At 42.5% G+C, this 72,089-nt stretch overlaps 1 protein-coding gene and 1 long non-coding RNA gene across 2 annotated transcripts; one reads left to right on the top strand and one right to left on the bottom strand.

Annotated features, from left to right (window-relative positions):
* Nucleotides 1-45,395: 45,395 nt before the first annotated feature.
* LOC142652854 (uncharacterized) lies at nucleotides 45,396-54,159 on the top strand. Its single transcript, XR_012847954.1, has 3 exons — nucleotides 45,396-45,420; nucleotides 49,863-49,915; nucleotides 54,136-54,159. It is a non-coding gene; the product is annotated as an uncharacterized LOC142652854 (long non-coding RNA).
* Nucleotides 48,610-60,575, bottom strand: LSM5 (LSM5 homolog, U6 small nuclear RNA and mRNA degradation associated). The gene is made up of 5 exons (XM_075828534.1): nucleotides 60,157-60,575; nucleotides 59,909-60,004; nucleotides 54,386-54,413; nucleotides 49,215-49,287; nucleotides 48,610-48,858 (listed from the first exon to the last, which is right to left on the bottom strand). The coding sequence occupies exons 1-5, from the start codon at nucleotides 60,200-60,202 to the stop codon at nucleotides 48,826-48,828; spliced, it is 276 nt and encodes a 91-aa protein (XP_075684649.1). The 5' UTR covers nucleotides 60,203-60,575; the 3' UTR covers nucleotides 48,610-48,825.
* Nucleotides 60,576-72,089: the final 11,514 nt, after the last annotated feature.

Below are 72,089 nucleotides of genomic sequence, written 5' to 3'. Positions count from 1 at the left end.
GCAATATTACCATTTGTATAGTAATACATGCAGAAAGAATGGTAATGAAATAATAACGTAGGCTAAATAATCATTATGAAAGTAACACGTAATTTGCAGTTTGCACTGACACTTACATTAGCAGCCCATATGATATGCAGTTTCAACAGCATTTATGCCCTTAGCCGATAAATTAGTGGTCAGTAATGGCTTCATTAGAAACAGTAACGAGTAACTTGCTATTTGAAGTGTATATTGAACTTGGGACAATATTTTACATTTCATATATGAATGCAAGAAAACGTTTTTTTCCCTTCTGTAGGAGAGTTATTTTGCAGACATTTTCATAAAAAGGTTTTACAGAAAAATGCTATCTACGAAGAGTTTTTTCTTTAAGGCAAAGATCAAATACGTAGTTTAGATGCAGTTTTTATGGCAGTTTTTCGCTCCATTTTTTTTTAGCTAAAGCCAGAAGTGGATCCAAAAGGAAGGAAAGGTATAAAGAAAATACAGATGTATCTCCTTTCTTTTGTGTCCACTTCTGTGTTTAACTAAAAAAACGGAGCCAAAAACTTCAACAAAAACTGCATCAACACTGTGTGTGTGATGCTGGCCTAAGTGTGGCAGACAGACACTCCACGTGAAAACAGCGAGACACCTAAAGATTGTCTCCGCTGCTTTGCATAAAGTGGCTGAATAACCGCAAAATGTAAATAAAAAAATGTGTATATGACAAAAAAAAGGCCACTTCGTAATTCCTATTTAAACCCCTAGGTTCTGAGGTCTGCAGTGTATGTACCCAGGAGGCTTCCCAGGATTTCAGTGTCCTCACTCATCTGGTACTTCAACTGTGCCATGCTATGATTTGCCTAATGAAACTTGTAACAGCAGATTTTTGCATCTAATACTCCAGCATATTTCAGCCTCCAGAATTTCCACCTATCTACTAGATGAAAAATGCTAGATCGGTAGGGGTCCAACCACTGGAAAGTGGTTGGACCCCCAATCGCCAGAACAGCGAACCCCAGTCCCCCTTTCCCTCCAGCTAAAAGACAGCGGCTAGGAGGAGTTTGAAGGGACGGAGGCCGGACGTGCCGCTCCATTCAAAGTCTAAGGGGCTGATGGAGACAGCTGTCTTGCGGCTGGGGGGAACGGGTATCTGGGATCATGTAATAATCCTTCGATGTAACATATGTGTAAAGAACACAGGTCCACATTTTTCAAAAGTGGTGGTGTTATTTTAGCCAATTTCTAAGTTAATGCTCGGCTAATTTATTGACATATGTTGAGACTGCATGTATCTTCTTTGATAAATCTGTCACAACATTCATTACTGCAATTAAATCTCACACTGGCTAAAATTACGTCATTTTTTTCTATGCCAGGGTCTGTGTGGAGTATGTGACTTTTTTCTGATCTGTGAGTTTTTTTGCAACTTTTTTAAATACGTCGCATTTGTTTAAAAAATTCTGTGGGGCACTATGTGAATGGCACTATTTCCTGTGGGGTCCTGAGTGTGTGCCACTATTTTGTGGGGCACTGTGTGTTGTGCTATTTTACAGAGAATTATCTGTATGGCACTATTTCTGTGGGCTCTATTTGCATAGTATTCTTTTTAGGGGGTCTCTATCTGAATGGCACTATTATTTTGGTGGTACTATCTGCATGGAACTTTAACTTATTTTAGGAGGACTATCTGTATTTCACTGTTATCTTTGGCGACACTCTAGTTAATAGTTGGTTATCATTAGTAATTTGGGGGCACTATTATTTCTGCAGTACAGTATTGGGGTTAGCAGTATAATTAAAGAGGCTCTGTCACCAGATTCTCAAACCCCTATCTCCTATTGCATGTGATCGGCGCTGCAATGTAGATAACAGCAACGTTTTTTTTTAAAAAAAAACGTTCATTTTTGGCCAAGTTATGAGCTATTTTATATTTATGCAAATGAGCTTTGAAATGGACAACTGGGCGTTTTTTTTTCGTTATGTCCAACTGGGCGTGTATTGTGTTTTTAACTGGGCGTGTTTATGTGTATGACGCTGACCAATCCGTGACCAGTCAGCGTCATACACTCCTCAACATCTGCACGCTCCTCTCCTGAAATATTCTGTGCTGCTGTGAACTCTGTTCTTACCATTACGTAGCTCTCAGTCTGTTACCTCTCCTCCACTCCTGTCCTCAATAACACCTTCACATGATTGGCGAGTCACCACCCCGCACAAGATCCTACTGCACAGCTGACAGCCGTCAGCTGTATAGCTAACAGCACGGTTGTGTTGGAAGCGCGCCCTGCTGTGTCTCACTTAGCAGCTGGGTGTGTTCCCCTCATCTAGCTGCTACGTTCTATCCTGACCGCCGGTGAATTCTCTGTGCGGTCTTCGCAGTGCTGCTACCCCGTTTACCTACGGGAGCAGAACGCGGCTCCTGAAATACTCTGTGCTGCCTTAAACTCTGTGGACAGGTCAGGCTATCAAATGTAATTTTTTTTCAGTGCGGTCGCTTCAGAATAGTGGTGTAACTCATTAATATATGGCTTAATAGGGGCATATTCAATCTTAGTACAAGGGAAATGTGACCAGTAAATACAGCCCTGCAAACCAGTTAACACAGTGGGTTTCAAGTGCTATTTGGCTAGAGGGGCATAAGGGAAAAGCAATAAATTCTAGTTCCTACAGCAATATAGTAATAGGGATCAGAGACCATGAGCCGGGAGAAGTACATTACAAAAGTGATTTTTAGGCAAGAATACATACATTCAAAAAAAACAAAAACAAAGGCACTAAAGGTGTCCATAGCCTTTAATGAGCCCTGATGTATATTTTAACAGGTCAGGTAACATAGGGATATGTTCCCTTGTGTGTGAACTAAAACACAGTTCTCTTATTCCTGAGTAGGCTTGACTGCCTCTAATAAAAGGATAGATGAACTTACACCTGCCTAACAACTGCGTCCTGGCAAGTGGAAAAAGCAACCAGGTTGTGGGCCATGTGGGACCCAGGTTTGGAATGATTCACCTGCCCACAAGAGGAAGGAAGCTATCTACAGTAGATATTCTACACAATTCCCATGTTTTCTGTACCATAAAACCCATAGCAATTGTTTTATAATTTATTTATAGTTAGAATCAAAATTCTATCAAAATCCATCTTTAGCTGTGTAATGATGGCCAATGTATAAGTAAAACCCCGTAACCAGCTCTTGAGTTATAAGTGCTAACCAGGATAAACAATTTAAGATCTGAGGAATGCATCACAATTAAAATGTTAGTTATTTTCATACTCCCAGAAGAACAATTATATTTTATGGTTTATTGTGAGTAAACAGTACCACAGAGCTTTTAATATCCTTTATAGGTATCTAATTTATGTAAATACCTACCTAAAAAAGAATAAATATATAGCAATATTGTATGCTATTACATAGTGAAACATAAAACTAAAAGTAAACAGAATAATATAAACTTTTTTGTATTTATGTCCTTTTAGCTGCTGAACTTTGTTAATTTCCTAGTCAAGGTTTAACACCGTATTGACTGCCCAAACACCTTTCATGGCGTTATTAAGAGCACATATGCCACAGTGCCACCTTTTCACGGCCCTGTGCCACAAGCCCATCACGGATGTTCCGTGCCGGCCAGAGCGGGTGCCGGGTTATCTAAAGGCACCCGGGTTCCTTCTATAATGGCCAGGTTCTGAGTTATCTCCATTTACTGGCGTTTAACCCCTCAGATGCTGTAGTCAATAACCGCGGCCTCTAAGTGGGGAGCCAATGGCTTCCATGGCAGCCGGCAGGCCTGACAAAGGCCCCCATGTCTTCCATCAGTGTATGCCTATTAGTCTAGTGTAAATGCTGTCGCTGGGCACAGTCTAGTGCAAGGGCCTGTTCAGATCTGCGCTGGAGGCTCCGTTAGGGGTCACAGATCCGGCTAAAAATACCAAAAACAAAAGCTGTTGCGCTGTTCTTTCCAGTAAAATCCAGACACCATGACGGAAACCCACGGGAACACATTAAAGTACATGGGTTCAGTCAGGTGACGATGGTGTCCGTCCTACAACGGATACTGCGCTTCCTGTATTTTCATTATTCTGCTCCTCTGATAGAGCAGGACAATGGAAACATCGACGCCGGTGTAAACAGGCCTAAATTCTGCGTAACTTGTGTAACCACTGCAGTCGGTTAGTCCGAAGTCTAGTTGAAATGCTGCGGTCGGTCAGTCTACAGTCTAGTGGAAATAATAACCTAAAATTGGAGTCTATAACACACCAATACTATAAAACGTACAGTATAAATTTTATTGACTACAGAAACATAAAATGCATATTAAAATCAACGATGATTGCCACAGTGTGATAGATGGAAGCCAGACAGCGGCCAATATGAGCAAATATAGATAAGGTGTTAAAAAAATATAATTGATATATCAAGGGTAAATACACAGACAAAGGCAAAATGTAGTAATCCCATTAAATCCACAAGGTTATTATGTCAGATGGTAATGCTGATATGATGCAAATAGTCTGACCAACTGGCTATTGTCCAGCAAAAATATAAATATAATAATCATATATGCATAGTAGCAGCTTATATAAACAAAGATACATATGTAGCGGTCATATATGCGTAGTAACAGCTTACCCAAGCAAAAGTACATATGTAATAATCATATATGCATAATAGCAGCTTACCCATGAGATAGTGACTGTCTAGCGTCACACCCTGACGCACATTTCGGCTGAAAGTCTTCGTTTGGGGGTGGTGCCAGAGAATCAGAGGGAGGTATTTATGTGCCAATGAACCAATGAAACATAGTAACACTAACCCAGGGGCGTAGCTAGGGGGGGGCAGGCGGGGCCTTTTCCCCCGGGCGCAACTTAGAGGGGGGCACCAGCGCGATCTATAGGACACAGGTACAATTAGAAGCATTGAATTGCCGGGTACGTACCGTGCCCCGCCATTTAGTGCCTTTCTACGAGTGAAGCGGCGCGCCGCTTGTGTCGTTGAAAGGCGCTGATTGACAGGGAAAGTCATTCTGCCCTGCCAATCAGCGCCTTTCATAGACACTTCGTTCAACCCCAGGAGACCTGCGCAGAAGAAAGCAGGTCTTTATTGCCGCCGGATGGCACGGGAACGGGATTAAGGGGAGTTTGTATAGTTTGTGGCATTATCTACAGGGGTGGCTTTATCTACAGGGGGGCTTTATCCACTGGGGGGGCTTTATCTATGGGGGGCTCTATCTAAATGGGGGCTATATACTGGGGTGGGCTATATGTGGAGCACTATATACAGGGGTGGGCTATATGTGGAGCACTATATACAGGGGTGGGCTATATCTACAGGGGGGCTATATACAGGGGTGGGCTATCTGTGGAGCACTATATACAGGGGTGGGCTATATGTGGAGCACTATATGCAGGGGTGAGCTATATCTTTTTTTTAAATCAAGTAATTTTTTATTTTCAGCAAAAATAAAACATTTGCGATACACAATCACATCCCAAATACAAACTCCCCCCTCCCTCCATCTTCCAGAGTATGTATGATCATGAATACACAATATTATCACATATAGCAGCACCAAATACATTACATAACATATATAAATCCATTGTATATATATAAAATCATCACCAAAATCCCCCATAGGCCAATCAGGTTACCCTAAGCAGCACGCATTGTCTACAAGGCTATTACATTCCAGAATGCAGCTCAGCCGCAGCATCAGGCGATGAATTCAGGCCCTGTCTCTCCACCCATGAAGACCATATTTTATCGAATGTGTGCTTAGCATTCCTAGCCGTGTAAATATATTTTTCCATACGTGTTAGCCACGTGACTATGGTACAAAATTCCGATAACGTAGGCGGTCGATCGTCCAACCAATGTTGTGCAATAAGCTTCCTAGCCACATATAACATACGGGCAACGGCTAAGTTGACATGTTCAGAAACAGATATGTCCTCCACGTATCGCAAAACACATAGAAACGGAGTGAAATCCACTGACACCTGGTATACAGAAGAAATAGTGTCCACTACCTCAGAACAAAACTGTCGCAGCTGCACACATTGCCACATCATATGTATCAACGTGCCAGGTTCCCCACCACATCTGGGACTGTCGGGGGAGTCCCTAAAGCCCATTTCAGTCAGAAATACTGGTGTTCTATAAACCCAATGTATCAGAAATAGATGAGAAATACGATGTGCCTCATTCATAGATAATTTAGGAATCCGCGATAATATATTCCCCACTGACTTCCTTCTATGGGCCCAAGATCTCTTTCCCATTTACTAATCAACATGGAAGGAAATCCACCTAGAAACCTTGTCAGAAGGCTTTTGTACAATAGAGATATAAGACCAGAGGTGTGACTAGCCTTGCTAATAACTCCTATCAGGACATTGTCCATTACTGTGACAGCATTATTCCTACTCTCCATTCCATACGCATGACGAACCTGACCTGAAGATATTTATAAAATTGAGTATGAGGGAGACCAAATTCTGACTGCAGACATGAGAATAACTTCAGTTCCTAATTTTCCAACAACTGGTCTATTCTACATATCCCTTTGTTCTTCCACAAAGCAAAATCTGTTAAAGTATTCATATGAGATAACCAAGGCGTATCCCAAATAGCTGTATATTGTGTACATCCCGTAATACCTTGCATATTTCTAATACACCACCATATTTTGTGCATCAAATAAAACGTTGGATATTTTTTTAGTATGCTGTTGAAATTTATGGGCCTCTAGCGCCTCATATAAGGAATCCGAACATAAGAATTGTTGTAGCTACAACCTATTGGAATCTACTGAGTCATCAATATCCCAACCTCTTAGATGCTGCAGCTGAGAAGCCAAATAGTATAATCAAGGATTAGGAACAGCCAGACCTCCGTCCGTCTTATCTCTCTGCAAAGTTTCCAACTTTGTGTGCATGCCCCGTATTCCAAATGAGAGATCGAAATAACCTGTTGACCTTATAAAAAAACGTTGTGGTAACCATATAGGTGCATTGTGTAAAAGATATAACAATTGGGGAATCCATATAATTTTGATTAAGTTACATCTGCCAATGACTGGGAGATACAATCTACGCCACACATCCAGCTTAAGTTTAAACCAGGCCAGTAAAGGGGTCAAATTAAATTTTTCAAAGTCCTCCATTTTCATGGATATTTCCACACCTAGATATTTAAAGGATGTAACACACTTCATAGGGAGATCTTCACATGTCAACTGTGCGCGTGTATCATCCACCAGCATCAGAACAGACTTGGACCAGTTAATGGTCAATCCGGAGAATTGACCAAACTCCCCAATAGCAGACATGGCTGCATCCAAGGAGATAACTCCAAAAACAGTAACATGTCATCAGCGTATAATGCTAGTTTATCCTCCTGCTCTCCATGACGGAACCCGACAATATCTACTGAACAGCGAATCAAAACTGCTAACGGCTCTATAGCTATGGCGAAAAGTAGTGGAGAAAGCGTGCAACCCTGCCGCATACCTCTACCCAGTGGAAATGTGTCAGTCATAAAGTTATTCACTCTAAGTCTAGCCACAGGTCTATCATACAGCATCTTAATCCATGAGATAAACGAGTCCCCAAAGCCCATTTTCTTAAGTACTGCCCATAAATATGCCCATTCCACACTATCGAAGGCTTTTGCTGCGTCCAAAGAACAAAGCACCAGTCTACCTGAGTTATCAGCTGGAAGTTGTAAATTCAAATATAGCCGTCTGAGATTAATAGCTGTAGATTTATTAGGCATAAAGCCAGTTTGAACAGGATGTATTACCGTCGTGATGATCCTAGAGAGGCGAACAGCTATGGCCTTAGCGATAATTTTAACGTCTACTGGCAATAGAGATATCGGTCTATAAGAGTCCACAAGCAAAGGATTCTTACCAGGTTTCAAAAGAACCACTATCACTGCCTCTCTCATAGTGTCAGGTAAACCCTGGTCTCTAACAGCAGAAGTAAAAACATCTAGAAGATGTGGCAAAAGTATGTCACCCAACTTTTTACAAATTTCCACCGGAAGGCCATCCGATCCTGGAGCTTTACCATTAGCTAGAGATGCTACCGCCTCCTGCAATTCCTCCAACTGTAATGGGGTCTCCAAAAATTCTTTATCAATAGAAGATATAAGTGGCAATGAAATACCTGATAAGTATGATTCTAGCTGTGCCTCAGACACATGAAAATGTGAACTATATAGAGAAGCATAGTAAGATTTAAATACATCTGCTATCTCTGCATTAACAGAAACCAAGACCCCCCTCCGTATATCGTATTGTTGCAATATATGTTTGGCCATACTGTGCTCTCGCAAACATAACAAGCATATGTCCCGCCTTCTCCCCTTCAGCATAAGAACGCTGTTTCTGAAACATCCTCTTATTTGCAGCTACTTCCATTAGATGCATTTTTAGTAGTTCCTGAGCCTCGCGCCAATCAGCCAAAGACGTAGTGGTGTTATTCATAACATGAGTCACCTCAGTCTGTTGCATCCTGTCCCTAAGAGTATCACCCAACTTTCTAGTTTTCAATTTGACCCTGCTTATTAACTGAATCAAACACCCTCTCAGCATAGCTTTCATAGCATTCCTGTATTCGCCGTGCCCATATTTTCCAAAAAATAGTCAGTCAATACCATAAGCACATCAGATACATTTATAATAGTTAACAAAAAGGCATTCAACCTCCACAGTGTCCTATTCGTTTTAGTACCTTGAGATAGAGATATAACCAACAATAGGGGCGAATGATCAGAAAGTGCCCTAGGTAAATATTCAACAGTTACAATCGCTCTTGCTACAGTGTCAGGGCCCAATTCAAGATCTATACGGGACAGGCTGTTATGTGAGCTAGAAAAACAGGAATAATGTTTATCATGACTGTTTCATTCTCCATAAATCCAGCAGCATCACCTCCTGAAGAAAAGAACCAAAAGCAGTTATAGGACCATCCACACTTGCTCCATCATTATTATATTTATCCCAATAAGGATGTATATAATTATTAAAATCTCCCGGCAAGACAAACGGTATACCTGGTCTAGTGCCAGTAAAATTCAGAACCTTTCTAAGTACATCAGAATTAAAGGGAGGCGGAATATAAACCCTGATAATTATATATTGTATAGAGTATATAGTGCAATGAAGACAAACATATCTCCCCTCATCATCAATATCAACCTGAAGACACTGAAAGTGTATCAAATGATGTATCCCCAAACTGATACCCCTCGAGTAACTGGTGTGAACAGAGCGATATTCATGACTCATCCACGCATGATGTATATTTGCAATTCTATCTCTTGATAGATGCGTTTCTTGAAAACATAATATAGTAGGAAAATGAGACTTACCATACTCAAAGATAGCTGTACGCTTAATAGGGTCTCCAAGCCCCGAACATTCCAGGATATAGCCGCGACATTAAGAGCCATAAGCTTTACAAAAAAAAGTGAAGCAGGAGTAAGACAGTATTTTCATACAGGCACAGTATAAACCTATATTATATTCAAAATAAGTATGCATACTCTGGAAGAACCCTAAAGAATTACCCAGGACCGCCTCCCCCCAAACGAAAACAACCCACATATGCCAAAAGACCTGCTTTAGCCAAAGCAAGTTAGGGCACCAGTCCTCCTTGAACCTGGACAACATGTTTCAGACAAATCAAACTTCAGCATCCTGTAAACACTCCTGGAATCAAAGGAAAGTCAGTCGAATTAGCATCTAAGGAGCATATGTGTTTCGGAGCAACCAGCTCCCTGGGAAAACAATTTTTGCATATATATCGAAGCCTGTTCCACCATCTATCCACCTGCATCTCGAATACGGCGCACACTGCGGTCAAGCCATCTCACAGTGTCCTTAGAGTTCTCAAAGAAATGTGTTTCCCCCAAGGCGACCACTCGAAGCTTCGCAGGATACAACATCGCATATGGGATCTGGAGAGTACGCAATCTCCTCCTTACCTCCTGAAATAGAAGACGTTTCTTTTGGATATCTGCTGAGAAGTCTGGAAAAAATGCTATACGATGGCCATCATCAGTAACATCTTTCATATCTCTGGCCGCTCTCCAAATGGCATCCCTGTAACGATAATGCAGGAGCTTGACAAGCATGTTCCGCGGCTGTGACCCAGGTGGAAGTGGTCTCATGGGGACCCTGTGAGCACGTTCCATAGCATACATGGGCAACAAAATTGTATCACCAAAAGTAGATTTCAGCAACGTCTCAACGTATTCAGTCGGGGTATTACCCTCCATGCGTTCATGCAAACCCACCGATCGGACATTATTTAGTCGGAGTCCGTTCTCCAAAGCATCCGCCTTAGCTTGCAAATTCAAAATGGCACGGTCATGCTTCAAAATATCTCTTTTCATGGGTAAAATGGCGTCTTCAATCTCGCCAACGCGGCCCTCCACTGCCGACATCCTGTCTGAGACTTTCTGTAAATCATGGCGGATAAGCCACACATCCTCACGTACACCTCCCAACTGTAGCGACATGGAAGATAGCGTGGTATTGCATTTAGTGATGGCCAAAAAAACATCAATCATGGAGGGTTCACCCTTCCCCAGCACAGGTAATGCATTAGGAGGTAATGATGAGCATGAACCCACCGCAGGCTGAGAACCTAAGTCCAGTAACTGTCCTTCACATGCTTCATCAGCGCTCACCTCAGTGTTCATCTCCAGCGCTGGAACCTGTGTATGCTTAGGAGTCTCCACTAGCAGTGCTGGCTTACTTGGTGTGGCAGCTTTCCCACTCCACCGCCACATCCTTATTCCAATGAGTCATGGCCACGATACCAGCGAAACAGTGCTGCAACCCAGCAAGAATGATCACCCAGTTGAGTACCGGTAGGCTGTACAAAAATTATCCTGTAAAGAGCTCCGAAACAGGATAATTTAAGGATCTCTAGTAGGAGCTAACACACTGTGTGTCCTTTCACATCTCCAGTCAGGCCACGCCCCTCGAGGTGGGCTATATCTTCAGGGGGGCTATATACAGGGATGGGCTATCTGTGGAGCACTATAGGGGAAGCTATATGTGGGACACTATATACAGGGGTGGGCTATATGGGGGGCACTATCTACAGGGGGCTCTATGGCAGGCACTATTTACAGGGGGCACGGTGTGTGTGTGTGTGTGTGTGTGTGTGTGTGTGTGTGTGTGTGTGTGTGTGACACAGTATATGGTGCTATTATAATTAGAGATGCAGTGTATGGTGCTATTATATTTAGGGGCGTAGTGTTTGGTATAATGAGAACTTTATCTTTGTTTATAGGTGTAGAGATGTTTGAAAAGTGAGAAGCTGAAGATATCTGAGCGGAAAACTGCAGAAATGGGCTGTGACCGGGAGAAGTCATCATAGCGGTCTGGACCGGATGGAGAAAAAGAACTAGAATCTGAGATGTCACCGGTGAGTCACTTAATGCAAATGTTTATTCTGCCTCTAATCAGCACTGTAGTCACTGTATGATCTGCAGCGAGATGATGGGTGCTATGATTATGATATGATTTTTTATTTATGAAACAGCATCTCCCAGCATATCCTTACCATTGTTCGGGCCATGCTGGGAGCTGGAAACAATTTAGTGCAAACCTATACAGCAGGGGTTGCACTAAATTGAGCTGTATTTGTGCTGGTGTTGTATATATGTACTGAGCTTGTTTCTGGCGTTGTATATATGTACTGAGCTTGGTACTGGAGCTGTATTTATGTACTGAGCTTGGTTCTGGTACTATATTTATGTACTGAGCTTGGTTCTGATGTTGTATTCATGTACTGAACTTCTTTCTGGTGCTGTATATATGTAATGAGCTTGGTTCTGGTGCTGTATATATGTAATGAGCTTGGTTCTGGTGTTGTGTATAGAACTATATTGCTTGCAAAATGTAAAAAAAATTTAAAAAGAAATGACACGCCATTGATTGGTAGAGAGAACAAACATGGCGAGGGGGAAGGAGATGTCGGGAAAGAGGTTGGGGGGGTTGCCAAACCGAATCTTTGCCCTGGGTGCTGGAGAATTTAACTACGCCTCTGACTAACCTATGGTGATAATAGCAGCTGTCTAGGACGAACCATGCATCCGTACAATCCGAGATACAAAGATCCAGGAAGTCAGTGATGACGTCAAACACCGTCACGTGTCTGATGCATCACATGACACAGGAAGGAGTTAGTTAACACACATGCGTCAACATCTCTGCTAACCGAGAGACGAGCACAGTGCAGTCCGTGCAGAAAAGAGTTAGTCATTGCACATGCGTCAATATCTCTCCTACCCAAGAGACCAGCACAATACAGTCCGTGCAGGTCTTTCAGGAGGGAGGAAAAAAGTATGTAAAGCGGTCACATAACCGAGTCTAGACAAAATATCTATCAGATGACAGGGACATAGTGCATCACATTGCCAAACAGCGTTATTTCGTAGACATATTGAGTAACATAGGTTATATGCATAATATAACAGACATAAATATTTATATTACATATAACATACAGAAGAACATAATATATATATATATATGTAATGACCGGGGGGTAGGGAAACGGACAAGTGAGCCCTAATCTACCCGCCACTCTGTCCCTGCCTACTTGCAACGACCCGCCCTAGGGTACAACTGGGTACGACGGGGTACAACTGGGCGGCGGTCCCTGCACTCAGTAAGTGCACGACAAACATACAAGGGAATACAAGCAAGGGAAAGGGGCAGTTGCCCACGGCAACACCGTGAGCAACCAGAGTGGTGAACGAGCCGAGTCAAGCCAGGAGTGTGCGAGGTACCAAACGAAGAGCAGAAGAGTAGTCAGTAAGCCAGGGTCTGTATGGAGCAGGAACCAAATAGAAGGAGCTGTAGCTGGGCCAGGAAACCACACGAAAAAGAATAACAAGCAAGGAGGAACAGGAAATGCAGGTATAAATAGACAGAGGGCGGGAGCTAGCTGAGTCTGGCCTGGCTGCGATAGGCTCTCACACTCCTAAGCCTGCCAGCCTGAGTGGTGGAAGCTGGAGTCAGTCTCAGGGATGTAGATTCAGGTGCTGACTGATTAATTAAGGGAGTTAACCCCGAAGCTGTGCCTGGCAGATCCTTTACAGTACCCCCCCTTTTATGAGGGGCCACCGGACCCTTTCTAAGTGGACCTGGCTTACTGGGGAAACGCAGGTGGAACCTCCTGACCAATACCCCAGCGTGAACATCCCGGGCGGGTACCCAAGTCCTCTTCTCGGGCCCGTAACCTCTCCAATGGACCAGGTACTGGAGGGAGCCTTGGACCATCTTGCTGTCCACAATCCTGGCCACCTCGAATTCCACCCCCTCAGGGGTGAGGACGGGAACAGGAGGTCTCCTCGAGGGAGCCAAGGACGGGGAGCAGCGTTTAAGGAGGGAGGCATGAAACACGTTGTGTATACGAAAAGACGGGGGTAACTCCAGCCAGAAGGAGACAGGATTGAGGACCTCAATGACCTTATACGGCCCAATAAACCGGGGAGCAAACTTCTTGGACGGAACCTTGAGACGCAAGTTCCTAGACGACAACCACACCAGATCCCCGACCATCTTGCTGTCCACAATCCTGGCCACCTCGAATTCCACCCCCTCAGGGGTGAGGACGGGAACAGGAGGTCTCCTCGAGGGAGCCAAGGACGGGGAGCAGCGTTTAAGGAGGGAGGCATAAAACACGTTGTGTATACGAAAAGACGGGGGTAACTCCAGCCAGAAGGAGACAGGATTGAGGACCTCAATGACCTTATACGGCCCAATAAACCGGGGAGCAAACTTCTTGGACGGAACCTTGAGACGCAAGTTCCTAGACGACAACCACACCAGATCCCCGACCATAAACAGGGGGTTAGCAGAACGTTTTCTATCAGCCTGAGTTTTTTGTACGCTCTGGGACGCCTCTAGGTTCTTCTGAACCTGGGCCCAGACTGTGCACAGTACCCGATGAATGACCTCTACCTCGGGATTGTTGGAACTACCAGGTGAAACGGAGGAGAACCGTGGATTAAACCCAAAATTACAGAAAAAGGGAGAGACCCCTGACGAGTTACTGACCCGGTTATTAAGGGAAAATTCGGCAAGGGGAATGAATGAGACCCAATCATATTGACAGTCAGAGACAAAACACCTTAAGTATTGTTCTAGAGATTGATTAGTACTCTCCGTTTGACCATTGGTTTCAGGATGGAAGGCAGAGGAGAAGGACAGATCAATCCCCAACTTCATAAAGAAGGCTCTCCAAAACAATGAAACAAATTGTACCCCTCTGTCCGAAACAATATTGACAGGGACCCCATGGAGACGCAGGATGTGTTTGACAAACAAGGTAGCCAACGTCTTGGCGTTGGGTAGTTTCTTGAGGGGCACAAAGTGGCACATCTTACTGAAGCGGTCTACCACCACCCACACCACCGACTTGCCTTGGGATGGAGGCAAATCGGTGATAAAATCCATGGAGATATGTGTCCAAGGTCTCTGGGGAATGGGCAACGAACGCAGTAAGCCCGCTGGTCGGGACCTGGGAGTCTTGGACCTAGCACAAACCTCACAAGCGGCAACGTATGCCTTAACGTCTTTAGGCAACCCAGGCCACCAATAATTTCTGGTAATGAGGTGTTTGGTACCCAGGATGCCTGGATGACCAGATAGTGCGGAGTCATGATTTTCCCTAAGTACCCTTAGCCGGAATTGCAGGGGAACAAACAGCTTGTTCTCAGGAAGGTTCCCGGGAGCTGAACCTTGATCAGCAGCAATTTCTAAACTAAGACAAAATCAGAATCGATCGAGGAAATGATTATACCTGGAGGCAAAATACAAGCAGGATCTTCCTCCGAAGGAGGGCTGGCCATGAAGCTACGCGACAGTGCATCAGCCTTAATATTTTTAGACCCAGCCCTATAGGTAACCAAAAAATTGAATCTGGTAAAAAATAACGCCCATCGAGCTTGTCTCGGGTTTAGCCTCTGGGCAGATTCTAGGAAAACCAGATTCTTGTGGTCGGTAAGGACCGTTACCTGGTGTCTAGCCCCCTCCAGGAAGTGGCGCCACTCTTCAAATGCCCATTTAATGGCTAAGAGTTCGCGGTTGCCAATATCATAGTTACTCTCAGTTGGCGAAAACTTCCTGGAGAAGTAGGCACAGGGGCGCAGATGGGTGAGGGACCTGGTACCCTGGGACAAGACAGCCCCCACTCCCACCTCAGATGCGTCAACTTCCACGATAAATGGCTCCATTTGGTTGGGCTGAACCAGCACCGGGGCCGAGATAAAGCACTTCTTAAGGACCTCAAAAGCCTGGACAGCCTCAGGAGGCCAGTGGAGGAGATCAGCACCTTTGCGAGTGAGGTCCGTAAGAGGCTTAGCGATGACCGAGAAGTTAGCAATAAATCTCCAGTAATAATTAGCGAACCCCAAAAAACACTGTAACGCCTTCAGGGAGGCAGGTCGGACCCATTCCGCCACAGCCTGAACCTTGGCGGGGTCCATGCGGAATTCATGAGGAGTGAGGATTTGACCCAAAAATGGTATCTCCTGTACCCCAAACACACATTTTTCGGTTTTGGCAAACAGTTTGTTTTCCCGAAGGACCTGGAGCACCTTCCTGACATGCTCAATGTGGGAGGACCAGTCTTTGGAAAACACCAGTATGTCATCAAGCTACACTACAAGAAATATCCCCAGGTAATTTCTCAAAATCTCATTTATGAAATTCTGGAAGACCGCAGGGGCATTACACAACCCAAAGGGCATGACGAGGTATTCGAAATGGCCTTCGGGCGTGTTAAACGCAGTCTTCCACTCATCCCCCTCTTTGATGCGAATAAGGTTATACGCCCCCCGTAGATCCAATTTAGAGAACCATTGGGCCCCCTGAACCTGATTAAAGAGATCAGGAATCAAAGGAAGGGGATACTGGTTCCTTACCGTGACCTTATTCAGGCTACGGTAGTCAATGCATGGCCTAAGACCACCATCCTTCTTCCCCACGAAGAAGAAGCCAGCACCTACCGGAGAAGAAGAGGGACGAATGTAACCCTTGGCCAGGGGTTCCTGGATATACTCTCTCATGGCTTCACGTTCGGGACAAGAAAGATTAAATATCCTACCCTTAGGAAGCTTAGCTCCTGGTACCAATTCGATAGCGCAATCGTATTCTCTATGAGGAGGTAACACTTCGGAGGCCTCCCTAGAGAAAACATCAGCGAAGTCCTGAACAAACTCGGGTAGCGTATTCGCCTCCTCAGGGGGAGAAATAGAATTAACAGAAAAACATGACGTACAACATTCATTACCCCATTTGGTTAGCTCCCCAGTATTCCAGTCAAACGTGGGATTATGCAACTGCAACCAGGGAAGGCCTAGAACCAAATCGTACGATAATCCCTGCATCAACAGTACAGAGCATTGCTCCAAATGCATGGAGCCAACAAGGAGTTCAAAAACAGGGGTATGCTGTGTAAAATAACCATTAGCAAGAGGAGTGGAGTCGATACCCACTACCGGGACAAGTTTAGGCAAATCAATCAGAGGCATAGCAAGAGACATAGCAAATTCCACAGACATAATATTAGTAGAGGACCCTGAATCCACGAAGGCACTGCCGGTAGCAGACCTACCACCAAAAGAGACCTGAAAGGGAAGCAAGATCTTAGTACGTTTCCTATTTACTGGAAATACCTGTGCGCCCAAGTGACCTCTCCGATGATCACTTAGGCGCGTAAGTTCTCTGGCTGCATTCTTACGCTTAGGACAGTTGTTCACTTGATGCTTGTCATCCCCACAGTAGAAGCAGAGACCATTCTTCCCGCGGAATTCTCTACGTTGTTGGGGGGAAACGGAGGCCCCGAGTTGCATGGGTATCTCTGAGTCTTTCCTGGAGGAACGAAGCAACGGAACTTCGGGAGGCATCATGGGGGAGTCGGAGGAGAAAACACATAAACGTTCATGTTGTCGTTCCCTGAGACGTCGGTCAAGTCGTACCGCTAAAGCCATAGCCTGGTCTAGGGAGTCAGAAGAGGGATAGCTAACTAGCAGGTCTTTCAGGGCATTCGACAGACCCAACCTAAACTGGCACCTTAAGGCAGGGTCATTCCACCGAGAAGCTACGCACCACTTCCTAAAGTCAGAGCAATACTCCTCAACAGGTCTCTTACCCTGACGTAAGGTCACCAGCTGACTCTCGGCAAAGGCAGTCCTGTCAGTCTCGTCATAAATAAGTCCGAGAGCAGAAAAGAAACAATCAACGGAGGAAAGTTCAGGGGCGTCAGGAGCCAAGGAGAAGGCCCACTCTTGGGGCCCTTCCTGGAGCCGGGACATAATTATACCCACCCGCTGGCTCTCAGAACCTGAGGAATGAGGCTTTAAACGAAAGTAAAGCCTACAACTCTCCCGAAAGGAGAGAAAAGCCCTCCGGTCCCCTGAGAACCGGTCGGGCAACTTGAGGTGGGGTTCAAGAGGTGCGGTGAGGGGGACTACCAAGGTAGCATCAGGCTGGTTGACCCTCTGAGCCAGGGCCTGGACCTGTAGGGAGAGACCCTGCATTTGCTGAGCCAGGGTCTCACGGGGGTCCATAGTGGTGTCAGGGACCAGGGTAGACTAGGTATGGGCTTGTTATTATGTAATGACCGGGGGGTAGGGAAATGTACAAGTGAGCCCTAATCTACCCGCCACTCTGTCCCTGCCTACTTGCAACGACCCGCCCTAGGCGACGGGGTACAACTGGGCGGCGGTCCCTGCACTCAGTAAGTGCACGACAAACATACAAGGGAATACAAGCAAGGGAAAGGGGCAGTTGCCCACGGCAACACCGTGAGCAACCAGAGTGGTGAACGAGCCGAGTCAAGCCAGGAGTGTGCGAGGTACCAAACGAAGAGCAGAAGAGTAGTCAGTAAGCCAGGGTCTGTATGGAGCAGGAACCAAATAGAAGGAGCTGTAGCTGGACCAGGAAACCACACGAAAAAGAATAACAAGCAAGGAGGAACAGGAAATGCAGGTATAAATAGACAGAGGGCGGGAGCTAGCTGAGTCTGGCCTGGCTGCGATAGGCTCTCCCACTCCTAAGCCTGCCAGCCTGAGTGGTGGAAGCTGGAGTCAGTCTCAGGGATGTAGATTCAGGTGCTGACTGATTAATTAAGGGAGTTAACCCCGAAGCTGTGCCTGGCAGATCCTTCACAATATATATATATATATATATATATATATATATATACACATATATAATAATAATCTGTCCCTGTACTTTCCCTAACCTTTACAAAGTAATACATTGTCACAGACAAATTACATAGCACACCCATTTTACTGAACATACGATTTATAAATACTAAAAGTAAGTGTATATAGTGAAAAATGCCAAAAGAATATGTTTATAAAAAGTGAAAAAATTAGAAATATAAAAAGTGTATGTGTGAATAAGTGTGAAAAATAAATAAATCTTTAAAATTATATTGTGAAAGTGTATTTTATATATCTCTGCTCCCGGTCTGCAACCAAGACTACTCAGAACACACATTGATTTTTGAAGGTGCACGTATCTGCTTTTTTTCTGATATAATATATTAGGTGTAGATTTATTCATTTTGGAGCAGGTAGACTTGTTCGAGGCACAATTCGTACATGATTAGACATAGTCCGCATCCCCTCTGGGCAGCGTGGGCCACCATTAATGGACGAACAAAAGTCTTCCCGGGACGAATGTCTCTAATTTGCAGAGGGTTAGCGGCAATAATCCTAGAAGGATTTATGATATATATAACGTATAAATGATAATAGGGTGAACAGCGCCCTCCAGCAAGTGTCTCCTCTAAGGCCAACTTGACAGCCAGCAACTCCCGATCCCAGATGGAATAGTTGCGCTCTGTAGGAGAGAATAATTCTAAAAAGGAGCCATAGGCCACCATCTTGCCTTTAGAGTTTCTTTGATATAGTAGTACTCCAGCACTAATGGAAGACGCGTCCACCTCTAGAAAGAAATGCCGAGATGCATCAGGGTGATGGGGAACAGAGGCTGAGGTGAAAGTGCTCTTTAGGTTGGTAAATGCTAACTCTGCCTCCGGAGGCCAAACCTTCTTGGTGTGGGCAGAGATTGGAGCAATCAAACACGAGAAGTTCGGGATAAATTGCAGATAGAAGTTTGCGAATCCTAGAAATCGTTGTATGGACCGAAGGCCCTGTGGACGTGGCCACTCTAAGACGGACTTCACCTTCTCTGGATCCATCTTGAGTCCACAGTCATATACGATGTAGCCCAGGAAGGGCAGAGAGTTCCTCGCGAACACACACTTTTAGAGTTTAGCATATAGGGGATTCCCCCTTAACCGTGACAGAACTTGGTGATCATGCTTCTGATGCGTCGTCAAATCAGGTGAGTAGATCAGGAAGTCGTCCAGATAGACCACCACACAGACATACAGAAGATCCTGGGAGATGTCATTTACAAACTTCTGGAACACAGCTGGAACATTACACAGTCCAAAGGGCATCAAGAGATATTCGTAGTGACCATCTTGGGTGTTGAATGCACTTGTCAACTTTGCAGATATGGATCAGGTTATAAGCCCCGCGTAGATCCAGCTTTGTGAACACCTTGGCCCCAGAAATTCTGTCAAAGAGTTCTGAGATGAGCGGCAAGGGGTACTTGGTTTTGACCGTGATTTGGTTAAAACCTCGGTAGTAAATACATGGACGAAGAGATCCATCTTTCTTCTTCATGAAGAAGAATCCAGCTCCGGCCGGGAAGGAAGACTTCCAGATGAACCCTCTCTCAAGGTTCTCCTTAACGTAGGTGGACATGGCTAGGGTCTCCAGCAGGTAGAGAGGATAGACTCGCCAACCAGGTGGTGAGACATTAGGAAGTAATTCAACAGGGCAATTGTAGATGCGATGGGGAGGAAGAGTCTCTGCCTCCTTCTTGCTGAAGACGTCCACAAAACTGGCATAATCTACCCTAGATTGGAGAGTGACTGAGGCAGTGGAGGCAAAACAGGATGAACCTGTGGCAGGCAGCGGTGAAGGTACTTGGAACCCCATTGGAGGACTTCTCCGGAACTCCAGTTGAGAACCAGAGCATGTAGACGAAGCCAAGGCAGGCCAAGCAGAATAGGGTTGATAGCTTTAGGCAAGATGAGAAAGGCAATCTGTTCCGAGTGGAGAACTCCGATTTGTAGTGTCAGTTGTTCAGTGACAGAAACAATAGGATCAGGCAATGGTAGTTCAGTCACTGAGGCAACAGCCAAAGGTCTCTCCAAAGGAACTGTTAATAGATGCAGGCGATACACTAGATCCTGCTGGATAAAATTTGCAGCTGCTCCGGAATCCAGATAGGCAAAGGAGGAGTATGATGTCTCTCCAGAGACGATGGTTACAGAAATAGATAATTTGGGAGAGGGTTTGGCGTCGTTCCACCTAGAGTTGTCTCTCCAACCAACCCTAGGTGCTGGAGTTTACTGGCTTTTGTGGACATTGGCGCACAAAATGGCCTTTGAGGCCACAATTCAGACACAAACTTGAAGAGCGTTTGCGCTGTTTCTCCTGCTTGGACAATTTGATTCTGTCCACCTGCATAGGTTATTTTGGGGGAATGACAGAGGAAGGCAATAGGGGACTCTGGAATGAGGGTGCCAGTCTGTAGAAACGTCTCTCCTGCCAACCTCCTGAGCACGTTCCTGGATCCTCATGTCGACCCGGGTTGCCAACAGGATAATAGCATCCAGAGTGGAAGGAAGATCGCGAGCTGCCAGTTTCGTCTTTGAAGTGCGTGGACAATCCATGCCAAAAGATTGCCACCAAGGCCTCATTGTTCCACGCCAGCTCCACCGCCAGTGTACAGAAGGAGATGGCATATTCTCCTACCATCGACTCCCCTTGCTTGAGAGTTAGCAGAGTTGTAGCTGTAGAGGATGTTCGACCCGGCTCTTCGAACACTGAACAAAAAGTCTCTGAATATAAGGCTAGATCCGAGAATTCTGGGCCCTCCCGTTCCAAGATGGGGTTCGCCCAACCAGCGAGAAGAGAAATGATGAATGCTACCTTGGCCTCATCAGAGGGGAAGAAATGAGCATGCAGTCTAAAACGGATGGTACATTGGTTAATGAAGCCCCTACAGGCCCTAGGATCTCCATCATAGCGAGGCGGTAGAGGTAGCGAAACTGTGGATTCGGAACAGGCAGGAAGGGGTAACAGGCAGTGGAAGAGCAGCAGCATTTACCGCCAGTAGGAGCTAATCCTGGCGTGCATGCAGTTCATGCATATCCGTTTGCGGATGATACCTGACATGGTAGATGACACTGTCAGGGATCATTACTATGTATATTGTCTGAAAAATATTATCCTCACATATATGTATATACATTTCAGTTCTTTGTGTAATATACTGATATATATAACAAGTTCTTTGTTCATGTCGGACACACCTATGGAAGACACCGCCCCCTGGAATGCAAAGAGGAGTGTGCAGAAGAATGTATAGGAAAAGTTACAGCTGGGGAGCGAATAGAATTTAAGCAAGTCACACATCTATAGGGAGGGGCATGTGTCTTCTCTGTGTGTGTTTCTTTGTTCTGAATAAAGTTCAGTTCCTCCTGGCTGACATTGAAGCTGTACCTCAGACATTTGTGTGGTGTACTTCTCTCCAGGCATGCCTTCAGCTTTCAATTTACAGAGGTGGTTATTCGGTGTGAAATACGGACCTGACAACACCAGGCGTGGCAGATGACAGCAGACGTTGGCCAGCGGGTTCCATGGCCTGAGCGTACTGTCACGATCTAGGGGTATGTGGACCTACTAGGTCGCTCCGCCATAGCAGAGTGGCAGCTGGCCAAATAACAGTCTATATAAAGTCTATGCAAAGTCCCTAGCACAGGAGTACCTGTAAGAGTCCAGACAGTAGCAGAGGCTTTGGCATGGATGGAGCTTGATGTGGCAGATGACGCCAGATGTGGGGGATGATACCTGACATGGTGGATGATACCAGGCCTGGCAGATGACAGCAGACATGGCAGATGGCAGCAGGCATGGCAGATGATACATACGACTCCGACTAAAGGCTTAAGTAGAGGAAAAAATACAGCAACAGGATACAGGGAGCAGGATACGGGAACACTGGGAGCAGGATACATCTAAGGGACCGTTTGAAATACGAACATGTCTATACAACAACGCAAGGCAAGGAATGGAAGGGCGGAGCAGTTTTTTATAGTCCAGGATGATCTAGGGATTGGATAGGGAACTTTTAGTGTGCACTATGGCACTTTATATGTGAGCACTGTGGCCCTATATACAGTGGGCACTGTGTGGGAACTGTCACTATCTCTGTGGGCACTATCTACAGTGGGCACTGTGAAACTATCGATGGGGAATTGCAGCACTATCTACATGGGCACTGTGGTGTTTTCAGGGGTTTAGGACAAAAAAACCCTGAGAAATGAAATCCATCCGTTTTTTTAATGGCCATGAAAAATTATGGCAAACAGATGAGAAACGGCCATTAAAAACTAAGAGACGGAATGGGAATGGATGAAAATGGATGACAATTTGGAGACACACTGTCGTGGAAGTCAATGGCTCAAAATATATTAGACTGAAATTTAGACGAGTCCAACAGACTCTCAGGCCAGGCACTTTATCCAGCATCCTAATCCGGATATTTCACACCCATCTATATCGAGAGAGGAGAAGAAAACACACAGACGCTGCTGATATGCTCAAAATACTCCTCTGGAGGTTTATTTCCAAACTCAAACTATAATACTATCATTCAGAAGGGGTGTAGGCTTGAGGTTAACCAATCAGAGACAATGTGACAAAAATTCTTATTCAGCCAATTACAGACATACGATACATTCCAGATACATCATTATAATTCTTCACACATCAGGTTTGCAGGTGGCCTTATCTCCCTTGGCTAGAATGTTCCTGTAAAATGGGGGAGGCATTCCCACAAGCATATTTGCCACCCTCCCTTCTCACTCCCTGTGCCTTTTCTGCAAGCTTCGTATGGGAGCCAAGGTCAAAGATAAAACATACGAAATCAACATTACTGGCGTTAAAGGAACAATGTCTTTCTTATTCACTACAAAAGAACCAAGATGGGAACTCCAGACAAGATGGCTGCTGCACGAAACTAAATCATTTAAATAGTATTATAATCACTTTCACATAATACATATCTTAGTAATTCGGCATCCTGCTTGATAATTCATAATGTAATTTCATACAGAGAATATAAGCAAATAAACCATCCTTCACAACACTGATGCAAAACGGCCATGAAAAACTGACAGTTGATCAGTTTTTAATGGCCATTGGTCGTGTGAATGTAGCCTTACCCTTATGCCAATTGCACACGACCGAATGACATTCGGGCCATTTTTACGGTATCCGAGTGCCTACGGACCAGACTCTCCGATACGTGAAAATAAAGGACATGTCCTATCTTTCCACGGATCACGGACGGGACCCAGCTGGCCCACAATGGTCGTGTGCATTTGCACTTAGACAGCATTAGTAAATGTGGGCCGATGTGTGTTTCAAGGTACGGTATATATATTTTTTTAATTTTTCCATATTTTACAGCTTAAAACTACAATCAAGATTCTGTCAAATCTAAATATTGGAAACTATGACATTGTCCACCTGTACAACCTCATATTGAAGCCAAAGCAGATGATGGTAAAAGATCTCTGTACAAGAGCCAGATATTGTGTCAAGAAAGGAATCAGAATGCCCCAGAAAAAGCAGGGGAACCATGCCCAAAAAAAACCCTAAACTTTTAATAAAGGCTTCCTTACTTTGTGCTTATAGAATTCAATCTCGTTTTGGCATTAAACATACCATCCAATTACAGAGCCATATTACTGCTGTCTAAATTCACACATAACGTAAATACTCAGAATTTCCAACTGGATTTTCTGTGCAGAAATTCCGCAGTGTATTTGCAAGAAAAATTGACATGCTGCAGATTGAGAATCCGCAACACAGGTGAATTTTCGCACTTGTTCTCTGCAGCGCGTTCTCCGCAGCGCATGGATAATATTTGTTTAAATTTCATGCACTTTGCTGCTACTGTAATACGTACGCTGCACAGAAAATGCGGTCGGAAACTTGAACTTAATGCCTAAATGTGGCCTAAGTAAAACTGAGAAAAATTACATCTAGACAAGGCTCTTGTGCTGAAGGGCTCAGTCAGGTCAGTCCATTGTCACCTAGAATTTAAGAGCTCAATGGTCGACTATACGTTGTAAAATATTGAACAACAAACCATATTATTTGCACTATGCTCCCTCTTGTGGCTAGCTACTGTAATTATGCTTTTATAGTGTATGTGGAACCCTTTTCCTATTTCATGTGAAATCCAGAAAATAATTGTCTTAGGATAATTTCACATTACGTTCCCAAACCTCGATGTACAATTACATCGCGTTGATGGTGCGGGTAAACAGCAGTGGGTACAGGCTGTATTATACAGCCAACATCACCATGCAAAGGCCAGGATTGGAGATAACACCGATCCCGGACTTTAACTCCTTAGATACCGCAGTCAATAGCGACTGCGGCATCTAAGCCATTATACAGAGGGAGAGGGCACGGCCTAATAGATTGCCTGTCAGATTAACACTGACGGGCAATAATGCTTTGGTTTACTTAGTATACCAAAGCATTATAGCAGTGATCAGAAAATCGCATTGTGAAGTCCCCTAGTGTGGATCCCCCTAGTGTGGAAAAAAAATAATAAGATACCGTTTAATACAGTTAATTAAGAAAAAAAAAACATTGTTCAAAATAAAAATAACATTTTCCATAAAAGCAGTTTAACTTTTCAAAAGTGTTAAAAAAATTCAAAATACACATATATGGTATTGCCGCGATCATATTAACCCATATGATAAAGTTGATATGTTATTTTAAGCACGCGTTTAATGGGGGAAAAAAACAACATTGGAATTGCTTTTTTCCTAATTTCCGACAAAAAAAGCAATAAAAAGTTCATCAATAATTTATATGTACACCAAAATGGTTCTATTAAAAAACATATGACTCATCCTGCAAAAACAAGCTTCCATACAGCTACACCGATGGAAAAATGATAAAATTATTGCTCGCGGAATGCGACAATGAAAAAACAGAAAAAGGGGTTAAAGAACAAGAGAAGTTTTCTGCTGGTAGACCTTGGGTCCTGGCATTCATGTGGATATCACTTTGACATGTACCACCTACCCAAACATCAGTGCAGACTAAGACCACACCTTCATGGCAACAATATTCCCTAATGGCAGCAATCTCTTTTAGCAGGATAATGTGCTCTGCCACACTGCAAAGATTGTTTAGGAATGGTTTGAGGAACACGACAAATACTTCTGTTCACTGGGTCTCCAAATGCCCCATATCGTAATCCAATTGAGCATCTACACGGGTTGTGCTCAAAAAACAAATCCGATCCATACAGGCCCCACCTCACAACTTACAGGACTTAACCCCTTCCCGCCATTTCACGTACAGTCTTTTCCCGGAACTCCACGTAACTGTGGAGCTGAGCCAGCAACATCACCGCCGGGTGACAGCTGTATGTTACAGCTGGCACCCTGAGGTATCGGCCAGGACCGGAGCTAGCCTCCGATTCGACCGATTAACCCCTCACATGCTGCGTTCAATAGATCAATAGAGATCGCAGAATGTGAGGAGTTTATAGCCACCGGCACTCCAGCAACGTGATCGCTGGGTTGCCGGTGGCTGCAAAGGCGATCGGAGGGCTAATGCTTACCTCCCGGTCTGCCAGTACGGGAATCCTCCTCCTATGTCCCATCGTCGGCGGGGCCCAGGAGGCTTACGGTACCATCGGCAAGATGGCGCCAGCTCAGCTTCCGGCTCAGAAGCTGAGGCGGCGTCATCAGCAGTGGGTGTCCGCTGTATGTTACAGCGGACACCCCGATCTATCGCCAGGAACCGGAGCTAGCTCCGATTCCTGGCATTAACCCCTTCTATGCAGCGATCCATTGTGATCGCTGCATCCTAGAGGTTTGTAGCAAATCAGCAGCCTTGCCATGCAATGGCAAGGCTGGCGACTGCTACTATGGCAACAGGAGCCCTAACAATGGCCTCCTGTCTGCTATTACGTAAGCTGATTAGGCCCCGCCCGGAGGCGGAGCCTGATCGGCTTGCTGTCAGTGAACAATTGACAGTTCTAATACATTGCACTACATAGGTAGTGCAATGTATTAGAACATCAAACAAACAGTTGGACCTTCAAGTCCCCTAGTGGGACTAAAGAAAAGTGTAAAAAAAAGTGTAAAAAAAGTACAAATAAAAGTTGTAAAAAAATACAATAAAAGTTTCAAATAATAACACAAAACTCAATCGCCCTTTTTCCATTATCAAGTCATTTATTATTGAAAAAAACAATAAAGCCATACATATTTGGTATCGCTGCGACCGTAACGACCTTAATTTTAAAAAGTCGCATGTACCCAAAAATGGTGTCTATGAAAACTATAACTCGTCTCGCTAAAAACAAGCCCTCATACAGCTCCATCGACGAAAAAATTAAAACCGTTACGGCTCTCACAACTTGGCGACAGAAAAAATCCATTCTCTTTGCAAAAGTTATTTTATTGTGCAGAAAGTTGTAAAACATAAAGTGCTATAAATTAGGTATCACCGGAATCGGACTGACCCGCAGAATAAAGGTAACATGTAATTTATAACGCGTGGTGAACGCTGTATAAAAAGAATTAAAAAAATATGCCAGATTTGCTGTTTTTTGGTCACGTTGCTTCCCAAAAAAAAAGGATAACAAGTGATCAAAAAGTCACATGTACCCCAAAATAGTACCAATAAAAACTCAAGCTCGTCCCGCAAAAAAAAACAGCCGTCATACCACTACGTCTATGAAAAAATTAAATTAGTTAAGGCTCCAATAAGCCAGGAAATAAAAATATGCATTTGTGCCGGCCCGAGGGGAACGTTTCTTCTGTTTCAAGTGGCGAATTATCAAGGCCTCTAAAATTAGGGAACCAGGAAGGGGAGGGCCCAAACATATCTGCTGGAAGGGTGCCCGTATTATACCAGGACAACATTTCCCAGCAAAATTCCTGAAACTGCAAAGATCCCGAGTGTGGACCAAAAGGGGAATAAGTAAAGACCATTTATTAGTGCTACATGGGCCTTGTCAAAAAGGATTGTGTCACAGCGTAATACACATCTATGGATCATTTTATTGGTTTTTTTACCCCATTATTATACCACCTCACTATGCCCCTTATATTCTCCGCCCGGCTTACCTTATACCCCCACATTATAAACGGAAACACCAGTAAGACTCCACACAAAACTACTACAAGCAAAATCCACTCTCCAAAAGCCAAATGGCGCTACCTCCCTTCTGAACCATACAGTGTGCCCAAACAGCAGTTTACTTCCACATATATGGCATCGGCATACCCGGGAGAACCCTTTTAACAATTTTTGGGGAGTGTGTCTCCAGTGGCACAAGCTGGGCGCCACATATTGTCATATCTATGGAAAAAATCCCATTTTCACTCTGCAACATCGAGTGCACACCAATTTCTGCCAATCACCTGTGGGGTTAATATGCACAGTACACCCCTAGGTGAATACCTTGAGGGGTGTAGTTTCGAAAATGGGGTCACTTCAGGGGGGGATCCACTGTTTTGGTCCCACAGGGACTTTGCAAATGCGACAAAGCGCCCAGAAACCAATCCAGCAAAATCTGTACTCCAAAAGCCAAATGGCGCTCCTTCCCTTCTGAGCCCTACTCTGTGCCCAAACAGCAATTTATGACCACATATGTGGTATTGCCGTACACAGGAGAAGTTGCTTTACAAGTGTTGGGGTGCTTTTTTTCATTTATTTGTTGAGAAAATGAAACATTTTCAGCTAAAACTACGTCTTATTGAAGAAAAAGGATTTTTTTTATTTTCACTGCCCAATTCTAATAAAATCTATGAAACATCTGTGGGGTCAAAATGCTCACTACACCCTTAGATGAATTCCTCAAGGGGTGTAGTTTCGTGAATCGAGTCACTTTTGGGAAGTTTCCACTGTACTGGTACCTTAGAAGCTTTGCAAAAGTGACATGGTGTCAAGAAACCAATCCAGCAAAATCTGTGCTCCAAAAGCCAAATGGCGCTCCTTCTCTTCTGATCCTTGCCGTGTGCCCAAACAACAGTTTATGACCACAAATGGGGTATTGCCGTACTCCAGAGAAGTTGCTTTACAAACGTTGGGTTTCTTTTATTCCTTTATTTGTTGAGAAAATGAAAAATTTTGAGCTAAAGCTACGTCTTATTGGAAAAAAAGGATTTTTTTTATCTTCACTTCCCAATTCTAATAAAATCTATGAAACCCCTGTGGGTTCAAAATGCTCACTACACCCCTAGATGGATTCTTCAAGGGGTGTAGTTTCCTAAATGGAGTAACTTTTTTGGTGAATTCACTGTTTTGGTCCCTTAGAGGCTTTGCAAATGCGACATGGTCTCCGCAAACAATTCCTGCTAAATTTCAGCTCCAAAAGCCAAATGGCGCTCTTTCCCTTCTAAGCCCTGCCGTGTGTCCAAACAGCCTTTTATGACCACATGCGGGGTATTGTTTTACTCGGGAGAAATTGCTTTACAAAAGTAGTGGTGCATTTTCTCCTTTTAGTCCTTGTGGAAATTAGAAAAAATTTGCTAAACCTACATTTTCTTTGAAAGAATGTAGATTTTCATTTTCACGGCCTAATTCCAATAATTTCTGCAAAAAACCTGCGGGGTCAAAATGCTCACTATACCCCTAGATAATTTCCTCAAGGGGTATAGTTTCCGAAATGGGGTCACTTTTGGTGGATTTCCACTGTTTTGGCGCCGCAAGAGCCTTTCAGACCCGACATGGTGCCTAAAATATTTTCTAATAAAAAGGAGGCCCCAAAATCTTCTAGGTGTTCTTTTGTTTCTGAGGCCTGTGCGTCAGTCAATAAGTGCACTAGGGCCACATGTGGGGTATTTCTAAAAACTGCATAATCTGGGCAATAGATATTGAGTTGCGTTTCTCTGGTAAACCTTTCTGTGTTACAAAAAAAAATAGATGAAAGATGAATTTCTGCAAAAAAAAAAAAGAAATTTGAAAATGTCACATCTACTTTGCCTTAATTCCTGTGAAACATCTAAAGGGTTAAGAAACTTTCTAAATGCTGTTTTGAATACTTTGAGGGGTGAAGTTTTTAAAATGGGGTGACTTAGAGGGTTTCTAATATATAAGGCCCTAAAATCCACTTCACAACTGAACTGGTCTCTCTAAAAATAGCCTTTTGAAATTTTCTAAGCCTTGTGATGTCATAGAAAAATAAAAGGATGTTCTAAAAACAATGCCAATCTAAAGTAGACATATGGGTGATGTTAATTAGCAACAATTTTGTGTGGTATTACTATCTGTCTTACAAGCAGATACATAGAAATTTAGAAAAATGCTAATTTTTGAAATTTTTCGCAAAATTTGGGTGTTTTTCACAATTAAATACTTAATGTATCGAGCAAATTTTGCCAGTAACATAAAGTCCAATGTGTCACGAGAAAACAATCTCAGAATAGCTTGGATAGGTAAAAGCATTCTGAAGTTATTACCACATAAAGTGAAACATGTCAGATTTGAAAAAATTGGCTGTGTCCTGAAGGCCAAAACAGGCTGTGTCCTTAAGGGGTTAAAGGATCTGCTGCTAATGTCTTGGTCCTAGATACCACAGGACACCTTCAGAGGTCTTGTGGAGTCCATGCCTCAATGGATCAGAGCTGTTTTGGCAGAACAAGGGGGACCTACACAGTATTGGACAGGAGGTTTTAATGTTATGGATGAATAGTGTATTTTATCAGTAGTAATATAAGTTGAGCAATTTTTTTTTTTCTTTAATAAGTCTAACTTCTTAAAGACTATGTAAACCTTTGAAAGGCAAATTCTTTTTTTAAATGAAAAGTGGTATCAGCGTGTTTTGTGTAACTTTGTAAATAATTTTTATTAAAAATTGTTTTTACTTTTTTATATACAGCTGCATCTAGCGCTATTCACTGAATCCATCAGTCCCGCGGACCTGATGGGTTCAGAGACGACGGGTTCTGAGTGTCTGACATGCAGGATACGCCTGTAAACTATCACATCTAAGTTCATAACTTAGGCCACAATTTCGGCCGGAAATCCCTGCGGCAACCAGGGTGGATCAGCTGTGTGCTTTTACGCAGCGTATCTGCCCTGTGTGAACACAGCCTTTCTGTGAAGGTACCTAGATTCACAAATCCTTTATTTTTTGCAGATTTTGTTTTAGATTTTGATGCAGAAGTTGAGACAAAGCCAGAAGTGCTTTCAAAAGGAATAGGAAATATAAAGGAAAATCTTATACTTCTCCTTCTTGCTGGATCCGCTTCTGGCTTTGGTTAAAAAAAACGGCATCAATATCTGCAACATTACCAAGCCTAATTTTCACACAGATCGGATACACAGTGTATCTGACCTAGAACCCGCATGGAATTCCAGCCAGAAGCTGCGCAAAACAAAGCAGAAAAAAAAGCCAATACTTACATTCACTGGAGTTGCCATAGCGAAGCGACCTTCTGGTACCTGTGCAACCTGGCCTCCTGTGATGATGTTGAAGCCCATGTGAGCGCTGCAACTTGGAGGCCAGGTTTGCCGGAGAACAGCCAAGGAAACAAGGAGACATCACTATGGCAACGACAGAGAAGTATAGACATGTTTTAATTAAATTTGTTGTTAAAGAAAAAAATAATTCTTTCAGATTTGCAAATTTTGTGGCGGAATCGCAGCTTTTCCGGCACAAAAATTGCAACATTTGGTATCTGTTGTGGCTTTTACATCCACATTGAACTCAATAAGGAAAAAAATATAACAAAAGTGCAACGTTTCCACAGCATAAATTGACATGCTGCAGATTAAAAAACGCACCGCAATTCTATTCATGCACATTTTCTAAGCGAATTCTGTCCGCAGCATATGGATGAGATTTGTTCAAATCTCATCTACATTGCTGCTACTGTAATCAGTTGTGGAAAATTGCAACTAACCTGCCCAGTGTGCACATATTCTAAAGGCGCATTCACACATGGCGTATTAGACTTGTATTTCCAAAGAGCATAAACATGCTGTGGAAAATCGTACAATGTCCAAAGGGAAAAATATTCCGTGACTCAGACATATTTATCAATTTCTTGCGGTGCAAAATATTTTTACAATTGGCCTACATTGTAAAGTTTTCCACAGCGCATTTTTACGCTGAGCAAATAAAAACAGTATATACTACTAGTGCTTGCACTCTTTTTTTTAAATTTCAGATTTGCAATTTTTTGCAGCAGAATAGCAGGGTTTCCCGCTGTAAAATATGCTATTTGTTGCAGGTTGAATCTCCCCATTGAATTCAATGGGAAAAAACCCATAACAGGAGAGAAACATTGCCACAGCACAAATTTACATATTGCAGGTTTAACCCCTTCCCGACATTTGTGGTAAGTATACATCATGGAAAGCCAGTGCTTCCCGCAAAATGTTGTATACTTACGACGGTGCCATCATCCCAGGATGTCAGCTGTATCTTGCAGCTGACATCCGGCTGTAATGGCGGGGACCGAAATTAGCTTAGATCCCCGCCATTAACCCCTTAAATGCATCCGTCAAAAGCGATCGCTGCATTTAAGGTGTTTGCAGCTCATTGACACCCCAGCAATGAAATCGCTGGGGTGTCGATGGCTGCAATGGCAACCGGAGGCCTTATACTGGCCTCCTGGTGTGCCTAGCACGGAAAACTTTCAGCCCCCGCATAGAGGCGGGCCGGAAATGCTTCCGTAGCTGCCGACAAGATGGCGCCGGCGTCATAAGCGGTGGATGTCAGCTGTATGCTACAGCTGACATCCACCTGTAACGGCAGGAACCGGAGCTAGCTCCGATCCCTGCCATTAACCCCTCAGATGCAGCGATCGAAAGCGATCGCTGCATCTTAGTGGTTGTTAGCAGATCAACAGGAGACCTAACTATGGCCTCCTGTCTGCCATTACTGAAGCCGATTAGGCCCCGCACGGAGGCGAAGCCTAATCGGCTTGCTGTCAGTGAATGACTGACAGATCTAATACATTGCACTACCTAGGTAGTGCAATGTATTATAAAAAAAAATCTGACAGTTGGAATTTCAAGTCCCCTAGTGGGACTAAGGAAAAGTGTAAAAAAAAAGTGAAAAAAATGTTTGTAAAAAATATAATAAGAGTTTCAAGTAATAAAGTAAAACACAATCGCCCTTTTTTCCTTTATCAAGTCCTTTATTATTGAAAAAAATACATAAACCATACATATTTGGTATCGCCGCGGCCGTAACGGCCTAAACTATAAAAATATTATGTTATTCCATGCGGTGAATGGCGTAAAAAAAAACTTAAAAAACAATGCCAGAATTTCTGTTTTTTGGTCACTTTGCCCTACAAAAATTGAAATTAAAAGTGATCAAAGAGTCGCATGTATCCAAACATGGTACCTATAAAAACTATAGCTCACAAAAAACAAGCCCCCCTACAGCTCTGTTGACTAAAAAATATAAAAGTTATGGTTCTTACAACATGGCGACAGAAAAAATACATTCTTTTTACAAAAGTAATTTTATTGTGCAAAAAGCTGTAAAACATAAAAAGTTCTATAAGTTTAGTATCGCCGGAATCGTACTGACCCGCAGAGTAAAGTCAACATGTAATTTATAATGCGTGGTGAACGCTGTATAAAAAAAACCCTAAAAAACGATGCCAGAATTGCTGTTTTTTGGTCACCTTGCCTCTCAAAAACAGTGATCAAAAAAATCGCATGTACCCCAAAATTGTAGCAATAATAACTACTGCTCGTCCCGCAAAAAAACAGCCCTCATAACACTACGTCTATGAAAAAATAAAATTAGTTAAGGCTCCAATAAGTCAGGAAAGAAAAATATGCGGTTGTGCAGATCAGAGGGGAACATTTCGTCCGTTTCAAGAGGCGATTTATAGTGGGCCCTAAAATTAGGGAACCAGGAAAGGGAGGGCCCAAACATATCTGCTGGAAGCGAGGGCGCCCGTATTATACCAGGACAACACTTCCCAGCAAAATTCCCCATACTGCAAAGGTGTGGAGTGTGGACCAAAAGGGGGTTAAGTAAAGACACCATTTATCAGTGCGACAACGGCGTGTGCAGAAAGGATCGATCACAGCGTAACACACATCCATGGATAATTTTATTGTTTTTTTACCCCATTATTATACTACCTGAATATGCCCCTGATGTACTCCGCACAGCTTACATGTGCCCCCACATTATAAACTGAAATACCAGCAATAATCAAACAAAACAACTACCAAGCAAAATCTACGCTTCAAAAGCCAAATGGCGCTCTCACCCATCTGAGCACTACAGTGTGCCCAAACAGCAGTTTACTTCCACATATATGGCATCGCCGTACCCGGGAGAACCCTTTTAACAATTTTTGGGGTGTGTCTCTCCAGTGGCATAAGCTGGGCACAACATATTTGCCACTGAATTGGTATATCTGGGGAAAAATTATTTTTTTTACTTTGCACCATCCACAGCGCATTCCTTTATGGAAAAGACCTGCGGGGTAAAAATGCTCACTACTCCCCTTAATAAATGCCTTGAGGGGTGTAGATTCTAAAATGGGGTCACTTCTCAGGGGTTTCTTTTATTACTTCACATCAGAGCCCTGCAATTGTGAACCAATACTTTATATGTCGCCAAATTAGGCCTCAATTTCGCATGGTACTCTTGCACTCCTGAGCCCTGTCAAATGTCCAGGCAAAAGATTAGTGCCCCATGTAGGGTGATTCTAAAACTGGGAAACACAGCATAATAATTAGAGAGCTGTCTTGTTATGGTGAATAAATCAGCAGGCAAAAAAGCAGTGTAGTACAGGGTAAGGGTATGTGCACACGGTAGCAGGCTTTTACGTCTGAAAAGACAGACTGTTTTCAGGAGAAAACAGCTGCCTCGTTTCAGACGTAAATGCTCCTACTCGCATTTTGCGAGGCTTCTCTGACAGCCGTAAATTTTGAGCTGTGCTTCATTGAGTTCAATGAAGAACGGCTCAAATTACGTCTGAAAGAAGTGTCCTGCACTTCTTTTGACGAGGCTGTATTTTTACGCGTCGTCGTTTGACAGCTGTCAAACGATGACGCGTAAATGACAGGGTGTCTGCACAGTACGTCGGCAAACCCATTCAAATGAATGGGCAGATGTTTGCTGACGTATTGTAGCCTTATTTTCAGACGTAAAACGAGGCATAATACGCCTCGTTTACGTCTGAAAATAGGTCGTGTGAACCCTGCCTTACGGCGCGAGGCTCGGGAGGACAAGGAACGAGTTCACAGGTATATGATCAAGGTAATCTTTTATTTGAACAACGAAGCGTTTCTGGACAGGACTGGTCCCTTCGTCAGGTCAGTTACAATGTTTGCATGTGTAGGGTGCTAATATATGCAGTAAAAAAAACGGGAAAGAAACGGTGCAGAGCAGTTGATTTCTCACGTTTAAAATCACAAAGAGCGTTACGGGATTGAAACCCTCCATATGACTTAAAATTAACACCAAGTTTGCATAAAACAATACATGTCATCCACATTAGTATACAATTAGTCAAATAAATATTTACAACTCTTAGAAATATTGGTGTTAATTTGAAGTCATATGGAGGGTTTCAACCCCGTAACGGCTCTTTGTGATTTTAAACGTGAGAAATCAACTGCTCTGCACCGGTTCTTTCCCGGTGGCAGCCGGCAACAAACACCTCTTCACTCCACGTATAGTCTTGGAGGAGCGCCGCTGATCCCTCACCTTTCTCATCCCATTGGGCAACGTCTTCTTATGGTGGCACAAGCTGGGTACCACATATTGGCATATCTATTCAAAAATCCCATTTTCCCTCTGCAATATCGACACACTAATTTATGCAAAACACCTGCGGGGTTAACATGCTCACTACACCCCTAGGTGAATACCTTGAGGGGTGTAGTTTCCAAAATGGGGTCATTTTTGGGGGCTTTCCACTGTTTTGGTTCCACAGGCGTTTTGCAAATGCAAAATCTGTACTCCGAAAGCCAAATGGCGCTCCTTCCCTTCTGAGCCTTGCCATGTGCCCAAAAATTAGTTTATGACCACATATGGGGTATTGCCGTACTCGGGAGAAATTGCTTTACAAATGTTGGGGTTATTTTTCTCCTTTATTTTTTTAAAAAATAAAAAATTTTACACGAAGGCTAAGTCTTATTGGAAAAAAATTTAATTTTTATTTTCACTGCCCAATTCAAATAAAATCTATGAAACACCTATGGGATCAAAATGCACACTACACCCCTAGATTAATTCCTCAAGGGGTGTAATATCCCAAATGGAGTCCCTTTTGGGAAGTTTCCACTGTACTGGTACCTTAGGGGCTTTGCAAAAGCGACATAGTGTCAAGAAACCAATCCAGCAAAATCTGTGCACCAAAAGTCAAATGGCGCGCCTTCTCTTCTGATCCTTGCCGTGTACCCAAACAGCAGTTTATGACCACATATGGGGTATTTCCGTACTCCAGAGAAGTTGCTTTACAAATGTTGGGGTTATTTTTCTCCTTTATTTGTTGAGAAAATTACAAATTTTTAGCTAAAGCTACGTCTTATTGAAGAAAAAGGATTTTATTTTCACTACCCAATTCTAATAAATTCTATGAAACACCTGTGGGGTCAAATTGCTCACTACACCCCTAGATGAATTCCTCAAGGGGTGTAGTTTCCTAAATGGAGTCACTTTTTGGCCGTTTTCACTGTTTTGGTCCTCTCAGGGGCTTTGCAAATGCGACCTGGCCTCCACAAACCATTCCTACTAAATGTGATCTCCAAAAGCCAAATGGTGCACTTTCCCTTCTAAGCCCTGCCGTGTGTCCAAACAGCCATTTATTAACCCCTTCCCGACATTTGCCGTAAATGTACGTCATGGAAAGCATTGACTTCCCACATCTTGCCGTACATATACGCCGAATGTTTGGGACCGGCTCAAAGCTGCCATCATCACCGGATCTCAGCTGTATCTTACAGCTGACATCCGGCTGTAACGGCGGGGACCGAAATTAGCTTCGATCCCCACCATTAACCCCTTAAGTGCAGCGCTCAAACGCAATCGCTGCACTTAAGGTGTTTGCAGCTCATCGGAACCCCAGTAATGAAATTGCCGGGGTTCCGGTGGCTGCAATGGCAACCGGAGGCCTAATACTGGCCTCCCGGTCTGCCTAGCACCGAAGCTGGTCAAGATCCGCCCGGCGGCGGAACCTGATCGGCTTCCGTAGCTGCCGGCAAGATGGCGCCGGGTCAGGAGCTGATCCGGCGTCATCAGCGGTGGAAGTCAGCTGTACTGTACAGCTGACATCCACCTGTAACGGCAGGAACCGGAGCTAGCTCCGATCCCTGCCATTAACCCCTTCGATGCAGCAATCAAAAGCGATTGCTTCATCGTAGCGGTTACTAGCAGATCGCCAGCCCTGACAGGCAATCAAGACTGGCGACTGCTGTTATGGCAACAGGAGACACAATGGTCTCCTGCTCTGCCATTACGGAAGCCGATTTAGGCCCCGCCGGGAGGCGAAGCCTAATCGGCTTGCTGTCAGTGAATGACTGACAGATCTAATACATTGCACTACATACAGTGAAGGAAATAAGTATTTGATCCCTTGCTGATTTTGTAAGTTTGCCCACTGTCAAAGACATGAACAGTCTAGAATTTTTAGGCTAGGTTAATTTTACCAGTGAGAGATAGATTATATAAAAAAAAAAAAGAAAGAAAATCACATTGTCAAAATTATATATATTTATTTGCATTGTGCACAGAGAAATAAGTATTTGATCCCTTTGGCAAACAAGACTTAATACTTGGTGGCAAAACCCTTGTTGGCAAGCACAGCAGTCAGACATTTTTTGTAGTTGATAATGAGGTTTGCACACATGTTAGATGGAATTTTGGCCCACTCCTCTTTGCAGATCATCTGTAAATCATTAAGATTTCGAGGCTGTCACTTGGCAACTCGGATCTTCAGCTCCCTCCATAAGTTTTCGATGGGATTAAGGTCTGGAGACTGGCTAAGCGACTCCATGACATTAATGTGCTTCTTTTTGAGCCACTCCTTTGTTGCCTTGGCTGTATGTTTCGGGTCATTGTCGTGCTGGATGACCCAGCCACGAGCCATTTTTAATGTCCTGGTGGAGGGAATGAGGTTGTCACTCAGGATTTGACGGTACATGGCTCCATCCATTCTCCCATTGATGCGGTGAAGTAGTCCTGTGCCCTTAGCAGAGAAACACCCCCAAAACATAATGTTTCCACCTCCATGCTTGACAGTGGGGACGGTGTTCTTTGGGTCATAGGCAGCATTTCTCTTCCTCCAAACAAGGCGAGTTGAGTTAATGCCAAAGAGCTCAATTTTAGTCTCATCTGACCACAGCACCTTCTCCCAATCACTCTCAGAATCATCCAGATGTTCATTTGCAAACTTCAGATGGGCCTGTACATGTGCCTTCTTGAGCAGGGGGACCTTGCGGGCACTGCAGGATTTTAATCCATTACGGCGTAATGTGTTACCAATGGTTTTCTTGGTGACTGTGGTCCCAGCTGCCTTGAGATCATTAACAAGTTCCCCCGTGTAGTTTTCGGCTGAGCTCTCACCTTCCTCAGGATAAAGGATACCCCATGAGGTGAGATTTTGCATGGAGCCCCAGATCGATGTCGATTGACAGTCATTTTGTATGTCTTCCATTTTCTTACTATTGCACCAACAGTTGTCTCCTTCTCACCCAGCGTCTTACTTATGGTTTTGTAGCCCATTCCAGCCTTGTGCAGGTCTATGATCTTGTCCCTGACATCCTTAGAAAGCTCTTTGGTCTTGCCCATGTTGTAGAGGTTAGAGTCAGACTGATTAATTGAGTCTGTGGACAGGAGTCTTTTATACAGGTGACCATTTAAGACAGCTGTCTTTAATGCAGGCACCAAGTTGATTTGGAGCGTGTAACTGGTCTGGAGGCGGCTGAACTCTTAATGGTTGGTAGGGGATAAAATACTTATTTCTCTGTGCACAATGCAAATAAATATATATAATTTTGACTATGTGATTTTCGTTTTTTTTTTAAATATAATCTACCTCTCACTGGTAAAATTAACCTAGCCTAAAAATTCTAGACTGTTCATGTCTTTGACAGTGGGCAAACTTACAAAATCAGCAAGGGATCAAATACTTATTTCCTTCACTGTAGGTAGTGCAATGTATTAGAAAAAAAAAAATCTGACCGTTGGACCTTCAAGTCCCCTAGTGGGACTTGAGAAAACGTGTAAAAAAAGTATAAAAAAGTGTAAAAAAAAGTGCAAATAATAAAAGTTTGAAAACAATAAAAGTTTCAAGTAATCAAATAAAACACAATCCCACTTTTACTCTTATCAAGTCCTTTATTATTGAAAAATAATAATAAACCATATGTATTTGGTATCGCCGCGACCGTAACGACCTGAGGTATCAAAATATTATATTATTTATTGCACGCGGTGAACAGCGTAAAAAAAAAACGTAAAAAACTTTACCAGAGTTTCTGTTTTTTAGTCACTTTGCCCTACAAATGATAGAATAAAAAGTGATCAAAAGTCGCACGTATCCAAAAATGGTACCTATAAAAACTATAGCTCGTCCCGCAAAAAACAAGCCCTCATACACCTCCGTCGACAAAAAAATGTAAAAGTTATGGTTCTCACAACTTGGCGACAGAAAAAATACATTATTTTTACAAAAGTAATTTTATTGTGCAAAAAGTTGTAAAACATAAAAAAAGTCCTATAAAATAGGTATCGCCGGAATCGTACTGACCCGCAGAATAAAGTTAACATGTAATTTATAACGCATGGTGAACGCTGTATAAAAAAAACGAAAAAAGCTGTGCCAGAATTGCGTTTTTTGTTTACCTGGCATCCCAAAAAATAGGATAAAAGGTGATCAAAAAGTTGCATGTACCCCAAAATGGTACCAATAATAACTACAGCTCGTCCCACAACAAACCAGCCCTCATACAGTTACGTCTATGAAAAATAAAATTAGTTATGGCTCCAATAAGTCAGGAAATAAAAAAATATGCAGTTGTGACCGAGGGGAACATTTCTTCTGTTTGAAGAGGCGATTTATCAAGGACCTAAAATTAGGGAACCAGGAAAGGGAAGGGCCCAAACATATCCACTGGAAGCGACGGTGCCCGTATTATACCAGGACAACACTTCCTAGCAAAATTCCACAAACTACAAAGGCGCGGAGTGTGGATCAAAAGGGGGATAATAAAGGATGCCATATATCAGTGCGACACCGGCCTGTGCAGAAATGATTGTGTCACAGCGTAACACACATCTATGGATCATTTTACCCCATTATTATACCACCTGACTATGCCCCTTATATACTCCGCCCGGCTTACATATGCCCTACATTATAAACGGAAACACCAGTAAGACTCCAAACAAAACTACTACCAAGCAAAATCCACGCTCCAAAAGCCAAATGGCGTTTCCTCCCATCTGAACCCTACAGCGTCCCCAAACAGCAGTTTCCTTCCACATATATGGCACCGTCATACCCGGGAGAACCCTTTTAGCAATTTTTGGGGTGTGTGTCTCCAGTGGCATAAGCTGGGCACGACATATTTGCCACTGAATGGCATATCTAGGGAAAAATATAAATTTTTAATTTGCACCATCCACAGCGCATTAATTTATGGAAAAGACCTGTGGGGTGAAAATGATCACTAAACCCCTTAATAAATGCCTTGAGGAGTGCAGTTTCCATAATGGGGTCACTTCCCAGGGGTTTATTTTTATTATTTCACATCTGAGCCTATGCTGTTGTGAACCAATACTTTGTAAATCGCCAAATTAGGCCTCAATTTTACATGGTACGCTTTCACTCCTGTGCCTGGACGACTGTCCAGGCAAGAGATTAGGGCCACATGTAGGGTGTTTCTAAAACCAGGAAAGCCAGCATAATAATTAGAGAGCTGTCTTGTTATGGTGGCACAAGCCAGGCACCACATATTGTCCACATATCTGTGGAAAAAATCCCATTTTCACTCTGCAACATTGAGTTCACACTAATTTCTACAAAACACCTGCAGGGTTAACATGCTCACTACACCCCTAGGTAAATGCATTGAGGGGTGTAGTTTCCAAAATTGGGTCACTTCTGGGGGGTTTCCACTGTTTTGGGCCCACAGGCGCCCAGAAACCAATCCAGCAACATCTGCACTCCAAATGGCGGTCCTTCCCTTCTGAGCCCTGCCGTGTACCCAAACAGCAGTTTATGACCACATATGGGGTATTGCCGTACTCGGGAGAAATTGTTTTACAAATGTTGGGTTCTTTTTTTTCCTTTATTTGTTGCGAAAATGAAAAAATTTGCGCTAAAGCTACGTCTTATTGAAGAAAAAGGATTGTTTTTATTTTCACTGCCCAATTCTAATAAATTCTATGAAACATCTGTGGGGTCAAAATGCTCACTAGGCCCCTAGATGAATTCCTCAAGAGGTGTAGTTTCCTAAATGGTGTCACTTTTTGGGCGTTTTCATTGTTTTTTCCCCTCAGGGGCTTTGCAAATGTGACATGGCCGCCGCAAACCATTCCTGCTCAATGTGATCTCCAAAAGCCAAATAGCGCTCTTTCCCTTCAAAGCCAAGCCGTGTCTCCAAACAGCCGTTTATTACCACATGTGGGGCATTGTTTTACTCGGGAGAAATTGCTTTACAAATTTTGTGGTGCTTTTTCTCCTTCAGTCCTTGTGGAAATGAGTCAAAATAAGCTAAACCTACATTTTCTTTGAAAAAATGTTGATTTTTATTTTCAGGGCCTATTTCCAATAATTTCTGCAAAAAAACTGTGGGGTCAAATCGCTCACTATACCCCTAGATAATTTCCTCAATGGGTGTAGTCTCCAAAATGGGGTCACTTGTGGGGGGTTTCCACTGTTTTGTCTCCTCAGGGACTTCGTAAATGTGACATGGCCTCCGCAAACCATTCCTGCTAAATGTGAACTCCAAAAGCCAAATGGCACTCCATCCCTTCGAAGCCCTGCCGTGTGTCCAAACAGCCGTTTATTACCACAGGTGGGGTATTGTTTTACTCGGGAGAGATTGGTTTACAAATTTTATGGTGCTTTTTCTCCTTCAGTCCTTGTGGAAATGAGAAAAAATAAGCTAAACCTACATTTTCTTTGAAAAAATTTAGATTGTCATTTTCAGGGCCTACTTCCAATAATTTATGCAAAAAACCTGTTGGGTCAAAACGCTCACTATACCCCTAGATAATTTCCTCAATGGGTGTAGTTTCCAAAATGGGGTCACTTGTGGGGGGTTTCCACTGTTTTGTCCCCTCAGGGGCTTTGTAAATGTGACATGGCCTCCGCAAACCATTCCTGCTAAACTTGAGCTCCAAAAGCCAAATAGCGCTCTTTCCCTTCTCAGCCCTGCCGTGTCTCCAAACAACCGTTTATTACCACATGTGGGGTATTGTTTTACTCAAGAGAAATTGCTTTACAAATTTTACGGTGCTTTTTCTCCTTTAGTCCTTGTGGAAATGAGAAAAAAAATCGCTAAACCTACATTTTCTTTGAAAAAATTTCGATTTTAATTTTCACGTCCTACTTCCAATAATTTCTGTAAAAAACCTGTGCGGTCAAAATGCTCACTGTACCCCTAGATAATTTCCTTGAGGTGTGTAGTTTCCCAGATGGGGTCACTTTTGGGGGATTTTGACTGTTTTGGCACCGCAAGAGCCCTTCAAACCTGACATGGTGCCTAAAATTTATTCTAACAAAAATAAGGCCCCAAAATCCACTAGGTGTTCCTTTGCTTCTGAGGCCGATGCTTCAGTCCAGTAGCACGCTACGGCCACATGTGGGATATTTACTAAAACTGCAGAAACTGGGCAACAAATATTGAGTTGCATTTCTCTGGTAAAACCTTCTGTGTTATAAAAAAAATTGTAATATGAAATTTGTACATTTCACCTCTACTTTGCTTTAATTCCTGTGACATGTGTAAAGGGTTAAGACATTTTCTAAATGCTGTTTTGAATACTTTGAGGGGTGAAGTTTTTTAAATGGGGTGACTTTTTGGGGGTTTCTAATATATAAGGCCCTCAAAGCCACTTCACAACTGAACTGGCCCCTGTAAAAATGGCCTTATTTTGCCAGTAACTTATAGTCCAATGTGTCACGAGAAAACAATCTCAGAATTGCTTGGATAGGTGAAAGCATTCCGGAGTTATTACCACATAAAGTGACACATGTCAGATTTGAAAAATGAGGCTCGGTCAGGAAGGTCAAAAGTGGCTAAAGAGGGAAGGGGTTAACACATGTGGGGTATTGTTTTACTCGGGAGAAATTACTTTACAAATGTTGTGGTGCTTTTTCTCCTTTAGTCCTTGTGGAAATGAGAAAAAATTAGCTAAACCTACATTTTCTTTGAAAGAATGTAGATTTTAATTTTCACGGCCTTCTTCCAATAATTTCTGAAAAAAACCTGCGGGGTCAAAATGCTAACTATACCCCTAGATAATTTCCTCAAGGGGTGTTTCCAAAATGGGACCACTTGTGGGGGGTTTCCACTGTTTTGGTCCCTCTGGGGCTTTACAAATGCGACATGGCCTCCGCAAACCATTCCTGCTAAATTTGAGCTCCAAAAGCTAACTAGCGCTCTTTCAATTCTATGCTCTGCCCTGTGTCCAAACAGCCGTTTATTACCACATATGGGGTACTGTTTTACTCGGGAGAAATTGCTTTACAAATTCTGCAGTGCTTTTTCTCCTTTAGTCCTTGTGGAAATGAGAAAAAATGAGCTAAACCTACATTTTCTTTGAAAAAATGTAGATTTCCATTTTCACGGCCTACTTCCAATAATTTCTGCAATAAACCTGTGGGGTCAAAATGCTCACTATACCCCTAGATAATTTCCTTGAGGGGTGTAGTTTCCCAAATGGGGTTACTTTAGGGGGATCTCCACTGTTTTGGCACCTCAAAAGCTCTTCAAACCTGACATTGTGCCAAAAATATATTCTAATAAAAAGGAGACCCCAAAATCCACTAGGTGCTCAATTGCTTCAGTGTATAAGCAAGCTAGGGCCATATGTGGGATATTTCCTAAAACTGCGGAACCTGGGCAATAAAAATTGGGTGACTTTTTGGGGGTTTCTAATATATAAGGGTATGTGCACACGTAGTGACCAAAAACGTCTGAAAAAACAGAGCTGTTTTCAAGGGAAAACAGCCCCTGATTTTCAGAAGTTTTTTGAGCAACTCGCGTTTTTTTCAGGCGTTTTTCGCACCGTTTTTTACGTCCGTTTTTGGAGCTGTTTTCATTGGAGTCTATAAGAAAACAGCTCCAAAAACGTCCAAAGAAGTGTCCTGCACTTCTTTTGACGAGGCTGTATTTTTACGCGTCGTCGTTTGACAGTTGTCAAACGACGACGCGTAAATGACAGGTCGTCGGCACAGTACGTCGGCAAACCCATTGAAATGAATGGGCAGATGTTTGCCGACGTATTGTAGCCCTATTTTCAGACGTAAAACGAGGCATTATACGCCTCGTTTACGTCTGAAAATAGGTCGTGTGAACCCAGCCTCAGGCCCTCAAAGCCAATTCACAACTGAACTGGCCCCTGTAAAAAAAAAAAAAAATGTGAGAAATTGCTGCTAAAGTTCTAAGCCTTGTAACGTCCTAGAAAAATAAAAGGATGTTCAAAAACCAATCTAAAGTAGACATATGGGGATGTTAATTTGCGACTATTTTGTGGGGTATAACTGCCGGAAGATACATTTAAAATTTAGAAAAATGCATTTTGGTGTTTTTCACAATTAAATACTGAATGTATTGAGCTAATCTCAGAATCGCTTGGATAGGTTAAAGCATTCCGAAGTTATTACCACATAAATTGAAACATGTCAGATTTGAAAAATGAGGCTCTGACAGGAAGGTCAAAAATGGCAAAAGAGGGAAGGGGTTAAAAACCGCACCGCAGGTTGATTTATGAATGATATGGCTGCAGGATTTTTCTGCATTGCATGCATGACACAGAACTCTGCAGCGTTTATGCTATGTGGGAACCCAGGCTAAGGCCGGATTTACACGAGCGTGTGCGCAAAAAACGCTGCGTTTTGCGTGCGCAAAATGTACTTAACAGCTCCGTGTCAGCCCCGTATGATGCGTGGCTGCGTGATTTTCGCGCAGCCGCCATCATTATGACACTTTGTATGTTTATAAACAGAAAGGCACGTGCTGCTTTTCTGTTTTCATTCATACTTTTAACTGCTATTGCGCGAATCACGCGCGTCACGCGTGACTTCAATGGGTGCGTGATGCGCGAACGCGCAAATATAGGACATGTCCTGAGTTTTACGCAGGGGACACACGCTGCGTGAAACTCACGGACAGTCTGCACAGCCCCATAGACTAAGGGCTTATTTAGATGAACGTGATATACGTCCGTGCAACGCGCGTGGTTTTCACGCGCCTCCAACGGACCTATGTTAGTCTATGGGGCCGTGCAGACAGTCAGTGATTTTTACGCAGCGTTTATCGCGCATCATGCACCCATTGAAGTCAATGGGCGCGTGATTCGCGCAAGAGCAGTGAAAAGTATGAATGAAAATAGTGCTTTTCTGTTTACAAACATACAGAATGTCATAATGATGGCGGCTGCGCGAAAATCACGTAGCCACGCATCATATGGTGATGACACAGAGGGAGAGGGGAGAGAGACTCGCCGCCACGGAAAAGAAACGCCTCTGACTCCTATTGAAATCAATGGGAGGACGCTTCGGACATTTATTGGTGCGGATTCTGACACGGTTTCCACGTCAAAAAACTGTGTGAACTGGGCCTAAAACTTGCATATTTTGCTGCAGGAATGCTGTGGAAAATCCGCAGCATTTCCATCAAGTGTGAATCCTGCTTTAGACCAGGTTCCCACGGGTCAGATACGCTGCGTAAAAACTTCGCAGCGTATCCGACCTGGAACCCGCAGCACACTTCGGCCGTAAAACCGCACCATATTGGCTGCGGAAAGCAACGCTGAAAAAAACACCAAAAATGTTTATACTTTCCCCCTCCCTCTCTTCTGCGCGCATTCCGGCCTCCTATGATGACGTTGCAGGCCATGTGACGCTGCAGTCTGTGATTGGATGCAGCAGTCACATGGGAAAAAATGTCATCCCAGGCGGCCAGGCTGCAGGAAGAAGCAGGGAGTTTTAAAAGTATGATTTTATTTTTCCCTGAGTCACAACACTTGGCTTTCTGTTGCGGGTTTTGCTGTCCGTGATTCACACAACGGTCGCTTAAGAAATGAGGTATAGAAAAATACCTTCAGTTTCTTTTGCTGATGTAAAAAATGCGTGAGATAAGGATGACATACACGCGTAAAAACGCAGACGCGCACCGTACACTGAACTGCACGCACAACATTACGCGCGTAAAACTGACACATTCGTGTGAATAAGGCCTTAGGCCTCCTCAGCACTTTCTCAGGGTTTTAAAATGCCAGATGTTCCATGGGTATTTAATGTTTTTGTTTTTCTTTTAACCCGTTAGTGACCGCCCCATTGTGTTTTTACCTCGGTCACTAACGGGCTTTAATCCGATGCAATAGACTTTTTACGTCGCTGCATCGGAATAAATAAACAGAGCAGGGAGCTGTCAAATCTCCCTGCTCTCAACTGCCAGAGGTAGCGGAGGGCTGGGGGCGTCGCTGCTCGAACGTGTGAGATCGATATTAGGATCGATCTCACCCGTTTAACCCTTCAGATGCGCTGCTGAATAGCATGCCCGGCATAGGAGTGGTTTTGGAGAGAGGGAGGGAGCTCCCTCTCATCCCACTGACACCCGGCGATAAAATCGCCGAGTGTCTGTGTCTCCGATGGCAGCCAGGGGCCTAATAAAGGGCCCCCAGGTATGCCTGTAGTGAATGCCTGATAGATCATGCCTCCGGCATGACCTAGCAGATGCCTGTCCGTTTTACACAGACAGGCATAATACACTGCAATACAGAAGTATTGCAGTGTATTATAAATGCGATCGAATGATCGCATAGTAAAGTCCCCTAGTGGGACTAGTAAAAAAAAAAAGTGAAAAAAAACTTTAAATGAAAAACCCACTTTTCCCCCTTACAAACGGCTTTATTATTAACAAACAAAATAAAGTTAAAAAGTTACACATATTTGGTATCGCCGCATCCGTAACGACCCCAACTATAAACGTAAAAAAATAAAATAAAAAACCATGCAAAAATTGCTGTTTTCTTTGAATTCAGCCTCAAAAAAAATGTGATAAAAAGTTTATAGTTCTTTGAATCGGACGATAGAAAAACTTAAAAAATGGCTTAGTCATTAAGGTCTAAAATAGGCTGCTCATTAAGGGGTTAATTTATTTTGTACATGCATTTTTCCTTACAATTTTAAAGTCATATGAAGAAGCCTATGGGAAAAAAAATAAATAAAAAAAAAAATAAAATTTGACAGAACCAGAGCATGTTGCATTTTTAAAAAAACTTCAGAAGTGCTACAAACAAAAACACTGTATGTAGGCTCCCTCATTTTAATACAGACAGTAGTGTTTGGTGGGGGGAGGACCAAAAAACCTAAATTGCCATAGAAAACACAAGTACATTTTGTGTGCGAATTGAGCATTATCCTGGAATAGAATATGCAGTTTCTGATGCACTTTCAGCTAAAACCAGGGTTGACTACCGTTCAAAAGTTAAGCACAGTTTTTTTCAATGAAGATAACATTAAATTAATCAGAAATACACTCTATACATTGTTAATGTGCTAAATGACTATTCTAGCTGCAAACATCTGGTTTTTAATTCAATATCTACATAGGTGTATAGAGGCTCATTTCCAGCAACCAGCAATCCAGTGTTCTAATGGTACATTGTGTTTGCCAACTGTGTTAGAAGGCTAATGGATTATTAGAAAACACTTGAAAACCCTTGTGCAATTATGTTAGCACCGCTGTAAACAGTTTTGCTGTTTAGAGGAGCTATGAAACTGACCTTCCTTTGAGCTAGTTGAGAATCTGGAGCATTACATTTGTGGGTTCGATTAAACTCTCAAAATGGCTAGAAAGAGAGCTTTCATGTGAAATTCGACAGTCTATTCTTGTTCTTAGAAACGAAGGCTATGCCATGCGAGAAATTGAAGATTTCCTACAACGGTGTGTACTACTCCCTTCAGAGGACAGCACACACAGGCTCTAACCAGAATAGAAAGAGAAGTGGGAGGCCCCGCTGCACACCTGAGCAACAAGACAAGTACGTTAGAGTCTCTAGTTTGAGAAATAGACGCATCAGAGGTCCTCAACTGGCAGCTTCATTAAATAGTACTCGCAAAACGCTAGTGTCAACATCTACAGTGAAGAGGCGACTACGGGATGCTGGCCTTCAGGGCAGAGTGGCAAAGAAAAAGCCATATATGAGACTGGCTAATAAAAGGAAAAGATTAATATGGGCAAAAGCACACAGACATTGGACAGAGGAAGATTGGAAAAAAGGGTTATGGACAGAGGAATCGAAGTTTGAATCACACAGAAGAACATTTGTGAGACGCAAAACAACTGAAAAGATGCTGGAAGAGTGCCTGACGCCATCTGTCAAGCATGGTGGAGGTAATGTGATGGTCTGGGGTTGCTTTGGTGCTGGTAAAGTGGGAGATTTGTACAAGGTAAAAGGGATTTTGAATAAGGAAGGCTATCACTCCATTTTGCAACGCCATGCCGTACCATACCATGTGGACAGCGCTTGATTGGAGCCCATTTCATCCTACAACAGGAAAATGACCCAAAGCACACCTCCAAATTATGCAAAAACTATTTAGGGAAGAAGCAGGCAGCTGGTATTCTATCTGTAATGGAGTGGCCAGCGCAGTCACCAGATCTCAACCCCATAGAGCTGTTGTGGGAGCAGCTTGACCGTATGGTACGCAAGAAGCCAATCCAACATGTGGGAGGGGCTTCTGGAAGCATGGGGTGAAATTTTTCCCGATTACCTCAGCAAATTAACAGCTAGAATGCCAAATTTCTGCAATGCTGTAATTGCTGCAAATGGAGCATTCTTTGACAAAAGCAAAGTTTGAAGGAGAAAATTATTTGAAATAAAAATCATTATTTCTAACCTTGTCAATGTCTTGACTATTTTCTAGTCATTTTGCAGCTTATTTGATAAATATAAAAGTGTGAGTTTTCATGGAAAACACAAAATTGTCTGGGTGACCCCAAACTTTTGAACGGTAGTGTATATAGAAAACTTATACTTTTCTTGTCCTTTCTGTTATTAATGGGTTAACATGAATGGCGAAGTTTAAAGTTACAGAATAAGTACCACTCACACGGAAAAGTAGTTTCCAATAGCAACCAATACGATTCCAGCACTCATTTTTCAGACGCAATCTGGTTTATATAGGAGACTGCTCCCCTTTTCCTTTGCACCAGTTTTGATAAATCTCCTACTGTTCTCAAAAAGTTACATTATAGCAGGAAACCACTTTCATACCAAAACATAAACCTTTAATTTAGAAACACTGGTGAATATAACCATTCTATCAAAATAAAGAAATAATGTATTCCTTCAAGAACACCATCATGACGGTATGGACAGATTCTCCACGTCAGCCTTCAACTTTTCTCAGGTGAAGAGGCTTAAAAAAAAAATGTATATAAATAAAAGCTGATGTAGCTGGATGTTCCACTTCACAAGCCATTCATACTTCAGGACCTTCTCCTCCAGGTACAAGCTGTCAAGGATACAGAGGAAGGAGTTTAGTAATATAAACAGAACCAAATTCTTACAGTTAGCAGAACTTACATGGCAATTATTCACTCGTACAAGAAAAGAATTTACAGAATATCAAGTGGCACCACATTTTTGTAACCTCGGGACTTTATTTTCATCTGTTGCAAGCAGGTGCAAGATTTAGGCAGGGTTCACACGTTGCGGTCAAGATGCCTTTTTTGCCACGATGTGTGAACCCGAAGTTAGGCCAGAATCTGACTATAGTTACTAAAAATGTTAAAATGGCATCCATAAAGGTGGGACATACCATGTAAACGTCCAATAATCACTCTAGAAAGAATTTGAAAAGTATCTTACCATTGTTATATTGTTTCCATTTAACAGAATTTGATCTAGCTTTGTAATCCGTCTTCCTTCAGGCGTGATCTCACTAAAGATAAAGAAAAATTTAAAATTACAATGTATAAAACATTTTGTGCCCCAATAAATTATCACCTTCGATTCACTTATATATGAATATAAGACTTGCTAATTTCTCAGGAAAAGTTCCAATAATAAGCCCACATAGTAACAAAGAGAGAAACCACAGAGTCTATAAGGCTGGATTCACGCGTCCATGTTACGTCCGTAATGGACGGAACGTATTTCGGCCGCTAATCCCGGACCGAACACGCTGTACGGAGCCGGGCTCCTAGCATCATAGTTATGTACGATGCTAGGAGTCCCTGCCTCTCTGTGGAAACTGTCTCATACTGAAAACATGAGTACGGGACAGTTGTCCGGCAGCGAGGCAGGGACTCCTAGCATCGTACATAACTATGATGCTAGGCGCCCGGCTCCCTGCAGTGTGTTCGGTCCGGGACTTCCGGCCGAAATATGTTCCCTCCATTACGGACGTAACATGGTCGTGTGAATCCAGCCTAAGTCAAAAGATAAAACATACATTTTATTTCATAAATTCTAAAAAAATCAGTACATGAACTACTCAAAAATGAATCTCCACAGATGACAGAAAAGGACCGCCAAACAGTCGCCATCTTTGAGACACAGCAACATGGGTCAGTAGTCCACCATTCATTCTAGGTCTCTCTTTATTCTTTTGCACTTAGCACTTTACAATTAATATATTGAGTCTGATGGAATAATGGTAGGGGGTTTTCTATTGGATTTCCTGTGGAGGCTGGTAACAGCGTAGTTCTTATATCTCTATAACCAGACACAAATATCAGATATTCACTTTGCACTTTTGTATTGTACTTTATACCAATGTATATGTGGATATATGACCGATATTTAAAACTCTCGTATGATAACCGTCTTATGTTTGGCGGTCCTTTTCTGTCAGCTGTGGAGATTAATTTTTAAATAGTTAATGTACTGATTTTTTAGAATTTATAGAAAATTTATATTTTATCTTTTGACTTATAGACTCTGTGATTTCTCTTTTTGGTACTATAATACATATAAGGAGTACAGTCGTGTTATGTGGGGAAGTGATGTAAAATTATACATATACAGTGAAGGAAATAAGTATTTGATCCCTTGCTGATTTTGTAAGTTTGCCCACTGTCAAAGACATGAACAGTCTAGAATTTTTAGGCTAGGTTAATTTTACCAGTGAGAGGTAGATTATATTTAAAAAAAAACGAAAATCACATAGTCAAAATGATATATATTTATTTGCATTGTGCACAGAGAAATAAGTATTTGATCCCCTACCAACCATTAAGAGTTCAGCCTCCTCCAGACCAGTTACACACTCCAAATCAACTTGGTGCCTGCATTAAAGACAGCTGTCTTACATGGTCACCTGTATAAAAGACTCCTGTCCACAGACTCAATTAATCAGTCTGACTCTAACCTCTACAACATGGGCAAGACCAAAGAGCTTTCTAAGGATGTCAGGGACAAGATCATAGACCTGCATAAGGCTGGAATGGGCTACAAAACCATAAGTAAGACGCTGGGTGAGAAGGAGACAACTGTTGGTGCAATAGTAAGAAAATGGAAGACATACAAAATGACTGTCAATCGACATCGATCTGGGGCTCCATGCAAAATCTCACCTCGTGGGGTATCCTTGATCCTGAGGAAGGTGAGAGCTCAGCCGAAAATTACACGGGGGAACTTGTTAATGATCTCAAGGCAGCTGGGACCACAGTCACCAAGAAAACCATTGGTAACACATTACGCCGTAATGGATTAAAATCCTGCAGTGCCCGCAAGGTCCCCCTGCTCAAGAAGGCACACGTACAGGCCCGTCTGAAGTTTGCAAATGAACATCTGGATGATTCTGAGAGTGATTGGGAGAAGGTGCTGTGGTCAGATGAGACTAAAATTGAGCTCTTTGGCATTAACGCAACTCGCCGTGTTTGGAGGAAGAGAAATGCTGCCTATGACCCAAAGAACACCGTCCCCACTGTCAAGCATAGAGGTGGAAACATTATGTTTTGGGGATGTTTCTCTGCTAAGGGCACAGGACTACTTCACCGCATCAATGGGAGAATGGATGGAGCCATGTACCGTCAAATCCTGAGTGACAACCTCCTTCCCTCCACCAGGACATTAAAAATGTCTCGTGGCTGGGTCTTCCAGCACGACAATGACACGAAACATACAGCCAAGGCAACAAAGGAGTGGCTCAAAAAGAAGCACATTAAGGTCATGGAGTGGCCTAGCCAGTCTCCAGACCTTAATCCCATTGAAGACTTATGGAGGGAGCTGAAGACCCGAGTTGCCAAGCGACAGCCTCGAAATCTTAAAGGGAATGTGTTGCCAGAAAAACATGTTTTTTTAAAAAAAATTAAACATTTAGTGTGTGGGTGATTAAACATTGTTCAAATTTTTTTTATTTTTTTGCACGAGTCCAGGAAATATTATAAATTATTTCTAATTTATAATACTACCCATTTTTGGTCACTAGATGGAGCTGTTCCCAAAATTGCAGCATTGCAACATTGGGTTAAAAGCCCTCGCTCTAGTGAGCTCTCAGCACCCCCCTCTCCTTTATCCTGGCTAGTGCCGGGATAAACGAGGGGTTTGAACGATGTAACCTCCTACACTGTGTGTCGCCATTTTTTGAGCTAACCCACAGTGTAGTAGGTTTACATACAGTAGTAAACACACACAAACACGAACATACATTGAAATCTCTTACCTGCTCCTGCCGCCGCGGCTCCCTCCGGCCCGTCCGCTCCGTTTGCTGCCGCTGGTGCAAGTGCACAAATCCGGAAGCCGCGACCGGAAGTAGTAATATTACTGTCCGGCCGCGACTTCTGGTCCACAGGAAAATGGCGCCGGACGGCGCCAATTTCGAATAGGACTGTGTGGGAGCGGCGCATGCGCAGTTCCCACACAGACACCGTACACTGCAGTCAATGGGACGGGAGCCGTTCGCAGTCCCTATGGGACTGTGGCTGCCGTATTCCATGTCTGTATGTGTCGTTAATCGACACACACAGAAATGGAACAAAAAATGGCAGCCCCCATAGGGAAGAAAAAGTGTAAAAATAAGAAAAAGTAAAACACAAACACACAAATGAATTTAAACGTTTTTAATAAAGCACTAACATCTTTAACATATAAAAAAATAATTTGTGATGACACTGTTCCTTTAATGATTTACAGATGATCTGCAAAGAGGAGTGGGCCAAAATTCCATCTAACGTGTGCAAACCTCATCATCAACTACAAAAAACGTCTGACTGCTGTGCTTGCCAACAAGGGTTTTGCCACCAAGTATTAAGTCTTGTTTGCCAAAGGGATCAAATACTTATTTCTCTGTGCACAATGCAAATAAATATAATTGTGACAATGTGATTTTCAGGTTTTTTTTTATATATAATCCATCTCTCACTGGTAAAATTAGCCTAGCCTAAAAATTCTAGACTGTTCATGTCTTTGACAGGGGGCAAACTTACAAAATCAGCAAGGGATCAAATACTTATTTCCTTCACTGTATACACCCTGTGGATAGGTTCTATAATAAGCTCACGTCTAGGTTCTGTTCAAGTGTAGCTAAACGTTCGACAAACTTCTGACATGTCATAGGGACATGTCTGAAGTTTGGATTGGTGGGGGTCCGACCACGGAGATCCCCAATCGCCAGAACGAAGCAGCTGAAGCGCTTAAGTGAGCGCTCAGCCGCTTCATGTCTGTTCGGCTTTTTCCGGAAAGCCGATGTATCGGAGTACGGGCTCATAGACTTTCTATTGAGTCCGTACATGATACATTTATTTCCGGAAAAAGCCGAACAGACACAAAGCGGCTGAGCGCTCACACATCGTTCTAGCGATTGATGGGGATCTCAGTGCTCGGACCACCACCAATCCAAACTGGACATGTCATTATGTCAGAAGTTTGTCAAACATTTAGTTACACTTTAAGCTTTTGCCCAAAAATCAGGCTGCCATTTACGGCACTCAGAGCAGAATACGGCTTGACATGGGTAATTAGAAGATCCCCCATTCATAAAGGCAAGGACACACGTAGTCAGAAACCACGCCTATATGCGGTTTTAATGCAAATCGGCATGGTCTTCAAATGTTTGTTGATGTCTGCTTAGTTTGTGTGTCCTTACTCTAACATCAATTCCAATAATTAGAGAGAATAGTCTGGAGAATTACTAATGACCAGGGCAGCAGTGGGTCCCCCGCCATTAGTCAGTGAAACAGTCAGTACAGGGTGCGGTACTACTGTGCGGCAGACACATGCCGTCATTTTTCGTGCTTCTGTGTCCTTCAACCTTGGCGTCGGACGAGAGAAGACACATCGGCTCCAGGCGTCAGAGGGTACAGTTGAATCTGCAGCAGCATCACCATGTGCAGGTAAGCATAGTAAACTCCCTAGAGACGAGCATATTACCCCCTCGGACGCCTGGAGCCGATGTGTCTTCTCTGTCCCGACGACAATGTTGAAGGACCTGTGGGTGACATCACGCTGTGTCTGCAGTGAAAGAAGCTGGGTGGGAACGATGAGAAGTGCATGGCAAATAGATATAAGCCTACGCGTTTCGAGCACTGGCTGTGCTCTTATTCATGGCTAGTTCCATGAATAAGAGCACAGCCAGTGCTCGAAACGCGTAGGTTTATATCTATTTGCCATCTCTAAACCACCTTGTCATTTTTCTGGTGTACGTTATACATTTTTTACCTACATTCCAATAAAGTGGAAACCTTGTTTTCCCACACAATATTTGTCGCTGGATAATCTTTTTCTTTTGTCTACATTGCCTCTTTAAGATATTTAATGTTCCTGCTGCATAATTCAATTGCTTAAGTTTACAGAGGGAACAATACGAAGGCCGGGTTCCCACGGGATGGATACACTGCGTAAAAATCACGGAGCACATCAGACCTGGAACCCACAGGATGTTCTGTGCGGAAAATCGCATCAATTTTTTGGACGGATTTTCCGCTGTGAAGGAGGCCTAACAAAGTACTGTATATCAGGGAGCGTCTGCATACATAGTACTCATTTCAAAACTGATTAAGCCAGTGAAATCATGTAATTTATTAAAATATACTTACAATTCTGTGACATCTTCTAGTACCATATCTATACAGAAAAGTCAAGGAAACCCGCTAATAAAGAGACAAGAAAACAAAAAACCTGCTAGTATTTAACCCCTTCCCTCTTTGGCCGCTTTTGACCTTCCTGACAGAGCCTCATTTTTCAAATCTGACATGTTTCAATTTATGTGGTAATAACTCCGGAATGCTTTTACCTATCCAAGCGATTCTGAGATTGTTTTCTCGTGACACATTGGACTTTGTTACTGGCAAAATTTGCCCGATACATTCAGTATTTAATTGTGAAAAATCACCAAAATTTAGCAAAAAATTGCAAAAATTAGCATTTTTCTCAATTTAAATGTATCTGCTTGTAAGACAGGCAGTTATACCACACAAAAATGTTGCTAACTAACATCCCCCATATGTCTACTTTAGATTGGCATCGTTTTTTGATCATCATTTTATTTTTTCTAGTACGTTACAAGGCTTAGAACTTTAGCAGCAATTTCTCACATTTTCAAGAAAATTTCAAAATGCTATTTTTACAGGGGCCAGTTCAGTTGTGAAGTGGCTTTGAGGTCCTTAGATATTAGAAACCCCCAATAAGTCACCCCATTTTAAAAACTGCACCCCTCAAAGTATTCAAAACAGCATTTAGAAAGTTTCTTAACCCTTTAGACATTGCGCAGGAATTAAGGCAAAGTAGAGGTGAAATTTACAAAGTTCATTATTTTTTTCCAGAAATTCATTTTGAATCCATTTTTTTTGTACCACAGAATGTTTTACCCAAGAAATGCAACTCAATATTTATTGCCCAGGTTCTGCAGTTTTAGGAAATATCCCACATATGGCCCTAGTGTGCTACTGGACTGAAGCACCGGCCTCAGAAGCAAAAGGAGCACCTGGTGGATTTTGGGCCTCCTTTTTATTAGAATATATTTTAGGCACCATGTCAGCTTTGAACAGGTCTAGTGGAACTAAAACAGTGGAAACCCCCCAAAAGTGACCCCATTTGGGAAACTACACCCCTCGAGGAATTTATCTAGGGGTGTAGCAAGCATTTTGACCGGCCAGTTTTTTTGCAAAAATTTTTGGAACTAGGCCATGAAAAGGAAAATCTACATTTTTTCAAATAAAATGTAGGTTTAGGTATTTTTTTTTCATTTCCACAAGGACTGAAGGAGAAAAAGCACCGCAACATTTGTAAAGCAACTTCTCCCGAGTAAAACAATACCCCACATGTGGTCACAAACATCTGTTTGGACACACGGTAGGGCTCAGAATGGAAGGAGCACCATTTGGATTTTGGAATGGTTTCTGGGTGTCATGTCATATTTGCTGAGCCCCTGTAGTACTAGTACAGTGGAAACACCCCAAAAGTGACTCCATTTGGGAAACTGCACCCCCTGAGGAATCATCTAGGGGTATAGTGAAAATTTTGATCCCAAAGGTTTTTTGCTGAATTAATTAGAATTAAGCCATGAAAATGAAAAATAATTTTTTACAAGGAATAGAGAAGAAAAAGCCCCCCAACATTTGTAAAGTAATTTCTCCCGAGTACGGTAACACCCCATATGTGGTTATAATCAGCTGTTTACATATATGGGAGCATTCAGAAGAAAAGGAGCGGTATTTATCTTTTGGAGCGTAGATTTTGCTGGAATGGTTTGCGGACGCAATGTTGCATTTGCAAAACCCCTGATGTACCAAACAAAAGTGACCCCGTTTTAGAAACTACACCCCTAAAGGCATTTATAAAGGGGTGTAGTGAGAATTTAGACTCCACAGGTGTTTTTCAGAAATTAATACGCCGTGGATTGTGCAAAGTGAAAATTGCAATTTCTCCACTGATCAGCCTATTCATCGCACAATATGTTATGCCCCTAGAGAATCTTACCCCATAAATTGTTAAGCGGGTTCTCCCGGGTATGGTAATGCCTTACTTGTGGACATAAATTGCTGTTTGGGCACACTGTAGGGCTGAGAAGGGAAAGACCGCCATTTTGAGCATGGATTTTGCTTGGTAATAGTTCTGTTTGGGGTTTTGCTGGTATTTCCGTTTATAATGTGGTGGCATATGTAATCTGTGCGGAGTATATCAGGGGTATATGTAATCTGTGCGGAGTACATCAGGGCATAATAAGAGGGTATAATAATGGGGTAAATAATACAATTATCCATAGATGTGTGGTATAATGTGAAGCGATCCGTTATGCACAGGCCGGTGTCACACTAATAAACGGTTTTCTTTCTTATCCCCCTTTTGTAACGCTTTGCACCTTTTGGGGACTTTTTCTCCTTCGTAGTTTGGGAAATATTGCTGGGAAAGTTTTGCGATGGTATAATACGGGCGCCCTCGCTTCCAGCGGATGTGCTATGTCCTTTCCCTTACCTAGTTCCTAAATACTAGGGCCCTGAAACTGAAGGAATGTTCCCATCCGGCCTGTACATTGAGATGTTTCATCACCGCATTACTAGTGCCATAACTTTTTTATTTTTCAGTTGATTGAGCGGTGTGCGGGCTTGTTTTTTGCGAGACGGGCTGTAGATTTTATTGGTACCATTTCAGAACACATACGACTTTTTGATCACTTTTTATTTCATTTTTTGGTAAAGGAAATTACCAAAAACAAGCAATTCTGGAATAGTTTTTTATTGGTTTTTTTATCGGCATCCACAGTGTGCCCTAAATTACATGTTAGCTTTATTCTGCGGGTCGATACGATTACGGCGATACCAAATTTATATAGTTTTTTTTATGTATTGCAGCTTTTGCACAATAAAATCACTTTTTTTATAAAATCATTTGTTTTCTGTCACCATATTCTAAGACCCATAACTTTTTTATTTTTGCGTGCACGAAACTGTGTCAGGGATTATTTTTTGCGGGACGGATTGTCGTTTTTATTAGTACTATTTTGGAGTAAATGTGACTTTTTGATCACTTTTTATAGCATTTTTTGGAAGGAGATGTGACCTAAAAACAAAGATTCTGGCGTTGTTTTTCATGGTTTTTTTTTTACCACGTTCACCGTGCGGGATAAATTACATAATAGTTTTGTCGTTTGGGTCGTTACAGACGCGGCGATACCAATTATGTATAGTTTTTTTTTATTTTTACGGTTTTTCCCATAATAAAAGACTTACTATGGGAAAAAAGTCAGTTTAGCTTTATTTTTATTTGAAATGTGTGTTTTTATTGTTTTACCACATTTTTATTAACTTTTTTTTACTTTTTTTACTTGTCCCACTAGGGGACATGAGGGCCTGATGCACCGATCGCTACTCTAATACACTGCACTACATACGTAGTGCAGTGTATTAGCGCTGTCAGTTATTCACTGACAGCAAGCCTATGAGGACTCGCCGCAGGCGGGTCCTCATCGGCTCCCGTACAAGGCAGACTCGGACGCCATTTTCTGGCGTCCAATTGCCACAGCAACCCAGCGATTGCATCACTGCGCAGCATCTGAGGGGTTAATCTGCCGGATCGGAGAATAGCTCCGGTCCTGGCAGTTACAGGAGGGTGCCAGCTGTATAATACAGCTGTCACCCCGCGGTGATGGTGCCGGCTCTGCTTCTGAGCCCGCACCATCACTGCGCCGTACATATACGGCGCTTTGCGGGAAGCACCTCCCGACAGCGCCGTATATATACGGCGGATGTTGGGAAGGGGTTAAAGGGAGTCGGTCACCACTGAAACCACCCCTAAACTACAATAGATCGGTAAATAGCTTGGGAGATGCAGATTTAGAATCTGCAATTTTTATCTATATACTTACTTGCATTCGCATGGTAAGGTCGCAAATGGGTCATGTGCTGCATGCGGAGTCTTAAGTAGTCCTCTCTATTAGATCGTCGAGCTCAATAGTGCTTTCTATGCATCAGAACGCAGCGCACAGCCTGTTTGGGTGCTTTCAGAGGGGGTAATGCAAAGATAAAAATTGAAGATTCAGAATCAAGCGGCTTAGGAATTACTGTCGTTTAGGGAGGGTTTTCAGGGGTGGCAGTCTCTTTAAATCCTGAAGATGCGTATTCAATTTAGTGCTGTCAGAAATGTAGTTTGTAATATTTTTCCGCGTATCATTTTAGGCCCCATGCACACAACCGTGCCCGTAATCACAGTCCATAATTACGAGCACGGTTGGCCGCGGACAGCGTTTGCGGGCCGTGCTCCCATTATAAAATATGGGTGTACGGTCCATAAAATAGATAAATAGGACACGTCCTATTTTTTACGTAAGGTTTCTACGGCACGGAATCCTTCCCGTAAATAGAAACAAGTGGGTCCGTAATTACAGATGGTTTTACGGTCGTGTGCATGGGGCCTCTGCCTCCCACTGAAATGAATGGGGAACGAATCTTGGCGCTGATTCAGACTCGGTTTCCATGTCAACAAAACGCTGAGTGAACAACCCCTATACAGAGAGCTAGCAGGCAGGAAAAGTGCTGCTTTCTCCCAATCAGAGCATATATATGCAGTACTGCTAAACACATGTCTATCCCCACCTCGAAACAATAGGAAACATTTTAAGAACAGATTTTTTTTTTGTTGATGGATCCGTTGTAACCGTCTCCACAGATGTTTTTTGTTTAGGCTATGTGCACACTTGTGTTGGTTTTTCCATTGCTCTGCTTCGTAATTGGATTCTGGAAGTGTCTGATCTGTTGCATGACTTACGCCAAAGGCGACCGGCTGCGCTTATTTCTCCAGCATTTTGGACTTGATCTGCAATGAAGGCTCCTAGGAGAACCTCCAACGTAGATGTAAGACAAAGCCTTAAAAGGAATGTCATTTATTGCAAGTTTAATCGGATAAAAAAAAAAAAGAGAGGAAGATCCATCAGGATCCTCTAGTTCAACAGGACAAGATCATTTTTTTTTTACAAAAAAAATCTCTATATTGAGGTCCACAATGCCACATGCCAGTGTGCGGAGCTTGACAATCTTTTGATATAATTTTTGTTATAAATACCATGGGGCACATTAGTTCTGTTTTCATAATGGTCAGAAATAGGGGACAGGGCTTTCAACTTACACTCCGACTGGTTTACACAGGTTCTCTATAGTTAAGTAGCTGCGCCATATTCCAAGATTGACGTGTTGCGTCTTGGGGAACACCACGCTATAATTATATACTGGGGCACTGATCGGTACATAATTGTGCCCCATGTGCAGAAGTCTGACCGGAAACTCCTCATTAGGCGTCGTTCACATCTGCACTAGGTTTCCATAACCGTCGATTTCAATGGTGATGGATCCGGTGCCAATGGTTTCCGTTAGTCTCCGTTGTGCAACGTAGTCGGCTACGCTATTGATTCCGTCAAGACGACGAAACCCTTGCACAACGGAGACAAACGAAAACCATTGGCACCGGACTTGTCACCATTGAAATCAATGGTGATGGAAATAGGGGTTAGTCCGACAGAACGGAACCCTGGCGCAGATGTGAACAAAGCCGTAGCTTTATCCAGAGGCAGCAAACTCCATGACCAAAGCGTGTCCGAATAGTGGCCTCTGTTCATTACTAAAGGATACTAACAAAATCATCAAATCCCAGGAGCGTGCCGACAATCTCTTTATCACTCTTCATCACAATGTGTATACGAGATCCTATACACTTATCCACGAGCTCTGTGAAAACACAAAAAGGGGACGGTTGGAAACCTGGAACATGTGCTTTGTCTACCGAAGAACTACAAGTCCCACCGAACAACATGGCTGTAGTTCCTGAGAGCCAGAGGCGCCGCAAGTGGTGAAATAATCATACATACATACATACATACCGAGTGGAAGTAATTGTGAAGGGTTGGTGGTAACATTAGCCGCCATCTTCGCTGACACTCCTATATTCAGTCAGATACTCGCGTTTTCGTAATTGTCCGCCTTTGGACAGCTCGCATAATCAACCGTCGAGGTAATAAAGTGCGCAGGCGCAGTAAACGTCCGCTCAGACTTGTCTAATCGATAGATTGCTGAACAACCTCATAATGCGACGTAAGGTAATGGGCGGAGCTTACACAATGAACGTCAGTTCCGCCTTATACACCGATGAGAAGCTGCGTGACGTGTCGTTTGTTTGGCGCGAACGTGTGGTGACGTTACAGGCTATAGAACAAGCGCTGCGCGTCCTTTGAATTCATGAGAGACGGCTTTTTTTTTTTTAAACTTGTGTTTGAATGTCCGATTCAACCGCCTCACAACTTCGCTGTAGTGGCAGCTATTAGGTGGTGTGCCCTCTTTCCTGAATTAATGCTGATATCAGAGCCTACCATTACACTGTAAAAGACAAAATGTGACATTCTAATTTACTAATTTAACGTGAAACTTTTACAAGTTTGAATTTTGTTTAGAAATACCACGAACTGGGATAAAAGTCACCAATGTAGGGAACATGGAGGCTGCCTCCTGAGACACTTCACGCATAGTTACCTCTATAAAGATGACTGCAGCACATTTAGCAATTGAAATATGCCAGAAAATGGTGGAACAAAAATGGTGCAAGTGATGTAAACCGCCAAGTGTGTTATTAACCCCTTCCCGCGATCGGGCGTAACTGTACGTCCGAAATCAGTGATTTCCCGCAACAGGGCGTACAGTTACGCCCAAGCTTCAAACTGTCACCATGTCAACAGACATGGTGACAGCGTCCCGATCGCAACTGTCATAGACAGTTGCCGAGCAGGACTCGCGGGCACAGGACCAATAAGAGTGGTCCCGTGCCGGCACGAGCTGTGATTGGCCTGTCAGTACTGACAGGCCAATCACAGCGTAGGAGCAGTGGTTTCCCGGCATCTCCGTCTCTGACAAGCTCATTCCTGTCAGAGAGAGTGTCAGAGACGGAGACAAGAAGAAATACAGTCAAATAGTGAAAAATAGAACAAAAAAACCCAGCGATCTGCCCCTTTTCTGCCCACTAACCAGTGATCACCACCTTTGGTGCCCACTGGTTGTAAAATATCTAATTATATAATTTCAGTCACCCACAGTGTGCTTCTGCCGTGTGATCTGTGCCCAGCGATCACCTGTCGCAGTATCTGGTCGCCATCACCCTGCTGTATAACTAGATTGCCCACTGCCCGAGTTCCCTGTTAGGTAGCAATGCCACTACTCATTTAGTTTCCCCCCTTGTAGGTAGGGTACGCTTACGGTTTGAATACAGCAGGGTTGCTGTTCTCATTGCGCAGTTGAGAGTAGCGCTGTTTAAATTTTGTTAAAAAAAGTTTTTTAAAAAAAGTTAAACATTTTTATAAAAAAATTTTAAAAATTTTTTTTTTAAAAAAGTTACAAAAAAACTTAGTTAGTAGCTGAACAAAATTATGGCCAAAAGAGTCTACACAGCCGAGGAAGCGTATCAAATGATGTGTTCTGATACGGACAGCGCGAGTGAAGGTGAAGAGCAGTTCGTGCTTCCATCTTCCTCTGAATGCAGTGACTCTGAGTCTGCACCCCCCAGTCGGCGCAGAAGAGCCGTAGGTCCTGCTCTGCCTGAGCTGACATGGGAAGCTGTGGATAATTATACCCCCCAGGTGCCTGAGTTTACAGCCCCCTCAGGCATTCAAATTGACACTACGAATTTTAGCCCCATTGATTATTTTAACTTTTTTTTTTCAGACACCCTTTTAGAGTTAATGGTCCAGCAGACCAACATTTATGCGGAACAATTTATCGCCCAGAATCCCGACTCATTTTATGGGAGAGGCCAAAATTGGACCCCCACAAACGCAGTGGAATTGCGGAAGTTTTGGGGCTTATTTTTAAGTTTTGGGCTCATAAAAAAGCCCAGTATTAGAGACTATTGGTCCCTTGATATTTTATATAACACCCCCCTTTACCGCACAGTAATGACAAGGATGCGATTCGAAGCCATCGTAAAATGCCTTCATTACAATGACAATAGTCAGTGCCCAACCCCACAGGACCCAAATTTTGATAGGCTGTACAAAATAAGACCATTGATTGCCCACTACTCCAAAAGTTTTTCCCAAGTTTATACCCCCAAACAAAATATTTCGGTAGACGAGTCTCTAGGGAAAAGACTCCCAAATAAATCCCCCAGAATGCCCCCCTTTTCTAGGAATTAGTGGAAAGATCGTATGGGATCTTGTCCATCCTTTGCTCGGCAAAGGATATCATTTATTTCTGGACAACTTTTATAACAGTGTCCCATTGTTAAAAGTGCTCTCGTCCAGATCCACCTTGGCGTGCGGAACAATCCGCAAAAATCAGAAGGGCCTCCCCAAAACGTTGCTGGGTCAGATCCTAAAATTAGGAGAGAGCAGAGCTGTCTGCAGCGACGATCTGCTCCTCCTGAAGTATAAGGATAAAAGGGACATCCTGATACTGACCAGCATACACGACAGCAGAGGCAGCCTTGTCCCTGTACGCGGATCCACCACCCAAGTCCCAAAACCATATTGTGTACAGGAGTACAACAAGTATATGGGTGGCGTTGACCTGTCTGACCAGGTCATAAAACCATACAGCGCCATGCGCAAGACCAAGGTATGGTATAAGAAGCTGTCTGTGCATCTTACACAGATGGCTTTATACAACGCCTTTGTCCTATGCAGATACGCCGGCAGTGGGGACACGTTTCTGCAATATCAGGAAAAGGTCATAAAGTCCCTGATATTTGGTGACCAGGAAGGAGAGGGCAGTTCATCCGGCTCTTCCGTCAGCAGGATAATTCCCGGCCAGCATTTCCCCACAGAAATTCCCCCCACTGAAAAAAAACAGAAGCCCCCAAAAAAATGCCGTGTGTGCGCCAAGCGAGGCATTCGTAAGGACACCACATACCATTGTGAGACGTGTCCCACAAATCCCGGCCTGTGTATGAAACAATGTTTCAAAATATACCACACCTCCTTAGATTTTTAATTTATTTATTCTTCATTCACCTTTTTTGTCTCCCATACTGGCCATGACCAATTATTAAATTTTTTACTGACGAGCCCCATTTAAAATTTGATCATTTAAAATTTGTCAAAAAACACCGAAAACAAAACTAAAAATTCTCACTATACCAAGGACCCGAGGGAGTGTCTGTCTCATCCAGGTTGCAAATCTGGGTGAGAGGAATAAATCCAGATGAGATTGGTTGTCTCAGCAAATCTTTTTTTTGCTGAGGCCTTTGATTTATTTTTTGGGCTGGATTTTATGGAATGGTGGGTAGGTTGGTAGTGGGACCTGCCATTCCCTCTCCCTCCATTGCGGGTTTTCCAGGTTGTCCTCCTTACTTACTAAAATTAAAGTATTTCTTATTATACCCCTAGAGGAATACCTAGAGGGTTGTCACTTCACAATTTAAAAATTCTCACTATACCCCTAGATGAATACCTAGAGGGTTGTCACTTCACAAATTAAAAATTCTCACTTTACCCCTAGATGAATACCTTGAAAGGTGTTACATTACAATCTAAATCTTCTCACTATACCGCTAGATGAATTCTTTGAGGGGTTTAGTTTCCTAAATGGGGTCACTTTTCTGGGTTTCTAATGTTTTGATACCCCAGAGCCTCTTTTCATGACACAGGGCAGTAAATGCCATCGTACTAGGCCTTAGATGTTGCATGGTGCTCTTTACATTCTGAGCCCTGCCATGCGCTCAAACAGCAGTTTATCTCCACAAATGGGGTATTGCCGTATTCAGTAGAAATTGTGTAACAAACTGTGGGTGCTTTTTCTCTTTTAACCCTTTGTGAAAATGATGAATTTGGGGCTAAAGCAACATTTTCTTTGAAAAAAATCTACATTTTATTTTTTTACTGCCCAGTGTATGAAACACCTGTTTGGTCAAATTGCTCACTATACCACTTGAAAAATTCCTTGAGGGGTGTAGTTTCCCAAATGGAGTCAGTTTTGGGGGGTTTCCACTGCACTGGTACCTTTACAAATGCGACATGGTGCAGAGAAATCAATCCAGCACTCCAAAAGCTAAATGGCGTGCCTTCCCTTCCGAGTCCTGCCGCTTGCCCAAACAGCAGTTTATGACCACATGTTTGGTATTTCCGTACTCTGGAGAAGTTGCTTTACAAATGTTGGGGTGCTTTTCCTCATTTATTTGTGGAAAAAAATTAAAAATTTTGAGGTAACGCTACATGTTATTGGAAAATAATGTCATTTTTCATTTTCACTGCCCAATTCTAATGAAATCTATGAAACACCTGTGGGGTCAAAATGCTCACTACACCCCTAGATGCATTCCTTGAGGGGTGTAGTTTCCAAAATGGAGTCACTTTTGGGGGGTTTCCACTGTTCTGGTACCTTAGGAGCTTTACAAATGCGACATGGTGCAGAGAAATGAATCCAGCAAAATCAGCGCTCCAAAAGCTAAATGGCGTGCCTTCCCTTCCGAGTCCTGCCGCTTGCCCAAACATCAGTTTATGACCACATGTTTGGTATTTCCGTACTCTGGAGAAGTTGCTTTACAAATGTTGGGGTGCTTTTCCTCATTTATTTGTTGAAAAAATAAAAAATTTTGAGGTAACGCTACATGTTATTGGAAAATAATGTCATTTTTCATTTTCACTGCCCAATTCTAATGAAATCTATGAAACACCTGTGGGGTCAAAATGCTCACTACACCCCTAGATGAATTCCTTGAGGGGTGTAGTTTCCAAAATGGAGTCACTTTTGGGGGGTTTCCACTGTTCTGGTACCTTAGGAGCTTTACAAATGCGACATGGTGCAGAGAAATGAATCCAGCAAAATCAGCGCTCCAAAAGCTAAATGATGTGCCTTCCCTTCCGAGTCCTGCCGCTTGCCCAAACAGCAGTTTATGACAACATGTTTGGTATTTCCGTACTCTGGAGAAGTTGCTTTACAAATGTTGTGGTGCTTTTCCTCATTTATTTGTTGAAAAAATTTAAAATTTTGAGGTAAAGCTACATTTTCACTGCCCAATTCTAATGAAATCTATGAAACACCTGTGGGGTCGAAATGCTCACTACACCCATAGATGAATTCCTCAAGGGGTGTAGTTTCCAAAATGGGGTATTTTTTGGGGTGTTTCCTTTGTTTCGGCACCACAAGACCCCTTCTAACCTGACATGGTGCCTGAAATATAATCTAAGAAAAGGAAGGCCCTAAAATCCTCTAGGTGCTCCTTTGCTTCTGAGGCCGGTATTTCAGTCCAGTAGCGCACTAGGGCCACATGTGGGATATTTCTAAAAACTGCAGAATCAGGGCAATAAATATTCAGTTGTGCTTCTCCGTTAAAAACCTTCGGTATTACAGGAAAAATGGATTAAAATGGAATTTCTGCAAAAAAAATGAAATTTGTAAATTTCCCCGCTACTTTGCTTTAATTCCTGTGAAACGCCTAAAGGGTTAAAAATCTTTCTGAATGCTGTTTTGAATACTTTGAGGGGTGCAGTTTTTAAAGTGGGGTGATTTGTGGGGGTTTCTAATATATAAGGCCCTCAAAGCCACTTCACAACTGAACTGTTCCCTAAAAAAATGGGCTTTTGAAATTTTCTTGAAAATGTGAGAAATTGCTGCTAAATTTATAAGCCTTGTAACGTCCTAGAAAAATAAAAGCATGTTCAAAAAATGATGCCAATCTAAAGTAGACATATGGGAAATGTTAGCTAGTAACTATTTTGTGTGGTATAACTATCCGTCTTACAAGCAGATACATTTGAATATAGAAAATGCTAATTTTTTGCAAATTTTCACTAAATTTAGATGTTTTTCACACAGAAATATTAAATATATCGACCAAATTTTTTCACTAACATAAAGTACAATATGTCACGAGAAAACAATCTCAGAATCGCTTGGATAGGTAACAGCATTCCCGAGTTATTACCAGATAAAGTAAAACACGTCAGATTTAAAAAATGAGGCTCCGTTATTTGGTCCAAAAGTGGCTCAGTCCTGAAGGGGTTAAAGGGGTTGTCCACTACCGGACAACTGATGACCTATCCACCGGATAGGTAATAAAGGGGGCAGTATTCTAGTAGTTATATTCTTGTATATAGGGAGCAGTATTATTTATTTTCTTGTACATAGGGGGCATTAACATGTGGCTCTAGTGTGCTAATGGACTGAAACAAAGGCCTCAGACGCAAAGAAGCACCTAGTGGATTTTGGGGCCTTTTTTTATTTTATTTATTTTTTTAGAATATATTTTAGGCACCATGTCAGGTTTAAAGACGTCTTATGGTGCCAAAACATTGGAAACCCCTCAAGAAATTTATCTAGTTGTATAGTTAGCATTTTGACCCGACAGTTTTTTTTTTGCTAAACTTATTGGAATATTTTTTCTGGAAAAATGTAGAAATTTGTAATTTTTACAAGGAATAAATGAGAAAACGCACCCCAACATTTGTGAAGCATCTTCTCCCGATTATGGCAATGCCCCATATGTGGTAATAAACTGCTGTTTGGACCCACGGCAGGGCTCGCAAGGGAAGGAGCGCCATTTGGATTTTGGAGAGCAGATTTTGCAACACCCTGGAGGGGCCAAAACAGAGGAAACCCCCAAAAGTGACCCCATTTTGGAAACGATGCCCCTCAAGGAATATTTCTAGGGGTATAGTTAGCAGTTTGACCACACACGGTTTTTGAAAAATTTATTGGAATTATGCAATGAAATTGAAAATCTAAATTTTTTCTAATAAAATTTCGTTTTAGCTCATATTTTTTCATTTTCACAATAGATAAATGAGAAAATGCACCCCAACATTTGTAAAGCAAAATTTTCTGAGCACACCAATACCCTATATGTGGTGGTAAACTACTGTTTGGACAAATGGCAGGGCTTAGAAAGGAAGGAGCACCATTTGACTTTTGGATCTTAAGTTTTGCTGGCATGATCTGCGGCGCCATTTCACATTTGCAAAGTCCCTGAGGAGCCAAAACAGTGCTAACCCTGCAAAAGTGACCCCATTTGGGAAATTACACCCCTCAAGGAATTTAGCTAGCGGTATACTGAGCATTTTGACCCCACAGTTTTTTTGCTGAATTTATTGGACTTAGGCAGTGACAATTAAAACCTACATTGTTTCCAGTAAAATGTTGCATCTTTTCAATTTTCACAAGGAATAAAGGAGAAAAAGCACCCCAACAATTGTAAAGCAATTTATCCAGAGTACGGCAATACCCCATATGTGGTAATAAACTGCTGTTTGGACACACGGCAGGGCTCAGAATGGCAGGAGTGTTACTTGGCATGCAGATTTTTCTTGATTGGTTTTTGGACGCCATGTCGCATTTGCAGAGCCACTGAGAAGTGACTCCATTTTGGAAACTATACCCCTCAGGGTAATCATCTAGGGGTGTAGTGAGCATTTTGATCCCACAGGTGTTTCATAGATTGTATTAGAATTAGGCAGTGAAAATGAAAAAAAAAATTTTTTCCCAAAAACTAATTTTGCTCCGAATTTTTGGGGTAATCTGAGAAAAAACAACACACAATTTGTTACTCAATTTCTCCTGAGTACGGCAATATCCCATGTCTGGCCCTAAACTGCTGTTTGGGCACATGGCAGAGCTCAAAATGGAAGGAGCGCCATTTGGCTTTTAGAGCGCAGATTTTGCTGGACTGGTATACGGGCGCCATGTCGCATTTGAAGAGCTCCCTTAGGTACCAGAGTAGAGTGTAAAACCCCAAGAAGTGACCCCATTCTGTAAACTACACCCCTCAAGGCATTTATCATTTGTTTGGACATATGACACGGCTCAGGAATGAAAGAGCAAATGCGCAAGTGAGGCCTATTTTGGTGGTTTTCGCTGCATTGGCCCACAATGGCAGGGCTTTGGGGTCAAATAGTAAAACAAACCCCCAAGTAGTGACCCCCATTTTGGAAACTGTACCCCTCAAGACATTTTTTAAGGGGTGTAGTTTGCATTTTGACCCCACAGGTTTTTTTTTTATTATTAGAAATTAACGGTCAGTGGATGGCGCAAAGTGAAAATTGCAATTTTCCACAGCTATATGCCATTTTATGGCACAATATTTTGTGCCACTGAAGACAAATATCTCAAACTGTTAAGCGGGTCTTCCCGGGTATGGCGATGCCATATATGTGGACGTAAACTGCTGTTTGTGCACGCTGCAGGGCTCAGAAGGGAGGGAGCGCCATTTGGCTTTTGGAGCGCAGATTTTGTTTGGTGGTAGTTCTGTCTGAGGTTATACTGGTATTTCAGTTTATAATGTGGGGGTATACGTAGGCTGTGCAGAGTACATCAGGGCATAATAAGAGGGTATAATAATGGGGTAAATAAATAATAATCCACAGATATGTGGCCGGTGTCGCACTGATAAATAAAAAATCTTATCCGCTTTTGGAACACACTGCGCATTTTGCATCGCCATATTCTGAGAGCCAGAAGATTTATATTTTTTCTACACCGGAGCTGTGTTAGGGCTTATTTGTTGCGTTACAATCTGTAGTTTTCATTGGTACCATTTTGGGGTACATGCAATTTTTTTTATCACTTTTTATTTCATTTTTTGGCAAGGTGACCAAAAACCAGCAATTCTGATAATGTTTTTTATCATTTATTTTTTTTACGGTGTTCACCATGCGGTATAAATGACAATTTTATTTTATTCTGTCGGTCGATATGATTACGGCGATACCATATGTATATCGTATTTTTATGCTGTGCAGCTGTTAACTTTTTGTGTTGCCATACTCTGAAAGCCATAACTTTTTTATTTTTCCCTCAAAAAAGCTGTGGGAGGGCTTGTTTTTTGCGGGACGGGCTGTACTTTTTAATGGTGTAATTTTGGGGTACATGCAACATTTTGCTCGCTTTTTTTATTTTGTTTTGGGTGGGGTACTGAGTAAAATAAACAGCGATTCTGGAATTTTTATTTTTTACGGTGTTCACCGTGCGGGTAAAATACCATGATATTTATATAGTTCGGAAAGTTACGGACGCGGTGATGCCACATATGTGTACTTTTTTGATGTTTTCTGTTTTTTCCTATAATAAAATACTTATGGGGAAAAAAAGCGGTTATTGTTTTTTTAACGTGAAAACTTTTTTTTAAACTTTTTTACATTTTTATTAACTTCTAATACACTGCTCTACCTACATAGTGCAGAGTATTAGAGCTGTCAGCTATTCACTGACAGCAAGCCTATTAGGCTTCGCCTCCTGGCGGGGCCTTATATACTTCCGTACTAGGAGTCCATTGTTTGACCTCTGGTGGCCATAGCAACCATCAGCACCCACGCGGGTGCCGATGGTTGCCATTAGCAACCTTCGGGTGCGCTCTAACCACCTAGATGCAGCGATCACTTTTCATCGCTGCATCTAAGGGGTTAACTGGCCGGATCAGAACCTAGCTCCGTTCCTGGCCGTTAGAGCAGGATGTCAACTGTGACCAACAGCTGAAACCCGCGGCCTTGGCAACCATCAGGGGTGCTGACAGGCTAGATACCTCTTAGATGCAGCGATCGCTGCATCTAAGGCGTTAATCGGCCGGAACGGAGGCCAGCTCCGGTCCTGGCCGTTACAGCCGGGTGTCAGCTGTAATACACAGCGGTGATGGCGCTAGCTCAGCTTCTGAGCCAGCTCCATCACCTACACGTGCTCAAGGAGCTGTGATTGGTCAGTCTGCTGTGACTGACCAATCATAGCGATCGCCAGCAGGGGATCTCTGTGATTGGTACCCTGCCGTCTTACTGTGCCGATCAACTGTCATAAACAGTTGATGGCACAGTTGTGTCACCCAGTCCTTTGACAGGGTGACAGCTGTTAGCCAGGATGCACTGGTACGTCCCAGTGCCTTAAAGCACTGCAATACAGGACGTACTGGTGCGTCCTGGTGCGGTAAGGGGTTGATATATAGTTTTTATATGTTTGTATATGGGGGCAGTATTATACTATTGTACACACCAAGCACAACTGTAGTAAATGGTATATCATTGTATCTAGCGGGCAAAATTATATAACTGCTATTCTGGTACATAGGCATCGTCTTTTTTTAAAGGATTCGGATTAATTCTTACGCAATTGCGCAATTCAGCAAAGTGTCTAAGTAACTGAAGCATCTGTGCATAACAATAAGTTTTCTTCTTAGATGCTCCAGATCCACTTGGAGCCATGCGCTCTTTTGATAGGTCCCTCATGAAGCGGTCACGTAACGATTGCCACCTACAGTTAATCTGTTTAGCTATTTAAAAAATTAAAGGCATTTAAAAAAAAAAACTTTAAGAACTAAAGGGGTAGTTCACAGGCGAGCCTGTATCATATATAGACGACCTATACACCAGATAGCTCTTCAATAAATGATCAACGATCAGTTATTACGAATGAGATATTTTGCATAAAGTAGGGGTTGTTGCTAAATGAAAATGGCTCCGTACACTGTATATCATCCGTGCTGGAGTACTGCAGCTGCAGTTACCAATTCTGTGTATAGGTAATGAGTATAAAATATATCCCCGAACCTATACATTTTTTTAAATGTGGGATGGATACAGAGTACTCTGTAGTACCATTTTATAAGCATTCAAAATAGCTGATACTTACCACACTTCGTCTTCTGGCCAGTTGTCCGGTCCTCCCAGGAAGCATCTATGGTCGAGTAGACCTCCTCCCATAGGCTTGTGGTCTGCATATTGTCTATCAGGCTGGTCCCACAGCAGTGGACGAGCCTCCATCAGGTGGATGAGGAGTTTATTATTGATATAGATTTTGTAATCCTGTTCCTCCTCATCTTCCCTGATGGAGCATGTGGAACGCTAGAGAAAGCCAAATAAAAAATTAAGCGCTTAAATTAAATTTTTAAGAAACCTAAAAAAGCAAAGAGAGCATTAACATTATCCAGGGTAACAAAAAAAAAAAATACATATATATATATATATATATATATATATATATATATATATATATATATATATATATATATATATATATATATATATTTATATGTATATATTATATTTTTTTTTAATCAAATCTGTTTTTATTGAACATGAGGTACGTAAAGACATGAAGACATCAAAACATTTCACCACAATAAGACCGTGCAATCTTCATCAACTGGTTCCACAGACACTGTCTCGGTAGTAATGAATATAACTTGTTATAATACAGTTACTTTAAAAAATATATATAATTTAAGCAGTTCTGCTAGTTCTAATTCAATCCAGGGTAAAATATTTTTAATAAGTAAAGAAGATAGTGCCTGCCCTTGGTAGAGAAATTACATTATGGGTAAATGTTTTGAAAATACGATACTATAGGGTATGTTAACACCCTATAATTTCTGACATTCAAATGTGTGGAATTACTTTTTTTTTGTTTGGGGCCGTATTAAGGCAAAATGATAATAGAATTGATATTGTCAAAATGATCAATACGTACATGTCTGCGACCACCACGTTCTCCCCCACGGTGCACTGTGCTGGTCCTGGGAGAACCTGACTGGCACACTTGAGTTTGTGGTGTTTCCTGTAAACAAATTCAATATAGAATGAATAATTTGTAATATTATTTTGGATTTTTTAGCATAATATTTAAATACTCAAACTTAATGAAGCTACACGGGTATAGTGCGCCCTCCTAATGAACTGGGCTGGTCAACAACCGGCTGAAATACAGATTAATAAATAAAGATTAATAAATATTTCATTGTATCTAACAATAATTTAGTGTGTGTGTATATATATATATATATATATATATATATATATATATATATATATATATATATATATATATATATATATATACAGTGAAGGAAATAAGTATT

The sequence above is a fragment of the Rhinoderma darwinii genome, chromosome 5 (assembly GCF_050947455.1).
Source record: "Rhinoderma darwinii isolate aRhiDar2 chromosome 5, aRhiDar2.hap1, whole genome shotgun sequence".
Lineage (NCBI taxonomy): Eukaryota > Metazoa > Chordata > Amphibia > Anura > Rhinodermatidae > Rhinoderma > Rhinoderma darwinii.
Note: the sequence above shows the minus strand (reverse complement) of the source record. Positions and strands in the feature narration are given on the sequence as shown.

Bases quoted from the DNA above. Each gene is read 5' to 3' on its own strand.
- LSM5 (XM_075828534.1), bottom strand. From the start codon at position 60,202: ATGGCGGCTAATGTTACCACCAACCCTTCACAATTACTTCCACTCG. The intron at 54,414-59,908 runs GTATCCTTTAGT...TTTTCTGTATAG, and splicing joins GGGATTTGATGATTTTGTTA to ATATGGTACTAGAAGATGTC. The intron at 48,859-49,214 runs GTAAGATACTTT...TATCCTTGACAG, and splicing joins ATGGAAACAATATAACAATG to CTTGTACCTGGAGGAGAAGG.